We start from the raw sequence: 72,089 nt of genomic DNA, 5'->3' as shown, positions 1-72,089 counted from the left end.
GGGATGTCTGGGGTTTTTTTGTTTGTTTGTTTGGGGGTTTTGGTTTGTTGGGTTTTTTTGAGTAGCCACTGATTTGTTCATGCAGTGTAACAGCTAAAACATTGAAGATTATTCCCAATACATAATGCTGTTTATGTGAGCTTCTCTGTCTTCTCTTCTTGCTTTATCTTTTCAATAACAGTGATTCTAGAAGTGGCTATGGAGAGGCTCCAACCGGAGACATGGCTTTAGAAGCGGTTCTAGGAAGGGCAAGCTTCCAGGGAAGAGCTCTGGGAAGGCTTGTACCAGATGTGAACAACCTGTTCAAAGCACTTCATCTTCTCCATTTCTCCCTTACTGCTACCTCTGCAGCTGATTTTGACTAATAAACATCATTGTTGTACTATTTGCATTATTGTTACAGAGATCATAAAAGCTCCAAATAAGCAAACTTTAGAAAGAAGTCATTAAACCAACTGTCTCACTTAGAGATGGCTCTTTTGCTAATGTTCCTGAGGTGAAATGTTAACTTGCTTTTCTTTGAAGACTTCCACAGACAGAATCAGTAAATCCCCAACATCCTGGAAGTTAGTGTTCACGTTGGGCATCTATCTGAAGGCTAGGTTTTACTCTTGCAGATGATAAAAGTGTGAAGGAAGTAATTATGTTGCTTTATTTTCCCCCTCTAACACTAAATAAATGCTGACTCTTAACATGCTGTCAAAACATGCAACTTTTCAGCTGTTTTCAGGGTTTATCATGGAAATTTGGTTACCTGTTTTCATTAGAAACTTATGAGGCAAGAACCTCAGCTGCAGTGACAGCCCACAGTATGTATATATATGCCCTTAAGAAACTTTCTCTTTTAAATTTCAATTTTTTAAAAACTTCCCTGAAGTAAAGCTATGGAGAAGGATATCACAAAGGTCAAAGGCAGAACAAAGGATCAGGAGAAAAAAAGATGCCATTAAAAACCCCTTGAAAATTGCTGCCCAACTATTTCTCAGCACAAAATCTTTCTTGCATTTCCTACATCAACATTTGCCTGAAGGAAGGGAAGGGAAGCGATGACAGGGCAATGTTATGATGGGAGAAAAATGATTAGAGGTGGCATTTAAAAATGAAAGTAATGGTGAACAGTATTGTGAATAGCAACGCTATTCACATACTGAACCAGTTTGTATGGGTTTGTAATTCCACAATTTGCAGGTTACAAAGATCTTCAATTTCTTAGAGGAGTGTTTATAGACATTAGAAAAACCTACAATTCAAATTCTGTACCCAAAATCTGTCTTCCAGATAACTTGTTTTTCTGGATTCATGTTTAACAGTTCAGTTCCTAATAAGAAATTAGCATGCCTAAAGTTATATTGCAAGTGACTAATATTGAACAGCTAGAACTGAGATGCCATATATATCAAGACAGTTTCTCAGACTATTTGCTAAATCCCATGAATTAAGATAAAGACATACTAAAATTGGTTGGCTGGGTCATTCTGTAGAAGGGATAGAGTGTTCCTGTTAAAGATTTATTAATCTCTTTCCATAAGTCCTAATTGTTTTGATTTTTTTCCTGGAGGTATTTGGGTTTATCAGCCCTTTTTGGTTTCTGTTCACACAAGAAAAATCAGTGTCCAAACCTTTAAAGTATTTTAACAAAACTGCATTAAAAATTGATGATTAAAAAATTATTTCATCAGCAGTTAACACCAGGGAAGGATCTGCTGCATCTATTTAAGCAGAGGTAGGCAGAGCAGTGAACAAGCTGCTCAGTACCTGTGTGCTAACATGGAACTGCCTCACATCTCAGTGAAAAACCCTCAAGATTTCTTGACCTCTCTGGCATTAGGAGGATTCACCCTGTTTCGCCCTGGCAATTGCCTTTCATTTGCTTTTTGGAAGGGAAAATGTATGCTGAGGAAGAGTTGCCAGGATTCCACATATCCCTCTTTTCTCCAAAGAAACCTCCAGCATGTTTCTGTGGTAGCCCAAGTATCCCTGGGCTTGGTTTCATTTTTTTCTTGGATAAAGGAGGACTTGTTGCCTGCTCTTTGCAGTAAACCGAGTCCTTGAACAGCTCCTTGGAGGAGAAAACTAGGCATGAAGAAATGAAACAAAATAAAATCAAGAAAACCAATTATTTGGGAGAAAAAAACCCAAAACATTCTCAGCCACCTTGTAGCTGTTACAACTTTTCGGTGTGCTGTGGCCATCACACACTTACCACTGAGTTCCTTCATTTCAGGCATCTCACGAAAATGAGATGTCCTTGGAAGGAGCTGAGGGATGTTCTCCTCCCTGCAGTGCCTTTGGGGAGGGATCTGGGGATGGAGAAGCCTGGATGGGGCCAGCGTGGGGTCTGTTGGTCCAGTTCTGGACAGCCAAAGGCAATAGGTAACCTCTCAGCAGTTCAGGCTGAGCCCTGGTCTGCTGTCACCAGCTCTGCATTACTTGTCACACACAGTGTAGATTTTTTGGTTATCTTTCCTTAATTAGCAATGGGAAGGCAATATGGCTACAGGGAAATTTTGGGAATACTCTGCTTCTGCTTCCATATTAAGCCATTAAGCAATCTGTTCAGAACAGTGCTAGTTAATGGCTTGGGCCGTTAATAGTGCTTGTTAATGGAGAGGGTAAATATTCCCAAGGCAGAGAGGTTAGGAGCAAAGGCAGAATCTTTTGTCATCATCAGGCCTTTCTGCAAGAGTTTCACAGTAGGCAAAATTGAAGTAAAATTGCATCAGGAATTAGTTTGGCTTGTAGGCTAGCTTCTGAATGAAGGCTAGTTTTTGGTCCACTTTGATGTGTTGAAGAACAAGAACTTCCAGTACCAATTCTGCTTATGTACATTAATCATGGGGGTTGGAGAGAAAGACGAGTGACATGCTTGTTCCTTCCTTTATGAATGCAGGCTGTAGTCCATCGTAGTGGCTATGAAGTGTCTAAGACTGATAACAAATGTTCAACACTATCTAAATCAAGAGGCCAATAAAGGCTGAAGTATTTATACACCTGTGGTTTGAATAGCTGGGTAATGAATGACAAACTTTTTTCTTGCATGCGTGTTTTTCTTTTTCCATTTCTAGCTTGCATTGCAGTGAGTCTGGTGCCCTTTGGATTGTTCAGACCTTGTCAAACCTGTTTTAAATAAACCACTGTACTGCGTTTTGAGTCTTGTCAGGGAAATTGCTGCCCTCTTCTGGTTTAAAGCACTTCTCCATCTGAAGGCATCTCCAAGCAAATGCCAGCTTCAATGTGATAATACGGCCCAATATGAAATTAATTAAGGCTAAACAATAGTTTCTTTAAGACTAAATCAGGAATAAGGGAAGGCAGCCCTATCTAGGACAATAGGATTGGATCCAAATGCAGTTTTAAAGATGTGTCCCGCCTCCCCTGATCAGAGTGCATTTAATGAGCTTCATGCAATTTCTTTCTGAAAACAATAGTTTTAACCATTGGTTGCATAACCCAGGATATCCAGCTGAGGCCCCCCAAGTACAGAGTGTTCCACAAAAAGGAATGACAAAAACTATTCTAGCTTAACTTAAATAATTAAAACAAGATCTGGAGAAATAGCCAGCCTGGTGAGATGCCTTTTTAGAGGGTCAGGGAGTGGAGGAGGCAAGATAAAACTCCTAAAGGCACAGTTAAATTTGTCCATTACTACCCTCTTTCTGCTGAGACTGAGCAGCACAAAGTACCAAGACCCCTGAGAGTCCTCAGCCCCCCTCTGCCTTTTGTGACTTTCAGCACCTTGCAGATCAGGCCCCATTGCTATAATTCAGCAAAGATTATTGTCTACACAGCAAGTAGGTCTGGAGCATATACTTGCTGAGATTAGTCTGAGTTCAGACTGTGATTTGTGGCCCTCATTTTATATGAAGATTAAAGTTTCTTGGCTGCTGAATATACTACTCTGAAGTGAAGGATCTTAAGCCATGTAAGTGGGTGGGAACAAGACACGGCAATACAGACAGTGCTATAGACAATGCTTATTTAGGATTGTGGAATCATTACAAACAAAGGAAAAAATGCCTCTTGCCCCTCCAGCTATAATAGCTCCACAAAGCATTCAGAGCAACAAATGCCATTTTCCAAAAAAGTTAGTACCAGCAATCTGAGAAGAGTGTGCCCTTCGAGGGACATGCAGGGAGCCAAGAGCTGTGGCCTCCAATAGGCCATATTAATGCCAAGCACTCTATTTCAGAAATTAAACACTTCATGAGTAGCAAAATGCTTAAATTACTTTCCCTCCCATTCTCTTTCAAGACTAAAGTTATTTAAGTTGTGCTTTGAAGATCTTGCTTTTGCATCCCATTTTGATAGCATGCAGCAGCAATCCTGTTTGTCGGGTGAAATAAAACACAGCCTTGTGGTAAACTAAATCTCCTGTTCCCAAGGCAGAAGTAAAGACAAATGCTAGGTGTTTCTCTGCTGTCTATTCAGAGCGGCAGAGATATGCTTTCAGTATTTGCAGTGCTCAGAACTTGCAGATGCGGTGTGTGTGAGTGATGATGAGGCTTAACTTTTACCTGCTGCTTTTCCCTCTAGTGCTGAGGCAGGACACAATTAAAGCTGCATTATGGGGCCTTTCATGTATTTACTTTTGATAAGGCCAGGTCTGACTCTTCCTCTTCACAGCATTTAACAGGCATGATTCCAGCAGGGTTTTCCAATATCCAGTCATTTATAGGCATCTGCAGCAGCATTTGTACCTAAATAATTAGTTAAATAAATAACTACAGAAGAACAACTATGAAAGACAATAGGAGTTTCTTTGCCAGCATTATCTTGCACCTAAATCTGTGTTACTGATCTGTGTATTATGGGGTGAATATTTGCAAAATGAACATGCTCCCAATCTACCTACTTCTGTTGCAGGTATGCTCTGTATGAGAAGCAAAAAATGGGGAAGCATGCTGGAATGGCCCAGCTGGGATGTCCAGAGTGCTACTTCCCTGAGCACCACCTGCGACTGAAACACAATGGGGCTTTGCCACCTTTTTGATGTGTTCCTAGTCAAATGCTGCCTGACAGGGATGCAGGGCTTGAGTTTGTTTCTCACGAGCTTGCTGCAAGTCTAATTCCAGCTTTGTGGTCACATTAAGGGATGAACAAATCCACTTGCTTCCCACACAGGCTTCTGTAAAGACTCTTCATCCATGGCGGAGCCACCTTTTTGCACAAAATAGAGGAACATCACTGTGAGTACTCCTGGTATTTTCTCTAAAGGTATCCAAGCACAGCCCAAAGCTATTTCGATCGGTGCCACACTGGAGGAGAAAAACCATTGCTTGAGTTCGTACAGGAGGTCCTTGCAAGTGTCCAGCTCCTTATTGAGACAGGAGAATAGGGCTGGCAGTGATGTTGGGGCTATGATGTAGGATGTTTTCCCTACCTGGTTGTGGTCAGCCCCATCCTGCTCTGGGATAGTTTTCGTTGCCATGCTTTCACTTCTGCTTCCAACTCCACAGTCAGTTTTCCATTTAAACAGAAGAGTCGGGACAAGCATTTCAAAAACTCTATATGGTGTCGGGAGTATTTCAATCTGGGCTGAAGAAGGCTTGTAAAATGCTTTCCTTTACTTAAAAATAATCTGAATTTTGGCAGGAGATCCAACCCAGCTGCTATTTTGTAAACTGGCACATGGTACCATTATTGGCTGTTCCCACCTGGGTGTATTCATGTCCAACATTCGTTAATCATTGAAACAAGGTATGGGGGCTCAAACCAAAACAAACAACAAGCAGCAACAAGGCTCTGCATTTTACCAGATGCCACTGTAGTGATCTCAAGCATAAGCTGTAGATTTTTGTCTTTTAAATGGAGATGTCCCTTGGGCACAGCCACTGCCCCTGTCCACAGCTATCCTTGTCACCCAGCTGTCCTCCGCACTTGGCGCTGCAAGGCTCACACCATAAGGCCGTGTTTGCTGTGTGAGGAGTATAACAGCGGACAAGGGCAGAGATCGAGGTCTGGGGTCCTGGGGACATTGTGGTTTTAAGGGACTGGCATCTCGGCATGTGTAGTCATCCTTTGGAAGGGCAAGACCACAGTCAAAAACAGCCAGGGCTCAAGGCCGCTGTATGCTTTTATTTGCATTTATTGCTTGCGATTGCAGACGTTAATCTTTAGATATTTGCAGAGTTAGGGGTAATAAGACAAGACAACAAAGGAGTCGAAAGCTAACAGAGGGAGGCTGGGATACTGCATGACACTGCAGGACATGAACTGTTTCTAGGGCCCTGCTCCTGACTATGCCAGCTTGCTGCTCTGAGGAGCCCCCAGATGCCAGTGCTTCAGGACTGAGCATTCGGTATGCCCCTGCCAAGGTTTTGACTTGTAATCAGCCAGGTTACACTTAGTTCTTAATTTCTTGCTCCTTATGGCCTTATCCAGTATCACGAACTCCCCAGTTATTCCAGGATCTTGAAGACAATGGTGCCCCTCTGTGTTTGCCATTGCTGCTCACACCAGCTGTGTGTCAAAGCCACCTCTGTGCATAATTCCACTAGTGCAGTGCATGTAAAAATAGGTGATCCTTTTTTCTGGGGTCTGCTCTTCATTTTGTGTTGACTTTGAAACGTTGTCTCCTGTCCTCTTCCCATAATCTTTCTCTGTTCTTGTGCAAGAAAATTGTCTCTGCAGATGTTTTTCTAGAGCAGCCCATATCTACTCCATCCTCTCTCCATCTGATCAGGGCAGGGAAAAAAATGTGCTCTTTTTTGCTGCTGTTTGTAGTTTAATAAATATTTGTTTGGTAGAAAGTGAAAGGTGTCAACTACATGAGTAATCTGCAGTGTTTAAATCTGCAACTGTTTAAATTTGTCTTTAAAACTTAATGGGATGTTGCCTGCAAGAAAACTGGTAATAGCTCAATTTTGTATTTCAGTCACGAGTGGTTTGACTGGGATAAGGAAAAGACTGATACAAGTGCAGATAACATATATACAAAATCACCAAAGTGTCATAAAAGACTCCCCAAAATACTTCTTTCTAAGGATTGCTATCATGATTTTAGAGCAGTTTAAGTGGTTCATGCCAAATCAGGCCAAAGTGCATTCAAAAGGTGGAATAAGCCCAGCTGTAGCAAGGTACAACCCCAAATGATTAAAATTTGAAACCTATGGCAATCCTGAAGATTGACAAAAACTGGGTACTTGTGGGAGGTGACCCCCCAGCAAAACTACAAATAGGCACATGCTCATTGCAGTCGGGGACAAAATGCTGGAGACTTACATGGAGGTGGCTAACTCAAGGATGCTATGAACAAACAGTGCTGTCTTGCTGGCAGTGAGACCTGCCTGTTGCAAGGGGAGGTATTGACCTCATGCTCAGGACACGCTTCACCTGTTGCTCCATTTTACAAATGTATATGCAGATAGAAAAGGTAATGCTGCAAATACTTTAGCAAAACTTTCGAAATATTTAATCCCTTATTTATTTTTCTTTGCATGTGTGCATTGGGTGAGGGTATGCATCTGTGCATCTTCCACTGTGAGTATTCACTATCGCAAAGATTTGTTCCTCTTTATCATGATAGAGGGAATAAGATGTGCCAGAGGGTTTCCCCTATACCAGAGGGTTGGTGGTCCCTAGCTGCTGGGTAGAAAAAGCATTTTTGTATCCTCAGAGCAGCTCCATTTCTCTGGGGAAATGGAAGCATTGTGCCTGTCAGCGAAAACCTGAGATGCAAAGGGAGAGCAGTAACTCAATAAATCAATTCAACATGCAGCAATAAATCAAACATAGTTGGAAGTAAATTTTAACAATTAACAATTATTCTTTTGAAGTTGTCAGTAGAAGCCCCAAAAGACAGAAGCACAAGAATAGCAAATTGTTGCTCTCAAAATCATGACTATTGGGAAATACATTTTCTGTCCAAAATATGCATAGATTTGTGAAGTGAGTTTCATGCAACATGGAAGGAACTTAATATTTTTACATTTGTTAAGCGCTTTGCTTTACAGTAATCCTAAGTGTAATAAACACCATGGTTTAGATGTGCCGTGACTACAAATCCTGAAGTGTTGGGTGCATGTGGTGGTTCTCACATAGGCAGGGTCTCTGGACAGTGGGGGATTCTTTATGCGGATGTACATAGGAGCATTAGAGATGAATTATTTGCAGACTCTGGAGGTTGTGAATTGGATATTTCTGGGAAATTTGAAAACATCAAAGAAGTAAAAGTGAAAATAAAACAAGGTTAGTTTAAACTTCGAGCAGTTCAGTTTGAAATACACACTGCAGAGTTGGGATGCTACAAGAAGGCTGTACTGTGCATGAGAATCCTCAGGGCACAGGGGTGGATTAGGTGACCTCTGAAGTGTCATTCCAGACAAGTGATTCTTTGAGAAGACAAATACACTGGAAGATGCAAATCTTATCTGAAAAGTGCAACACGAAGCCCACTTGTGGGATCCCGTAAATAATTTGGGGTTTGTATAGCTGTGGCAGAAGGTTCAGTGAATAACTGCCAATTGTTTATGTATTTAGAAGATGGGATGTAAAGACAAAGGAAGGATGCAAATACTAAATAAGTTGGTTACATTTCAATATTTCCTACCTGAGCTGAAAGGTGCTCTAGAAAATGGGTATTTTTTAATTGCTGCTATCTCAGAGAGAATAAGACAATGCTTCAATGTCTTTCATAAAGAAATCCTTCGGACATGGCTGTGCAAAACATTGTAGGAGATTAAAGCACTGCATTCCAGTGACTTGTTTAAACATATCTTATTATATCTCTTTGTAGCAATCCTTAAGCCCTAACCACCAAAGACTATCTCCTCACAGCAGTGACAAATTCCGATCCCAAACAAACCACCTGGGGCATGCTGAATCGCTAAACACAAATGTCAGAGGTCTATATAATTTCCAATATTCTTTGACATTGCTTATGATGTGGCCTCTGGCAAATTCCCAACAGAAGAAAGTTCAGTTATATTTCTTTCAATTAAAGAATCTGATTTAGCCACTAATCATGTCAAAGAATGTCTGGGGGAGGGAAAGGAGGAGGAGAATGTGAGCAAGTAGTGGTGTGTTCAAATGGGATGGCTCGCATGATGGTTTGTGCTACCTGCAGGGAGGCACAGGCACTATGGGATGTTGCTGGGACAAAGGTTGGCACAAATAGAAAATTACTACATGTGTCAAAAATATTATTGGCTTGATAAAGTCATGCAGATTTCCCCAGAATGAAAATCATGTACCGAGAATGTGTTTTCAATAAGAATTTTAAGGAAGTCTTTGGGACAGAGAGAATCAAGGAATCGGTGAGTGGGAACAGTTAAACAAGTCTTAACCAGCATCTGCTGCAGCATCTCACTCAGCATGTGCTTGTCTGTCTGCCCTGGAAGATCCCAGTGCTGGGGACATGAGGGTATGGCAGGCCAGTTGCACACTGTTGGGAACCACCACATCTCCCTATATAAACCCGTTTCAGGGAAAGCCACAGTTCCAAAAACCAATAACATGCTGAGCCAATTATTTTGGTCGCCTCGTACAATGAGGATTGCTTCACCTGTTTGATGGTGTTGTTGATCTTCAGGGAACAGTGGCAAACACAGTTCCCAAACCTCAAAAAGAGTCTGAGACTGTTGTTAAGAGGATTTGCGTTTGGAAAATGTTGCCAGGTTGCACAAGCAGATGCAATACTTGGGATATTTCTGCTTAGGTTTTCCAAACCTTCCTTCTCCAATATCCTCGTGGTAAGTAACTTTGCTTAAGATGGGAGCAGACAGACCTTTGTACTTAATCTTGGGTGAGTCTCAGGGATTTCTGATGCGGGTGTCTTTTTAGGCATTGTGGCATCCAGTGAGACAACAGCCGTATTTCCATGTGCAGAATAGATGTTGTGAGGCAGAGAGCAGCTGTGGCATTTCTTTTTTCTTCTTTATAGCAGTATGATAAAAAGTCTTAAAACCCACTCACAAAACACCTTATACAACCATAAGAGTGACTATAATTTGTTCATCCAGCCCACATATTTTTAATGGTATAAAACCACAGTGTTTTTCAGCGTGTGTTGTTGTTTGCCTGGGTTTTCTGAATAGTTTTTCACACAGTTATTTTCCACATAAATGTTGACATTTTCACAGACATTCAACCCTACTGGTGTGCTTACCTGCAACTTTAGCAGTGACCAATGCGAGGGGAGAAGTCTGAGCTGGCACTACGGACTCACCAAAACCTCTTGAGCACCCTCCTCAGGGATGTTTTGGGTGCACCCAGCCAAATCCATAACCAGCCTGGCTCCTCCAACACATGTTCCACAGCCTTATACCTAGAAATATTTTCTTTACAAAAGTATTGTGGCAGATATTATTCATTAAGTAAAACAGTCTTGGTTTGAAGAACCTGCATGACCATACAGATGTGCAAAATAACAAGATTTTACAATATTTGCGTGGTTTTGGAACATCTGTTTTAAAAGCAAGAGCATTGATTACATTTTTTTTTTCAGTGTCAGACATGGTCTTACTGCTGGAGAGAAGTCCTCTGTGTAAGTACAAATGTTTCTTTAGTGCTTAGAACTTAAAGCAACGTGTTGGTCAGGGATCAGTACTGTTGGTAACCTTGCACTTGAAAAACTGACATCTCTAGGGAATGAAATATTGAGGACAGCTGTATAAGCTATTGGACCATGTCTGTTTGTTGCAGATTGTGTGTCGTGCTGCACATCTTACATACATTAAGGAGCAAATGGGCTCATTCCCATGGCAGCAAACTTCACAAATCAGAACAAAAATTATTTATCATGACAGGCAGGTGGTACTGCCGACAGAAATGGCTCTTGACCTTGTGGAAATGTGCTTGCAATGGTCTCACAGAGGCTGATTTTTTTCTTCCTGCTGGCTTGAGAGAAATCTTTGCTTTCAGTCAGGGAACAGTATTTTTTCAGTGGTGATACATCGCAGGCATGTGGACTTTATAACATACCTGGTTCTTTGCATCCATTTAAACTACAATCTTGAGGTGTTATGCATGCTGTTTAGAACACACTTTTGTTTTTATACAGATGCTACATCTGCCTGCGTTTGCACTACATACACAGCAGCAGCTATTATACAGCACCAGTGTGACTAGAATAAGGTGCAGCGATGCTGTTCCCAGAATCTCTGTGAAACTGGAGATAACCTTGTGCAAGGCAGGTTTCCAAAGGCCACGTTTAACATCTCTAAAGATGCAAGTGAGGGGCTGGGGAAACTCCCAGCAGAGCCCTGCTGCCTGGCGCCTGTCTGCATTCTTCCCAGGGAAATCCTGTAGCTGGTGGGTCCTGGGGTGTGCATGATGGAGGGGTGGAGGCTGCCACCTCTTTGTGTTAGTTGTGAATGATGTGTTCCTTTCTGATGTTCTGGATGCAGGGAAGATGAATTTGTACTGGATCAGAGCTATTAACAGGAAGTAAAAACCTTTATTTGCAGGAGCGACCTGAGGAGCTTGGACTGTTTGTCTTAGCAATATGAATACAAAACGGAGATGGGGTTGTTCTCTCTTGGTTTGACTGGGGATGATAAAGTTTAAGCTAAATGACAAATTTAAGTGCAAGAGCAACCAAGCAGGATCTAGCCAGGACACTTCTGGGCTGGAAATGAAAAGATTTATAGCCATCAAGGCAGGGAGGTTTATTTCCAAGAGAAGTGAAGGGAGCAGGGGTAACGCCTACCCCAGGGCACTCTTAGGATGCACTGGATAAATCTATGAGAAGTGTTAGGAGATTGAGGAGATTGGAAGGGGCAGACCAGTGGGTCAGGATGTCCTTTGTATCACAAGACTTAGCACGAATGCATATAATTCCTTCCCTGCTATGGACATATAGCAACATTAGCAGACACAGAATAGCCATTTCCAAGGAATACATCATTCTCCTGCATGGCTGCAATGCCTCTCAGCCACCCCAAGTGCACACAATGATCCTACTTTAGTCTTGCTAGTGATCTGCTTATAGGCCCTGACTGATGCGTTACAGCAGGCACGTCACCAACACACCAGTGTCTCTGCTATGCATTCCTTTTCTGCTCCTGCAACTGGGGAAACAGTCTCTAACCTCACTCCTCTGACACACAGTGGCTTTGTTGCAGTTTCTGAAGAGTGAGTGTTATGTATAAGTACAGAATATCATGGATGGGAAAGAAAGCAGAAATGAGGATTTAGGCATGTTGATGTGCAATTCCAGATTGTTTTTGCTTGTGGATGATATATTTGCAAACCAGGGGTACAGCAGGGGAGGAGGGAGGGGTTTGTAAACTCTCTCTGTTGTGGAATGAATACACCGCTGAACTAATGAATAGAAACAAGATGTTTTAACCACCACCTAGAGAGGTTGCTGAGTGGCCATAATCAGTGCTCCCTAGGAGGTGGCCAAAATGTCTCCTTGCTATTCATTAGGTCAGAATAGCTTTCATTTTATAATGTGATCCTTCTTCCTGACCTCCTTTCTGTTCTTAAATGACTTCAGGACTATAAATTCCTTCCTAGAAATAGCATTATTTATTTTACTGTCTTGTGTTTGTTATGGTCAGTTGTGATCATTCTTTAGGAGATGTCATTTTGAATCAAAATGGAATTTCATGGCAACAGAGTTTGGTGCCCCCGGTTTTTGTACTGAAACATGTTTTGCATGTGCTAAGATTAGTTTGTTTGCAAAATGTTCCTGTTCTTTAGAACCTGTCCATGAGAAATGTTTCTGATGTATTAGAGCTAGTTCTACCAACATTTCAGGGTTAGTTTGCTGCTGTTTTAAATATCAAGGAAGATTTTCAAGATGGATCCCTAAGGCCTTGGCTACAAAACTGAGCAATACGCAGCTCCGCAGGCACAGGCGTGCTGTAGCACTCTTGGGACTGCTTTCTTTCTCCTTTGGAGCACACCAGGTCCTTTTCCCAGCTATAAAGCAGGTGATTTCTGGTGCAGTCTTACTCCTCACTGAACCCCCCAGTGCTGTAAGGAGCTCAGCCAGCCACTGGGGAGCAAGGAAAAGCCTCCGCAGTTACTACACTTCATCAGCTTCTCTAAGTACTGCCGGCAATTCCTTTCGGGACTTTTTAACATTTGCATAATGGTTGTCTTTACATCCTTGTGAAAAGCACTGGATATTTTGAATTCTATTTCATCTTTGGAAAGGGCTGGAAACTTCCAGCTAAACTTCAACAGGGGATGTCTGCCATGACATCAGATGCCCCGTTTCCTGCAAATTAATTTTGAATGCGGATGTCTTTGTACTGAGAGTGAATGACATATTGCTATTTGGATTGAGAGCCCTTTGGAGCTTTTCTACGGGAAAAAAAATTTGGGAAGGGCAGAGCCATTGCCTCTCAGTTTTACATCTCACTTTGTATAGACAGAGAAGGAAAAGCAAATTATCTGTAGAATGGTAGAGTGGGTTTCTGTGCAAAAACAAGCAACATGAACGAATGAAAACTGTCTACCAAAAGAAACTGTGTGTGTAGAGGTCAGACTTTAAAAGGTTAATGATAAGGTGAGGGGTAGAGAGTTTAGAAAAAGATAAAACCTTTCGGGGAGGCCTGATCCAAACCTCATGAAACCTGAAGATCTGGAGATGACGGCTGTATTGGCAGAGAGATTTCAGGAGGAAAAAGCACAGTATCTGCTGCACTTTCAAAGACTTTATTGTAGAAAGGCTTAAAATGTTTACATATGGACAATTGTTCCTATATACTTACTAATGGTGAGCAAAAGTGGAAGCTGTATGTAGAGCTTGTCACAGCATGTACATACCATTTACAAATAAAGTAGATATCTGCAGCTGTCTAGAGACCACTATGAGAACCTAAAAATCCATTGTTTTGTCCATGGTACTGCGTTCCAGCAGAGAGTTTGCCTGCATTTTCATTCTGATCATTTATGGAAACCCTGCCAAAAGCAATGGAAAAGAGCTTTTTGAAAAATACAGGAATATGGCTTAACTAAGCAATATTGATAATGTCTGCAGTGGTGTGTCCTGGATGTTAAGAATTAAATAGCAGGTTCAAAACCAAACCAGTGGTTTGGTTTTCCGTATTTCTCAGGAAGTTACTGAACTTAAAATCATTTTTGTTGTTTTAATGCAAGGGTAATGAATGAATGAATAAACAAATAAAAGAACCAAGCCAATTTGCAAACCAACAGAGATTTTACGCTTTATTTTATTCTCTGTTTATAGGGTTCATAAAAGTTCAGTTTATATTTTACTGAGTCTGAGCCTCAAACACTTCCAGGTTCAAGGCCAGATGCGGAAAGTACCTAAATGCTGTAAAAGGCAGTTTGAAAGATTGTCTGAGTCAGATGGAGCTGGAAAACCACAGAGTTTTCAGAGAGGCTCTTGGGAAACCTCCAGCTGAGATTCCCAGATAAACTGGGATTAACTTTGAGATGGTGTGATCCAGAAGTTGGACACTTAGGTTAGTAAGGTCTTCAACAAAATGCCCAAAGTTCTCAAAAGATCTCCCAAGGTTAAGTGTGGGAGAAGAGGAATTGTGATTGTCAAATAAACCATATAATACAATGCTTTGTTTGTAGCTTTTGAGTTCAACAAGCATATCTGCTTTGAAGATCAGTGCTGTTCTGTTAAATCACTTAAGACTTGGTTCAGAGCCCATTTATATTAATGGAGTGACTCTCTTTGACTTAGTAAATGTAGATATTTCCCATCAGTTTTGAGAGACTCACCAGCCAGCCTTTTCCTGCTGGTGCAGTAACCAGGAACAAAATCTAGAAAACACATTTGATATTGGTACATTCAGATGGGCTTTAAGCTCCACCTCAGTCACTCAGTGCAGGTAGGGAGCTATTCAGCTTAAGACAAACATTTGCACTTGGTCAGATGAATGACTTGCTAGACTTGACTGTACAGGGGTGTGTATATATATGTATATAACCAAAATTATCCTTCCATATCAACTACTGCTTAGCCCTGAAAGCCCCTAGAGTCCTCAGTAGTCTTGCTTTACTCTGGGTTGCCCAAGTGTCTTGGGTATCCTGCCAAGGTGTGTGCAAAATGTCTGTTGCAGGGCTCAGCAGCTCAGCATCTCTTTCACACCACAGGTGTGTAACCCACATTCAGGGTTCAGGAATTAAGTGTTTTCCTCCCTCTATTCCCACAGAGACATTCAGGAACCTTCTCAGGGCATAAGATACACTCTGACTACAAAACACAGCCATCATTTTCCAAGCGGAGGAGTCAATGGTGATGCAACAGCAGGGTGAGGCCAGGCAGATAGGTTAAGGACACCTTTTGAAAGCTAAATTGAGTCAGCCAGCAGATTTTGCAGAAGTATGTAAGTGGTGTGTATGCCAGATTGTGGCTGATTACAACAAACTAGGTGAAACTGTTCTTTAATCCCTCTGAACTCAAATTCAGGAGAGAGTTATCCTCCTTGTTCTCACTGTGTTGGATTTACATGGGCAAATATCTTTCAAGCCTGACCTTGCATCTTCTGCCCTCTAAATGAGTGTGTTTCTTCTGTCTTTTCTACTAGCTTAATTTTACTGTTTTTTTTTTAATGAAAATGACAGAAAGGAGGGCAATCAGAATTACTTGGTAGAGCACAGATGTTGATAACCACTTAACAAAAAATGTCCCTGGCAGATATATTTAGTTTACCTAAGAGTTAATGGAAAGCAGTGTCCAATTCCAAGTGTTGACATGATTTGTCAAGTTTGCCATTCTATATGTTTGAAGTTTCCTTTGAGGGGAGCTGACCCAAAACTGTAACACTAAATAAACACCCTATTCAAATAACCAATGGCAGTTTCCTAAATTGCCAATCAAATCCATAAATAAAGACACAAACTGGGTGTATTTAAGTCATGTTTAGCAGAACAGAACTAAACAATAACATTCTTTTTAAAACATATTTTCATTTCAAAGCGGTTTTCCCATGAACATTCCAAATGTAAACAGTCCTAAAGATTTCTAAATCATCTATGCCTTTGCTTCTTGGTGGGTGGGGGGAAAGAATGACTCCGAAGCTACATTAGAAACACTGAAGTTGGATATGAAAGTCACAGAGACACAATACTGCATATTGTCATAATTATAACTAATTTCATAAAGGAAAAAAAGTCCAGTTGACTTGGGTTATGAAGATTCTAATATCTGAGCAGCATTTGAAGCAGTCTTATGTTGTAAAAGAAAAGGAAATGCATCATAGTGTTTTGTTCATATAAAACGCTGCGTCGCTGTGGGTAATGTTCCCATAAAACAACTCCCAGTTTTAGCACAGACATCCAGGACTGGCATTTACCTTTCCCAAGTCCTTTGGGTGAAATCAAGGGAAAGAGAAATTCTGCAAGTTGCTCGCTGTCTGCAATCAGGGTTGAGCAGGAAACAGAGTGTGAAAGCAAGCAGGAGAGAGAACAGCTTCAAGTTAAATCTGGTTTCAGGTTCTGCCTTTCTGATCACCCTGGCTGGGTTTCCCACTTCAGCCAACTTTTCCCTCATGTTGCTCCCAACCCCTTCCTGGTTTGTGAAATTAAGCTTGTCTTTCACTTGCAGTGATATTGCACTGTTCTTACTGTCTCTTTGAATTAGGCCACTGGTGAAAATGAAGAAATGCTTCAAGGAATCCAACTGCTTCTGAAATCCCCCTTCTTCTCCTGTTGGATTTGATATTTTCATGGGATCCCTGGCTTCAGACCTCTTTCCACAAAGAGGTCATTCAAAACACATTGGAGTTAACACACTGTGCTTCAGTGATCTTTGGAATAAGATCTTATCTTTCACAGACATTTAATTCTTTCTTATTCAGATTATGCTCAGATGTTTACTGGAAGGTCTTGAAATCCTAGCACATCAGTGCCCCTAAAAGAGACAGTGATTTCTGTGCAAAAGGATGGTTGTAACGCATGCAGCCCCATCTCTGAATTCATTGCTGTTTCCATTTCCAATATGGCCAGTGGGGGATGTTTTTGGCAGTTGAAATAAAAAGGAGGCTAAAAGGCAGCAGAAATCTTTCTTGTATTGCAATAGTTTTACCTAGCTCCCAAAGATTATTTCTGTAAGGCCCTTCCAGATTTTGAGTAAGGGAACTGGAGCAGCAGCACTGGTTTAGAGGGCAGACCTTGCCCACGGTTCCCATTATTATCCTTTCTCAATTTTCAGCCCATGCAGGTTTATTCTTTACCAGGGCTAACCCAAACCTGTGTCAGGAGCCTCTGCAGTGAGGGCTGGTGTGAATGCCCAGCCAGCACAGGCTTTCTCCCTCCCGGTGCAGTAGAGAGCTCAAGCCTGGGGAAAAAACCTGCCAAACAGGTTTTTTTCCCCTCAGAATAGCCACGTTCACACCAGCAGTTCTGCAGTCACAGCAAAGCCTCCCAAAGGCGATGCATTCCTTGGTCTCTAACTGCTGGCAGAGCGCTGAGCCTGTTTGCACCCTGACACTGACAGAACAAGGTCCAGATGCAAATTCAATGGTATTTTAGGCTCTCCCAGATGAAAGCTAAACACTATCTCCAAGGATATTGAAAAGAGGCCCTTTCCCACTTTCCAGCGTGCTGCTGGCCAGGAGATGAGCTCAGGAGACTCTCTGTGCACCCCCTCCATCTGCTTCTGTTCCCATGCCTGGAATTAGTGTCATGGTGCTCAGAGAGATGTCATTCTGTAGTTTAGAGAGTTAATTTTCCCTTAGCATGAATCAATAGCTATCATCACATGATGTGGAGAGTCTGAAACCTCAAATCCGTGCCAAAGTGCTCTGCATTACACACACACCTCTGTTTTGCCCTCAGGTGCAATATGCAGTTTAGTGAGAGCAAGGATGCCAGTTTCTGTGCAGGTATTTCACATTATCACTTAGATTTGCCCCAGGGTAAAAAGGAGGAGGGGAATCCTCAGTTTCAAAAGGATATTTTAGTCCATGGGGCCACTGGGAATGTGTTTTCTTAAGTGCTATCTGCAAGCAACAAGAAACAAAAGAGTCGAGAAAGACTCCAACCAGCCTTTGTCACACACACCACAAAGAGCACATTTATTTTTAATCTGGTATTAAACCACAAGAATTAATCTACAATATTCAAGCACTTAAGCATTTCTGTCACATTAAAGCTCCGGGGGTGGCGGCGGTGGTGGTGGTGTTCAGAGTGCCTCACAAAAAGAGAAATGATGGGTGCTAGTGAAAACAGTAGCTGGGAAAAAGCTGCCTTTAGTATTTCCTCAGGAGAAATCAGGGGGCTGGTAACTTCTGATGCAGTTTGGCTCTGTTATTAAGAATTGAATCACATTTTGAATTCCCTGGACAGTATGCCTCTGTCCCTCCTCAGAACCGTGAAAAGCTCTGAAGTCAGGATGAGCAAGGAACCAGTGAAAATGAGGAAAAAATGTGTCTAGTTTTTATTTTATTCTCACCTTGCTTTGTGTAATGAGTCTTCATTTGAGCTTGGAAAGCATTTAAAACCATTGTGCCTGGGCACATGAGATACTAAGGAAAGCCAAACTAAGTTATGATCCTCCCATATGAAAGGTGGGCAACAGTAGGGGTGGGAGATATGAATCACTCCAAATTACCATGAAGCAGGAGCAGGCACACAGGCAGTACCGCAGGACAGCTTATGGGTGCTAAAAGAGCCCCCTGTGCTCCAGCAGGAAAATCCCAGTGACTGGTAAGACTGGAATAAAACTAACACTATACACCTGTCTTCAGGTTTAACTAAAACAGTGAGCATCTTCAAGGAAAGAGACTTCTCTCAAGGCAATCTTTTGCTTAGATTGAAAAGAAAGTTCTGCCAGGTGAGAAGAGTTGGCAGAAAATTGTGTATTACAGCAGTAAATCTTCTAAAATGTATTTTTATAGCACCTTTTATCTGATGTGTAAACTCTGTGAGGCAGAAGAACGACATCATTCCACAAAAGCACTCAGAGGTGGAATGATTAGCCACAAATCACAATGATTCTAATTTTATATTCAGGATTGTAAATCTGGAGTAAAGTCTTTGAAGTAGTGAAGATATCCTGAATTCACACATGTCAGCATTTGCCACTGTTTAAAATGAAACTCAGGCCCTCTGTCCCTATTTGGGTAAAAATGCTTCATTTGGAAGTAACATACCCTAAAGAGGGTGTTTCTAGAAGCAGATTCTTGGGTTTGGTATATAGTACTATTTGGTTTTATAGTGCTTATGGGGAGATTAGTTCTGGTTGAAAACTTGTATACTGCAAGCCAAGATGAGGAATCTGGATGTGAGGCTGGAGACCTGTGTCATGGTACAGATTTTATCCAATATATGGATAAGTTTGACTCCGCATTTTAGTCTGAGATCCTCCTTAATATCTTAGCCTTATGCTAGGTAGTTTAGCTGGTAGAAGCCTGGGCTCTGACTCAGTCATCACATTTAGGAAAATGGTGCTTTCCTTCCTTCCTTCTTTGGAACACAGACTGTCCTAAAATCTCTGTGGTTTACTCCAGGTCCAATGTGCCCCATGTCTATACTCCCATGCTTGGAAAATGGCACTAACATCATTGATGCAACTTCATGGGAAACTGGGAATTACTTCATTTGTATTTTGGTTTGGAAGAGACTACAGGCATAGTGTGATTTCCAGGCAGGACCGGGGGAACCATTTGTCAATTATATCATTTTCCACATAGTTTCACAAAGTGTGTAGTGAATGTTAAAGAGCCAGTGAGAAGCTTGGGTACTGCAGAGATGATAAATCATCATGTGAAACTCAATAGGAATTGTTTCTTTAGCTGTGTGATATGTGAAAACTGTGCTAGAGGCTACGTCTCTCAGAGCTGCCCATTACCTAAATTCCCTTCAGCTCAAATGTAAATCCTTTTAAGAGACTAAAGACACTTTGAAGTTGAAGAGTAGCTCCCAATGACAAATATATATTTTTTCTAAATGTTGTTAGTCCTTTACTTCTTCCAACAAATCTTTTATCCCAGATTCTGTAAGATAGAGCTGAACTATAACATAAAACAAGCCTAGAGTTATTAATATTTCTGAAACCATCGCCTCCTGATCTTTCACAAGTTTGATTGCTATTGTTATTCTTACTTTGTTTTTCATATGTCTTGTCATCTTTAATGTTGCTGGAGTGTGTGAAGAATGAAATCTGGGAGAGCACACAGAGGCTGCAGAGCAGTGCTGGGTGCCAAAGCGCTGACAGCAGTCGGGACCAGATGAAGAGCTCAGCTCCCCGCTCCACTTCTGTCCCCAGAAAGCTTGGAGTAGCATGAGCTGAGGTGGGAACCTTTCATACACAAAGGCTGTGCACCCTGTGAGAGAAAGCTTGCTCCTTTTCTGGTGAAAAGAAGTAAAACAAAGCCTTTTCACCTTTTCTGGTGAAACCAGGAAAGTCGGATGGATTTTGGAAAGCACCGAAAATGAACTGTATGGAAGATTTGAGCTTGCATGTGCAGGTTATCATAGACGTTTCTGGTTGGCAGAAATCTGTACTTTTAGCTAACAATTAATTCTTCTAAGAATTTTCTTTCACATTTTTTCTTCAGGAAATATGATTTTTTTTCTTTTCCATGGGGAAATGTAAAATTCTTTTAAAGGTTTAGCTGCATACTTGGGTGGAAGATCTTGAGCTTGTTATAAAGTAATTTCATGAAGTAGATATTTTGGGCTGAAAAAATCCAAAAGAGAACAGTTTTGAAACTGCCACTATGTTCCATGGAATTCCTCCAAACACACATAAACACAAACACACCCCTGTGTTCCCTACATGACAAAATGTGGACAAACAGTTCCCACTTGGGTTAATAGAAGCTGTATGTCTATAACTTGTGTGTTGTTAGGCCTTTCTCTTATATAGGAACAGACTTCCTAAAAGGGATAATAGACTGTTGAGAAACCCACAGAACCTGCCTCTGAGCGAGAAGGCAAAATCCCACACTTGGTAGAAAGCAGCATGAATGTTGTAGTATTAATCTTTCTAGTGGAGAACTTTATCTGCAGGAGGTTTTGACCAGAGAACAGTAGTGCAATTCTCCTGTATCCTTTTTTATGTTCATTTTGCTTTCTTCCAACACAATTGCTATTAGAGTTTCTTCATCCTGGGAGTTGAGGGTGAAGCTCTCCAGGAGAGGAGAATAAATGACCTTGGAGATCTCCAAACTCAGTAGCTGGGAGTTCAGATGACACTACTTGTGCTCTGCATTGTTCTGCTGTGCAGGGATGGGGATGACACTAGGTGGGATGCAAACTTCGGATGAGTCTATCTTAATGTCAGAGCTTTGTGGATTTTGCTAATTATTCTCCTCTGAAAACCCAACCTGTTCAGATTCCCTCCTAGGCTTTCTCAGTTTCAAGACCTGTGTTCATGTAAGCCATGGAAGTTAGTGCTTGGACACCATTTTGCCTAAAAGGGCTATTTAAAAGTCTCAGGTCATTTTTCCTTTGTGAGATGAGTTGCTAAAACCAGAAATTGCAGAATTTAGGATGGGGTATTTTGTTGTTGGTTAGGTTTTTGTTTTTTCCTTTACAGGGCTGGAGGTCACCATGACTAACCAAAAAGGTATTCCCAGGTCCTGATACTGTTTTGCAAACTGTTCTATATTAAATATCATCCCTCTAGTGAGAGCTGTCAAAACACTTTCATCTAACCTTCATCAGTAGAAAAATCTTAGTGATGCCACATAACAAACATCATACAAATAACTGTCAGGGTTCATTAAATCTCCTTTGAAAAAAAATGTTTTCTCCTGTGCTTTGGGTATTTTAAATTTTCAAGGTGTCAATTTGCTTCTGGAACTTTAGATCTCATTTTCATTAATTTTAATGGAAGCTTTATAATGCAGAATACTAGAGAGTATTTTCCTATCCCTCTTTATGTTGTCTTCATGCTATTCCAGTAACACCGAAAGGACTGGCCACTGCTTCAGATAAAGCAGCTGCTGATGTTTGCATGTCCATTTAAACAAGTATTGTGTCCGTGCTTGGGGCAGAAGTGGAAGGAAACTGAGTATGGAAGCTTTAGGCAGCCCTAAATTATACCAAGGCTTTTGCAGTGCCATCAGACTATAGCAGTGTCTGAAGCAACTTGCTCATTTGTACCATTCATCAGCAACATAAAATCAGATCAGTGATGTTCTGGCTCCCAAAAGGGTCTAGATTCCAAATTAATTAGTCTGGACCATTTATTTATTATAATACTTAGAAACTCTGTTTTGTGAGGGCCGGACAGCACATACAACAAAAAGGCTGTCCTATCCCAGAGGCAATTTCCAGGCAGCAGGTGAATAGAAACAGAAAACTGCTAGGAAAAAATGAGGCCATATTGGTCTGCAGTATCAACAAGTAGCAACTTTCCCTTTTCTGTCATATTTTCTGTAAGGCTAGAACTAAATAAATTGCTATTTCACACACATTCATACATCTATTGAAACTTATGTAGGGGAAAACTTGCTCTCATATTTTCTAGATGCCAAGTGTGCTAAAGCAGCAAATGAAGGTGTCATTATAGCACAGCTAAAACAGTGCTGCAAGATGCAGGATGCCTGTAATGAAGGCTCAGGGAGAGATTTCTCTGCTGGTTTGCTGGCACGTGCCAGGGCTGCAGGTCATCCCTTTGCATCTTCTCAGAGCAACTGCTTGGCACAGTCCTACCATCATTGCCTGGGTAGTTATTACCTTTCTCTGAAACTGCTATTTTGCTAGTGGAGCCCGGAACAAAGCCAGGCAGGCTTCAGACGTAATTAACCCTGGCCCTGCTTGCTGGCTCTGGGGCAGCCCTGCACAGCCACCCGCTCACAGCACTGCAGGCTCTTTTTCCCCATCACACAGGTCCGTGATGGTGATAAGGACCTCTCTGGACCTGGAATGCACTGACATTTGCTCTGAGAACAGTTTAAAGAAAATGATGCAGAAAGTTCCCAGAGATCTAAAAGCAGAAACATGTGTTGGAATATGAGCACAAGCTTTTTGTTCTTAACTAAATTGAGCAGTAGGAGATAGGAGTTTGGGTGACCCCTTCCTCACAGTGGGTGTTACACAGACTCAGGCTTTAAGCACTTCCTTAAGGACTGTCAGGAGGCTGGGATATAATTCAGTCAAAGAGGGCAGCACAAGCAACGATGTCAAGGGATGGATTTTATGTTTCAGTTTAAGTGAATCCATTTGTTTTCTTTTTAATGGGAACAGCACTGTGACTCTGCAAGAGTCAGAAATGAGCTCAGCAGCTGGAGACTGAAAAGCAGAGATCCTAATGCTCCTGGGGCTGAGGTTTCTGAGTGGCTGTTGTAATGGTTGTTTTGGTGATCCAAAGGCTGGCTCCAATTAGCCCTGCTTTGCCACCACTGTACCTGTGCAGGGGACTTTAAACCCATCATCCGTAGATTACCCATCTCTTGAACAGAGTATGATGCTCCTTGCATTCACATTTGAGATTTCTTGGGAAAAATGGGGCATATAAAGATCTACAGATATTGTTAGTCAGAATGCAGTGCAAAGATGCTCCCATGCTCTGTCCTTTGTACAGTAAACTTTCTAAAGGTGACAATGTGAAGCAAGTTGAGAGGCAAGTGCTGAGAGCTGGAGGGCACCACATCATTGCTTTGTGCTCCTGGCATTGCCCTTGCAGCCAGCCAGCACTTGGCTGGTTCACAGCTCTTTCACCTCTCCTGCAGGTGTTCACAGGCTTTGTACCAACCAGATCTTTACTAGCTACTCATTTCTATCCAGAAACTTCCCAACTGAGCCCCATGGACAAAAGGGTCTGCACTGACAAAGGAGTACCCCAAGCTTCAGATTCAGTGTGGAGCAACTCAAGGAGCCCTGATTTCACATGGTAGTTCATGTGCTGTTAGATTTTTCTCTGCTGCTTTCTACAGATTTCTGGAGTTTTGTGTTGTAGAAAGAACGATGCTCCTTTTATTCCGAGGCATATACAGTTTCATTGTTTTCCTGTTCAGTCTCTGTATCCTGTGGTGGCAAAACTTGGAGAGCCAGCTAACCAAGCTGGGAGAGTTTTCCAGAGTACTGTCGAGGGGATTATTTATGTCCATTACAAAAATACTGGGTTTCTAAGTATCCATCTTGTGGGGCACTCTTAGCTCAGTGTAACATTTTCATCATGAATAACTAATTAAAAAGCTCAAGTGGCAAAGCTGTGTTAAAATGCCCATTTGGGAAAACTGCAGGCATAGCTCTGTAGTGGATCTGCTGGCAAATTACACCCAAAAAATGAGCTTTACATGTCAGAAAGTAATATATTTTTGCATATTCTAAAAGCTATATCATTTCTTATCTGGACCTGTTTCAATGTTTGATTTGACTCCGAATTCCCAGCAGAGGTGCCAGCACAAATGCTATTTCACGTTTGTCCTGGCTGTCTCAAAATAAAGCTGTCTGGAGTCAGGTCTGGGGCCCCAGATCCATCTGCACTGCTGCAGCCCTCTGACCACGTGAGGATGGAGTGAATGTGACCTTTCTCAAGTGCTTCGATGTGAATCTGCAGGACAGGAAAGTCCCTCCCTGTATAAGTGAAGGGATTGGATTCGACACCTGACCACTGAAGTACAGGCTTTTGTGAACCAGCAGAGAGCATTTCCAGTTTGCTTTGAAGAGGCTAATGTACTTCAGCTGTTCAACGCTTATAAAGTCAGGCCAGTTATTTTGGTGCTCGGTCAGATGTAGGTTTTTAAAGTCAAAAACCAGCATGGATTTCAGTAAGGAAAATTCTCCTTAAAAACAATGCTGTTGTGAATGTATGACTTAACTCAAAACTCAGACTGGAAGTACGAGATATTTAACCAGTTTCTCTTTTGGTATTTGCCCTTTACTCATCCTTCTGCCCATCCTACCCATCAGATGAAGGCAAGAGGTGCACCTGTGGGAATTCTGGAAGGTAGCACCTATCCCAGCAGCACACGGGCTGTTGGGTAGGTCAGCCCCATCCTGGCACCTCCCTGGGAATTGCTCACATGCCTTTCTGCACAGTCTGCTGGCCAAAGTCTTCCTTCCAAAAAGCCCTGAAAAGCCAGAGGCTTGGGTGTCACATGGAGTGTTCCAGTCAACACAATTTTGGTTTTCCTTTCTAAAACATTCTTAAAGCATTCTGCATTCAGCTGTGTGGCAGCCAGAAGCCTTTGCTTCCTTCCACATCAGAACATGTAGGAGCATCTATTTTAGTTGGTAGAAAACAAACCCACCATCTTGATTTTCCCTTTGATCCCTCATATTTCCTACATGCTTTCCTCTCTGTTTATAGCATCTGACATAATTCCTTTGGTCAGATTTTATGCCTGAAGACATTTAGGCCAATTTTAGCTTCTTTCTTTTTTTTTCAGGGCTTTGACGTCTCAAGCAACTTAATCTAGGTCAGTAAAGTACCTGCTGTTGAAAGGAATTTTCTTGAGTAATGTTTTGGTGTCAGAAGGGCCTTCCTCGGCATGTGCACATCAGAGGTCACCCAGCGCATACAGTATGGAAAGGGCAAGCCACTACTTGTTAAATATTGGTCAAAAAGCAGTCTGCAATGATGTATATATGTACACATATCTAAAATTCTTCTAAATGAAGGGTATTGTGATTTTTACATGGCTGATGTAGTGTAAAAATTCTGGTTATATTTTCTTTGGGAAGAATGTGCATATGAAACACTTGGGTTCAGGATCACACCGCAGAAGTAGCAATTACACCAGTTTCAAATAATACCCAAGCTAAATCTAGTTGCTGAGTTTCCCACTGTGTGAGCCCAATGAGCTCATTTGTGAGAACAACCACAGCATTTGTCCCATCGGTAGCTCATAGCAGGAACAAACCTGGTGTGGTTAATGTTGACACTGCTGACTTTTGTGTCAAGTTCATAGTTTCCAATTTATTTTTTATTACTTTAAGGTACTTTTTTGAGGACCTTTATCATAACCCCCAAAAGCCAAACTGTTCCAGCCAGCAAAGGCAGCAGAACAGTTCTCTGCTCTGGCCTTTCATGGCTGTGTCTCCTGGAAACACCTAATGAAGGCAATAAGGCCAGGTAATTAGCTCTGTAGCTGAGGCAGAAATACCAGCTGCTGTGATTGTGGGAAATCTGAAGAAAAGCACAGGATGTTTCATGAGCACCAGAACTCACAAGGACTATTTTTCTGGGTTCATCTTTCGTGGTTGATTGAATTTTGTATCTAAAAGGGGGAAGCTCCAGATGAAGTTTTTCCTGTTGCTGAGTTCATGTGTTTGTAGGGACCTCTCTTCTGCTCCTGCCCAACTGTTTTCACAAGAAAACTGCAGGAATTTAAACTGCTGTTTATCTGACCTTCTGTCAGATTTGATTAAAAAGGGTTCAAGCACAGCTGAGGTGGATCACAGGTATAAAGGTGGAAACTCAGAAAAATGTATAGTTCTTAATTTCCAAATGACAAAAAAAGTGGGGATTGGCCAGTCTGTTCCCTATATTTCTAGAAAATACCATGAATTGCATTCATCTGTTTCTTCAGTCCTTTCAAAAGAAGCAGCACAAACCAATATTTCAGACTGGTTTGCAGCATCCCCTGAAAAATCTAATTTGAATGACATTACTGGAAACTAAGGTGATTGTGTATATGCTTATTTAGCTCATCACTGAGTAGTCTATCAGTAATACACTAACAAGTAGTGATATTTTTGCCCTTTTAAATTGACTTGCCTTAATTTGTTACATTTGGTTAACTGGTTTCTAATGGATTAAAATGTGACTCAATGATTCTCAAATTGTGCTCTGCAGAGCATTTTTTGGTTTGCTAGATTGAACCCATGGTCATGAGACACTGTTTTCCCTCATTTCCAGTTGAGAAGTTGTATTATGAGACTCTAAAAATATATTCACATGTTTTCATTAAACGTTTCTCCATGGTAGCAATTGTTATAGTTGCTGTGTTCATGCCTTTGATCGCTATTGAGAGGAGTGGTGCCTTTTGGATTGGAAATAGATGAAGAACGGATCCAATCCAAATAAGTGTTTGCATGAGGGATGTATTTTTTGTGGGGGAGAGAGAAATCTATTTACATGTGTATTAAGGGTAACACGCCTCACAGATTGTTTTTTGCCTTTTCTTCCTTCTCTGAACTTCTAAAGTAGAAAGATTTACTTAATTCATTAATTTTAAAACTTATGAAAATGAAAGGTGTGGGATTTATCTCTGGGAAGGTCTTACAGATCTGCATAAAGTGTTTTGGTAAGCAAAGAATAATTTAAATGGTAACTGTTGCATTTCAGCAACGATCTCTCGTATTCCAACGTTTCTTCGGGCATCTGGGTTATGCAGGCGGTTGTCAAAACAAAGCTTTGAAAACCCAGAATAAAACACCTTTCCTTCTGCTTGCTCAGCTTTCCTCTGTTAAGAAGTGAGATTATGAGAGGTCACCGTTCAGTGAGTTTCTCTGTTGTTACTGTCTTTCAAGGCAGGATAAAAAAATCCAACGAAAGAAACTAAGGAGAATGTACATTAAATTAACATATACATATGTAAATACAGGAATGTTTCATATAACACTTTTAATAAATGAAAAAGAATAAATTAGGTGACTTTTTTTCTTTCCCACTGCCCTTGTCAGAGTTCAATTTTAAGACGTAGTTTTTGATCAGTCCTAGTTAAAAATCACTTCCGAGACATCTTCAGCATCAAGTTTGGTTTACTCACCCTGAAACCTTTCTAGGATGTGTTAAAAAACCCCCAACAAAAACCTCCAAATAGCCAAATAGAAAAATTCAAGTGCTCTTCCCCAAAATTATGTATCTGAGAACAAAACATAAACTTCTAAAATGGAAGGAAATTGCGATATCTTCATACATAAGCATTTTAAATTGAGTAATTTTTAAAAATATAATTCTATTAAATACCTAAATAAGAAGAATTTAATTTCAATTTTGAAATAGATATTCTTTAATTGTACACGAAGTGCAAGAACACCCCACTTGGGTCTTCACAGTGTGTTTGTAACGATAGTTGGTGCTCCCTGGAGATGGTCACCTGAGCTGAAATCTTTGTTAATAAAGAAAGAAGCAGAATTATCTAGGATTTATTTCTTAGCCTTGCTCTTTTCTGGGGGTTAAAAGTGAACTTTTCTTCTCTTTACAGCTGTAAACGTTGCAGTCCACATGAAGAGAAATCTATTTGAAAGTGGCTGAATAAAGTCAAGAAGGTAAATTAGAATCATCTGCTCTCCAAAGACTTTCTTGTCTCCATAAAACAATGCCCTCTCCTGCCTCCCAGGCTGTGACTAATTCTCTAACAGTCCCTTTGTTCCAAACAAAACTCTCATGTAGGCTGACCATATTTTAATGAACAAACACAGTGAAGATTGATTTTACAGGACTTTTCCCCCTCTTCACTTCAGTAGCAGTAAGTGTGCAAGGGACAGAAAAGTGAGGACACTGGTCTGGATACAGATGTTGAAGGATGGTGAGAGGGATTTTTTTACTGCTGTGTGATTTTGATGTAGCTGTGGGTTGCGGCATGCATACAGTTAATTGGGGTTCATAGTGAGGGATGTTTAGTACCAGCAAATATGTCAGAGGCCTCTGTGAGGAAGCGTCTGCTGAGGGCTGAGGATGTTGCTTAGAAAACCATCATGTCCCTACCTCAGGGAGAAGCAAAATAATGATACTAGTTCCAGAATGGTGGAAATGGAGAGATGGGAGTCACAGCCCTCCCTCAGGGGCCACAAGACCAGGAGTGTTCCCACAAGGTTGCAGATCTTCCTTGGGAGGGACAGAGAAAGACAATAGTTTTTGAGCTGTCTGGAGCTTGAAATTGAATGGATTTCTGCCTGGTTGGAGCAGCCTGGTCAGAGGAAAGGGTTAAAAGGAGGACAGTGTAGTCAAACCTGCAAAGAACCTATATCATTTAAATCCTTGTAATGAAAAGTGTGATATCCTTGCATAGTTTAACAGTGAGCTCTACTTTGATGTTTGAAAGCGCTAATTTCCCTTGGGAAGTGCACATCAGGCACTGTCAGACCTTCTCCCAGACACTTTCTAGAGGGAAACCAGCTCTTATGACACTGGAACCGTCTGGTGAAAGGGAATGAACGTTTACTTGAAAGAACTGCAGCATGTTGGCCACCTCAAATTCTCACAGATTTGACACCTTTTTAGGCCAATTTAGCCCAGAGTAACTCAACCTGCTTTTCTAGTGGTTGTTTGCAGTCCCAAGACCTATTCTTCCACCTTGCCTTTCTGAAAACTAGGCAATCCCTCGAATAATTGGTGGCCATGAAGACTTTTTTTCTTCTGTATGACCTCCTTTATCATGAAAAATCTCAAGCCAATTGTAATTTGAGCTACAGGAATAAATCCAGAATAGCTCTTTTGATGTCAGCAGTTACCTAAATAGTGTCAAAATGAGAAGAACCAAAAGAGGCCATCTCCATCTTTTTAACATTTTTTTCATTGATGGGACATCTTGTTAATTTGAGATCACTTTGGCCAAAGGGTCATGCAGTTCCTGGTAGCTCGACTTCAGGGGCACTTTATGGGGAATTATGAGAAAAACCTTGTTTTTCTTTTTTTTTGGACACCAGTGGCCAACACAACAATGAGCAGACATAGCAAGGAATCTGTATTTGGCCAAGGTTTTGGTAGTTCCCTTGCTGCAGGGGGAGTTGGCTGGGGATACACCATCCCAACCACTGCTACAAGCAACAAACCCATCAATACAGAGGTTCTCACGGCAAAGGATGGAGCAGGAGGCTGTGAACCATAAGCCTAGTGTCTATGGGTGCGTGTGACATGCTCGATGTGCTCACAATGCTTTAGCAATGTCATGAAACAATTGGAATCTGCTGACCTGATGTGTCAGTGATGTAAAATCCATGTTGTTAAATGCTGCCTAATAGCTGGGGTAATAAAAACCGAAGCTCGGATCACACGGGTGGCTCCCTGCTGACTGGTGACTCTTGAAGCTGGCAGTGCTTGGGAGTGGGCAAACCCAGGAGCTAGGCTGGGCATTGGGTTTCCTCTTAGAGCTGGTTGTTTCCTGCTGTTGGTTGAGCAGCAGACCTCTGACCAATGTCTGCAGCTGTGTCCATGTGCTTGGAGTCACTGTGGCCAGCCCAGACTTCTTTCTTCTGCTCCCTTTAAGAAATCTGTGACTTTTCCTTGGCTGGAGCTTCCTGGGTTGTGAGACTCCATACACTTCTGTAAGGACAAAGAGCTGCTTCTGCAGCCCCATCTGGTCTCCAAAACCAGGGCTCCTTCGCAGTGATTCCTACATTGTTTCCCTGTTGGCTGTCAGGACAGAGCTGGGAACAATGGGTGTAATGGAGCAGCATTTCAGGAAAACATAGATCCTGTTTATGTGGGAAAAAAAATGTAGAGTTTCTGCCTGAAAACCTTTAATGGTTGAAGAAGCTGCAACCTGAATTAAAGTTATTTTAAGAGGCTGTGGCTATTTAAAAGGGATTTCAATCAACTCAAGCTAATTCCTCTGATCTTCTTCAATTGAAAATGCTTGGTTTAGCTCCTGTGAACAGGATCCAAGATCCCTATATGAAGAAAGGGTCTGGGGGGGGGGGATGAAAGGGAGGTAAAACCTGAAATTTTCATATAATCTTATAACATTAGAAATCCCCATGAAGACAGTTATTCCAATAGTACTGATATTTGCATGTAAGCGATGATCCTACAGTACTTTTTCTCTCATAGTCACTTCTCGATTCTGCCTGGGCTGATTCTAGTTTGTTAGCTGAGGAATGTCAAAGATGAGAGAAGAAACCTGCACATCTTCCACTGCCCCATACACGTTTTATTGTTCACTAGCAAACCTCTCAAGCTTTGTGTTCGTTCGTTTTTATTAGCTATTTGCTCTTGTATCTCATAGTGCCTTAAAACTATGCAAGCTAAAGGTTTAAATACTCAGAACAGTTTAAGGATCCTTGATTTTCTGGTTGTTTCACTGTGGCTTCAGCTGTGAGAGCATTACAGGAGTAAACATGTTAGCAGCCCATCGAACTTGTGAAGCAGTGCCTTATAATGTCAGCACAGCTATTGGCTGTGCAAACCCAAATGGCTTCTTCAATAACATTTCTGACAAGAAAAATCACTCACACAAACGTGGTTGATATGCTTTGAATTTAATATCTTGTCCCTTGGACATAGTGCCTGAGGCTTGAAACACAAACAAATCAGCCCTTCATAAGGAGTTGCTTATGCGCTAAATCCTTCTTTTCCTTGGCTTTGACAAACATCAACAAACGTCTTGGCAATAAAGTGCAAGAGATTACATGTTATATATGGGCGGCAAGCATCTAATGCAGCGGAGGGAGGGACCATATCTGTTCCTGATGAAAGCAGAACACTAAGTGTTATGCAATTAGTCTTGTGAAATGCACCCAGCACCAGCCTAATGGTCAAAACTAATGTTGATACTCAGGGGTGTCTTGTCAGGGCTTGGAGAACTCAAATTGGTGGGCAAATGTTATACCTTGATTGGACCTTCTTCTAAGATGTGATCTGTTCATTTCAGGACTCCTTTGCTGCCCCCTTCTCTTGTTCCCAGCTCTTTATGGCTCAGGCATATAAAATATCGGTTAAAAAGGGCATAAAGCTTAACTGAAAAAACAAAATAGTTCATTGAAAATAATGTCATATTTTAACATTCTGCAATGGCTCTGTGAGGCCAGTAATTGCTGTTTATTTTAGTGGCTAATGTATATGTTTCGAGTGATTATTTTTTTTCACATTGCAAGTAGGACATCACTTATATTTAAGTTGCTTGTCTTACTTTTCAGAGCAATAAAACTCCCATAGATGAAAGCTTGTGTCACGTAAAAGAACTGTTGAAAAAGTGTTTCTGTGGACATAAAATCTGACATGATGATAATCTGAAACTGCTCACTCCCCAAGGATGACAAAACTCTAGCAACTTCAAAGCAAAGAAAGAATTGCCAGAGGGGAAATTGTAATTAAAATTAGATAACCTGTATGAAAAGCATCCAATTTGTAGTCTATAAAAGCTTTTGAGAACCACAGTTCTTCAGCCCCAGGACCATAGCTGTAATAATTATCTCAAGACTTTCACAGTGGAATCAAAACATGTTAATTTGTTAATGAATCAGTATGTAGCAGTAAGGAAAAGACTCTAAGAAGGGAATACAAACATAAAGACTGCATTTCTGTTTTTAAGCAAATGCACTGTTTAAGTGATGTCAAAGCTTTGGTCCCTGTGAAAGTTCCCCATCCCTTCCTGAGAAAGTGGTTTTGAATGGAGTGAATTGGCCTCTTCCACACTTGATCTTAGAGAAAAGACCAAGATGTGCATCACTGAGCTGTGCAGATGGTGTGGTTTCAACTCAAACTGTTTCTGCAGGGATACTCAGCTTCTATAATACCTATGTCTGGGAGCAGTGATAGCCTCACACGCCTCCCATCCCACCTGAGATCCCTTGACCCACTTCTGAGCCTCACTACCACATAACTTTCAAGTGGTAAAGTATGTGAAATCAGCAAAGGAAACTCTTTAGGCTCTCCTCTGAGGCAAGATCTCAAAAAGAAGAAAGGAACCTTGAACCCATCCAAGAAGGTAGATTTCTTCTTGTTTACCCACTTCCCAGCAGAGTTTTTCATCCAACCTCTGGACTGCAGCAGCTAATCCATAAATCTGGCTCTTCCCCAAAGTGACCATATTGCTGGTGGCTGCCCTCCCAGCAGAGCAGAGACGGGGCTTCCCTGTTACTGTGCCAACACAGGGCAGCAAAAACATTATTTCCAGCTGATTATCGTATGCCTCAGATTGGTAGGAGATTAAGGACTTCTTTGAGAGTTTGGGTTGTTGTGGGGTTGGAGGGCAGAAGTGCAGTGGGGTCAGATGTGCAATGGAAAGAAAGGCCCAAAGAGAAAAACATGAATAGGAAAGAGAAGGGTGCAAGAAATATGGGAAGATGAAGACGTAGAAATGAGGAAAAGAAAAACTGCATGCAAAGAGGAAAAGTAAGATAATGGGGAAGATGGAATACCCATGGTGTTTACATGGATTGGGACTTCTCAATACAAAAGACCTTGGTCAAATAAAACTTATTTCTTTCTTCCTCCATTGTGCTGTGGCAGTCATCGTTTAAAAAGAGTTTAAGGTCTGAAGATAGCAATACTATAAAGTAGTGCAGAACTCGGACAAGTTTTAAGGCCAAAATAGCTCTTTCTATCACTTGTCTGCCAGGTATGCCATCACTAGATCTAGGAAAACCCTGATAGAATATCCAGGAGGAGAATGTCTCCTCAACTGGCATGTTACTTGCAGCACTGGTAGCCCCAGGGAAACCCTATGGTGTGATGGCAGGATGGCTTACCTGGAAATTAAGGTCTCTGAGAGAACAAACTGATCTGTCAATGCTCAAAAGCATCTGAGTCCCTTTTCTACTATTTTTTGCCAAATCTTTTTCCTTTTCTGTAGTCAGTAAAATTTGGGATATTAAGGTGCATTCAAATCTACCTTTATCTCACTCATCTGTGCTCTTTCCAGGTCTATCTTTTAGATCAAATCCTATTTGCTGCTCTGTCCTCATTCAACAGCTTGTAATTTTGGTTTCTGAATGAGCCACAGGGAACTATATAGTGTTCACACAGAAAAGTGTGTAGTGCAGCATTGCAAGTGAAAGCAGTATAGGTACCCACCACACTTCACTAAGGAGCTGCCAGACCAGAAAGGTTAAAAGAAGGGCTGGAGAGAAGAGTAAGAATAGCAAGGGTGTAAGCAGTGATCTTCTGGGTCTGAATCTCATGATTAGCCAGAGCAGACTTCTCTTTAACCTGGGATTAAAAAAAGGTTAATGTACAAGGTTACTTCCCAAGTGAGCCATATCATTACCTTTCGTAACTTCACAACGTGATAACAATCAGGAGGACTAGATTAGATCTTTTCCAGTTAAGAAAACAGGGAGGAGGTAATTGTTTTCTTTGCCTTCCTCCAGGTGACTTGGTAATCCAATGTGTTGTACCTGACAGTGGGGAAATGATGCACATCTTCCTAAACGCTCTTACACATGACCTATGCTTGCAAGCACCTATAGTGATAAAATATTCATTATATCATGTTTGCTTAAGGCAAAAATATATTGGTGATCTGATTTAAATGCATGGAGTTATCACATGCTGGTCTCTATTTATGGGAGTAGCGTCTCCGGGTACTGCTATTATTAGCACTGTTGTGAATGCTATTTGTGCTTTCTTGCAACATGTTCCATTTAATCTAACATCCCAAGGCACTTTATGAAAAAAGTTGTTCCATATCAGTAGTGTCAGATGTAAGTAAATACTCTTCCAGCCAGGCATTTACCTTCCCCTGGGATCTGCAGGCTGCTGGCTACTGCATGGACCCAGAAAGCAAAGGAATCAACTACCAGGTTCTTTACCTTTCTGAATCTTATGTAAGGAAGACGTCACCCCTTGCATGAGTTCTCACATTGTCAGGCTGCGAGTGATTCAGGGGACTCAGGTGGAGCATAAAAACTTTTTGAACTCACTGCTGGATACAGACCAAGCACAGCAGTTTGGTTATCAGGCAGCCCAAAGCAGGCCAGAAGAATTGCTGGACACCCATACGTGGTGTCACCAGGCACAGGCTGGTGAAATCCTTTTCTGTCTGGTCTAACTGGTATGCTATGGATGGCCGGATCCCAACTCCACACCAGACCTTGACTTTTGAATTTCCATGCATTCTGCTTTCCAAACAAATGAAATACAGATATGCATTCTTGATGGGAGGTCAGGGTGGGAGACTAAGCTCATTTAAAATGGAAACAACAGAATCGTATCTGTGTAACTAGTTGCTGTGGATTTACTCACAGAGCAGGATGGGAGATAGAAATTGGAGCTTTTCAAGGATTCTGTCTTTTGGAGAATTTTCATTTGCCAAGCCAAGCAACCTGGTCTAGCATGAGGTGCTCCTGTCTATGGCAGGAACTAGATGATCTTAAGGTCCTTTCAACCCCAACCATTCTATGGTCCCTTGATGATGCACGGTAGCTGGCATGACTTTGATGCATGGGGAAAAGGCCATGCAGCACCACTGTCAGTGCATAAATTGCTGAGGAACTATGAGAACAGAGGCCATCAAAGTGAGTTCTCCCACGCAGTAAATGCCATGGATAAATGTAATCAATTATAACAGTGTGTGCCAGAAACTTAAATATCCTGGTCAAGACTTTCACTCAAGAAATAAGGACAGCAATGCACACCTACTTCAAAGAGGGTGATTTTAATTATGCCTAACCAGGGACAAATATGTCTCCTTTTTCATTTCTCTTTCTGCTCTGGCCTGGAAAGAGGTAATTCTACTGGGCTTTATTATCAGCTTTCCCATTGCTCTACATAGAATGCGGAGGGTCGTACCAATCCCCTGAATCATTCACTCAGCAGCATTGTTTGGGTTTGGTTTAGGATGTTTCTCCAATTCAAGTTGAGGCTGGTTTGATGTTTTGCTGTTCAAAGTTATTCACCACCCAGCCCTTTTGTGGCTCCATGGAGTTCAGGAGTTGGCGCTGGAGCCATGCGCTGTATCTGAGCTTTCACAATAGCAGCCAAACAAATTAATCTTTTCCAAAGATGCAATGTGGAAGACTATTGCACCTTCTATTTTTATGGCAATCTTTTTGCTTTATTTCACACTCATTCTAGGCTTCATTCTGTGCCATTTCCCTGCCTTGAATACTGAATAAATACTTACATGCTGAAGCTGCAACACCTCCTAATTGTAGTCCTGTAAACCAGGATAATATGCCAGTCTAGGATCTTCCGTGAACAGATATAAACTGACCTGCAGCCTTACCAGCATTCTCACTTTATGGTATATTTCATTTGAAAGTCATACCGTAGATTCCTAAACTTTTAATTAAAAGAACAGGAGCAGAAATATGGAGCTGTCTCATGTCCCACACTATCAGGACTGTTGGAATTAGAGAACAGTGATAAGTAGCATTGAGCTCTTTTATGGTGGTGTCCATTTGTGAATGCTCATTAACCACACAAACTTTCCCAGACAAACTAAAAGGTAAATTACATTATACCTTTTTCACACCTAGGTAAGTAGCTGAACTAGATGCAAATCCAAGGAATACTTCCTCTGGGCTCTCCATAATTGTATTAGTCTCACTCTGTTACATCTAAGTACAAAACACAGACCTAGAATTCATTGCTACTTGACATTAACATTTTCTCCCTCACAAGCCAGAGTCAGCTCTGGCCCCAAAAAATCACCGCACAAGTATTGACACAAGTACTTACAGTCATATTTGCAGTGGGTGTGCAGGAAAGAGCAAGTGTTAGGTGAATCTTTCTCATTCCACTAAGAAAGAACAAAAAACCTTTGGCCTTTTCTTATCCATGGCAGGACTCCTAATTTAAAATCAGACACTAGCCATAGTTTGTAACTAACACAGGATGCAGCTCAAGCCCAGTGCTGGCTAAATGTATGATACTGCTTCAGTGGACTCCAAAGCCTTTTGTATCAGCTGTGGGCCACAACATTACCTTGGTAGAATAGTGAGGTTGCTCATGGCCTGCACAATACAAAGCACCATTGGTGGGATGTTTGGCTCCCTGCTCCACAGTATGGCATCCCTCCAACACAGATTGGAGAAAGGAGGAGGCAATATAATGCCAGAAAAGGTCTAGCAGTACCCAAGGTTGCTGGTACTCCTTGCTGCTCTCCTGGGGGGCATCCTCCCAGAACACCAGAGGATACTTGAACCACACCACTCCTGACCCAACACCTCCCAGCATGGGTCGGGGCAACTGGAATCCCCTTCCTGATGACTGGAGCAGTGCAAACATTGGTGGAATCTCACTCCTTGTGAATCATCGAAAATAGAAAATAATAATCTAAAAGATACAATCAGTCTGCAACCAGCAAAACTTTGTCAGCACAAGAATAAGACATTCTCCTTAATCCTGTCCTTGCTGAAAGAAGTTTATTCAAGTATTTATCTAACCTTGTATTTAACCAGGAAATCCAGCTGAGCTAATCACTTTCTGCCAAAGAAGTATTTGGGTGCTCGTCTGCCATGACATTTTGAGTGATTCTGTACACTGTGGCCATTCTTTTAATGGTTTAATCACACGCAGAAAGAGCCACATAGTTTTCAATGACGTTTCCTTCAGAAAATCAAAGAGCGTTGTCATCAGAGAAGACATAAGGGAATGTTGTGCATTATTTGTAGAGGTGGTGCCTCCAGATGAGAGGCCAAGGGTTCTGCCTCACATGCTTTGTATGGACCTTTTCTTCTCCTGTTCACGCTATTTCATTCTGTATATTACATCTTTAGCCTCTGCTCATGCTCTCTTCTACTGGTATTTCAAACAAGAGCCTCCTTCTTGTGTAAGAGTTTGATGGCTTGGTTACCTCTAGCATTATCCCATCTCAGAAATAATATAGTACTGTGCTTTGCAGTGCATCTTCTCATGAATAGTAAGGTATTCTCTGTACATAGACACACATGTGCTTCCACACTCTGTGATGAGCTTATGGGTAGAAAGACATAAGAGAGAATTAAGAAGTTGAGTTTTTCACAGAGAGTAAATTATATGGATAACAGCAATCCTGGGAACACTAGATATGTAGTTACCCTGAACAGAGACTCACCCAAAGTAAATCTCAAGTTGCTTATGGAAATGCCACCCCCAGGTCTAACATCAGAGAGGGCAGGATATGCCCCAGTTTCCCTGCAGGTAAAATGGTGGTGATTGAACCAGCCTCATTCAAGACCCCTGGATGAATAGTCTATGTACACCTGCTTCTGATGCTGGTGCACTATCCTACCATGACACATGCAATGGGAGCAAAACCAACCCCAAGTGGCCCTTGGATTTTATCACCTCATCCCACCTCTGCCTGTGCAAATCTCACATGTTAAGATCATTGAAAATGAAGAAAAGAAAGATGCAGACACTCGAGTCCCACCCCCCTCCCCCTTGTCCCTTGGAAGAAGAATTCAACAAAAATAATTGCCAAATAATTAGCTGTCACCACCCCCTCCATTGTCCCCTTCAAGTCACTGCCATGCTGAGTCACGCTGTGGCCAGGGCCTTGCAAGCTCCGGGGGTCACTGATGTCCCAAGACAGCTCAGAGCGGGTCCACATGGACCTCCCCAACCCACCCCGGAGCCACTTGCATGCACCGGGTACACCCATCCAGAGCAGCTCGGAGCTGCCTCGGTTTCCCCTTAGACACCAGTGGGAACGAGAGGGCTCACAGCAAGATCTGTGCACTCTGAGCACCTTCCAGGATCAGACCTTGAGTGACAAAGTCATGCAGATGTGACCACAGTCGAATATGAACCAGCTGAATGCTGCAACTCGGCACATTGTCTTCAGATCAGGCCCTGGAAGAATTAAAAACAAGTGTGTGATCTGAGCATGATGAAATGAACTCCAAATGAAATTAAAGTTAGCTCTCTCCTTAGCGGGGAGCACAGGATCAGATTGTTAGGTTTTAATAAAGTGTGGCCAGTATTTTAATAAAGTGTGGCTAGTACATTATACAACATGCTTTTACAATTACTGCAGGAACAAGGACAGGAACTTCATTAACACTTTACAGGGGAAAGAAAGCTGTGCTACAGGCTAGTGATATATTGCTATTGTGACAGTAGGTGTCCTGCATTTAAGAAAACAAGGAAAAAATCTGGGGAAGGGAGTAATTACACTGTCAGCAAATGTGTTTGTGTTAGCAATGAACTGTTCCCTTCCAAGTCCTGCAGCCGCCGGGAGCCTGCATCGCAACATGGCAAATTTCTAGGACAGAAGGTGACTCCATAAACACAGCAAGAGCTGTAATGTGAGAGACAAAACTCCTGAAGGAAGAAAAACCACATGCAGAATCGTTTACAAAACGTGTTTTCCAGGCGGCTGCCACAGCCATTGGCAGGATTACAGTTACTGCTTTTAAAGCGGAGGTTAACTGCTTTGATAAAGCACAGGTGAGGTGTATCTTGCGAGTTGCATGTCAAGCAGGATTAGCTCCTTGGCAAATTATCAAAGCCAACTGATAGCAAAACAAGTTGGGACTCTCCTACAGTGGCAGTTTAAAACTAGGTGTAACTTCACCTAAAACAAATGAATACAGCGGGGGTGTAAGGGGACTACCTAACTAATTAACCCCTTCGTTAACTCCCAGGCAGATTACAGTGTTCTGTAGAAATCAAGGAGGTCTCAAGAAACCTAAGATGGTGTTGAGTAAGTTAGAGTGAAATTCAATCACTGGCAGAATTCTTTCTGTGTAGTTTGGGGGTTCAGTTCTGGGTGCTAGGAGAAAAAGAGGAGACCATGGAGTGAAATGCTTCCCTAGGTCTTCTCATGCCTGTTGTTGCTCAGCTCTGCCCATTGAAGGAGCAAGTAAAACACACAGAATGCTCCTCAGAGTAGGGAAAAGCTGTGCTGCAGTTTGGAATGAGCAGCTCTAAGCATCCACTGAGGATGTAAAACCACCCTTGAATCACTGTACAGAGCTCTGAGATTTGTATACTGCTTTGAATTAGAACAGCTGAGACACTGCAGGAGAAATCCATGTATGAAGAATTAATTCCATCAACTAGTCGATGCAATAGATATCTATAATGTCTTTAATAGCATAGATAATCATGCACAGATTATCAGAAATGCTGCCCTTTATGTGTCCCAGCAATTTCTAATTTTGCATCAGGAAACACAAACAGTTGCGTATGCTCGCAGTGAGCACACGTCTCCAGCTGGAGTCCCAGCCTCCCCAACAAGATCATGCAGTTTGTGGAAACTCTGAGAGTAACCAGTCTTGTAGTGCTGCATATGGGAACACCAGGCATGCAGAACTGGATGCTGGGCTGAAAATGTGGCTTGTCGGGGATAATGAAAGAGACGAGAGGCAATTAAAAAGGAGAAAAGTGACAATCTGACAACATGCACAATTAATGTAATCAGATCCCACATTCACTTCATAAGTAGTAAATCAAAGTATAAGTAGGAACGATATGAACTTTTTAATATGAAAAACTGTTCCCATAATATGCAAAGTCAGGGAATACCAGTAAACTTTTGTCTGTTGCTGATCATTAACTGATTTAGGATAGACCTTGTTGAGTAATTACATTTAATGAGAGCTTGTCCATACAAGCTGCTATCAGATGTCATTTTATACAATTTCAATCCAGATATAATGGGTTAGATGTACATATTAACTTTCTGTAATAGTGCACTGGCTTTTTATGAGAGACGGGTGGGAAAATTCAAAACTGATTGTTGTGTGGCTTCCTTTCAGACAGTTGTATTTGATCTAATTTGATTTATAGCTGCACATTTTGAATGAGCAGAGATGTCTTGAGGGCAAAAAAAAAGGACTTGTTATAGTAAATGTTCACATTAATATATTTTCACCTGCTTGCTTGGTGGGCTCCATAGTTGGCTGTATTCATTACTGTTTGGGAGTCTTCTGTATTAAAAAAGCTACTCTCTATCTTTTTGCTCTGTCTTGTAGGGATGTAATAAGCTTCCCACACCCTCTTCAAGAGGTGATTGTGTAACTAATCCATGCTGGCATAACAGTGTCTTCACCTAAATTACTAAATTGCTAAACATAAAAGCAGGACAAAGGCAGATGTCTATTTTTGTGAGTGAAGCACAGCTGTAACTCATAGGCAGCTTTATCCAGGTGGTCTCAGAGGATGAATATCTTGAACCTCAAAGAGAAGTGAATACAGAGGTTAGAAGTTCCACTGCTTTTTAGAGAAGGGTATAAAAGTTTGGATACTGATATTACTTGAAGGCATAAAACCACAAACAGTTTTCCTGATTGCTCAAGAGCTGCTGAGTCCCCAGTGTAACCCAGCTTAGTCTTTAATGTACTGCCACAGTTTTTCTTCATCAGTGAGACATGGGGAGATGAACGAGTACCTTTTCTGTGACACTCTTTCTAAGAAAGGCATACACACTTCAAAAGGCATGAGAAAATGCATAAACTGCTATGTATCTGAGCTACCTACACTGCAGTGCGAGGACTCAAGGTTCTATTGCCATTTAAGCACAGAATTAGAAAATTAGTATTCTTTGGGTTGACTTTTGTCACTGACTTCTGCATAATGGTTGGAAAGGGCCCCTTTGCAGTAAACTGTTACATAAATCCTTGCTCCAGGAGCAGTTTCTTTTTGGAATTTATTAGCATCTGCACTAATAAGTACAGGATCCAGGCTGTACCACAACCTTGGGTAACCTACCTCTGCAACTCTGTGTTATGTGATTGTAGGGCCATGTACTGTTTCTGATACCAGTTGGACAGCAAGTTGTATCAGCTGTGGAGTGATTCACACCGTTTACTATGTTGGGTATTGATTGGCTCCTGCTGAATCTCTCCTTTAAACAGCATTGCTGACGGGCACCAGGGAATCTCTGCATTGCCTGGAAACAGGGCAGGACAACTAAGTTTCCCTGAAAGCATGGAGAGGGACAGGACATTAATCTCAGAACCTGAAAACAATAATCCACTCAGTATAAATCCATTCCTTTTTTAGATAGGTTTGAAGTTCAAAGTGGGGCTTTCCTGCTTTATCTAACTCAGGTAAGTCTTATTCACTAGAACTGAAAAAAAAAACCCCAAACTCACTTGTTTTTATTTAGCACTGTCTCTTCACATCATTCTGTGTGTGCACGGTCTCACTGGTGCTGTGTGATTGCAGTGGCCTTATCAAGGGACATCTCAGACATAGACTTTTTCTGCTTCATAGTATGAACTTATCTTTGTCTACAAATGTTTTCTGGGTTTGTCTTGATGCTGATCTTTATTGGGTCAGCCCTACTTTTGCTCTATAGGTTACATGGATGGGGCTCCTTCTCTCAAATAGACCTGTGTGTACAACACACAAACAACTCTACTGTGGTTGTTGCTGACAGTCTGGAGTAATACCTCCTAAATTAGGTTTTGATGTGTTAGGTGTTGGCCAGGGAGGTAATTTGTTCGGCTGACACTGGTTTAGATATTAGTTGTGTTTGCTATTCACTATGAAATCTTTATGAGAAAAAAAAGTAGAATTTACATAAAATTAGAGGAATAGGCATGCATTTCAACATAAAAGGAGGGGGAGCTGAGAAAAAGAGTTAATGTATTCTGATATTCTCTTTACTTGTTTGGTAAGGTTTATGTTGAAATGTCTCCTATTACAGTATAAGTTCATGGTGTATTTCAGTATGGCCTGGGTGTACCTCTAGAACCGTCTGAATGAGGACAGCACTAAATCTGTGGGAACTTCAGATTTCAATCTCTGTCTAGTTGTGAAGTTTAATTTTCTCAGGTGTATTTGCATCCTGAGATATACAGAATAGAGAAAAGACAGACATTTGGTATTCACAGAAGCAAATGTCATTTGCATTCACATCTCCAGCGACTGCTCGTGTCGCCTGCTGGTGCACAGCATCACTGCACGTACATACAGGCTTGGCTGTGTGTGTGTCACCCACATGCTGCAGAGCGTCTCTGCCTTTTCTCACATGCATACTTGTTAGGGAATCTCTCTTATTATCTGGGATATAATCCTTCCCTGGGGGGATGCCTTGTGCACAAAATTAACTTCATTTGGCCACAGAAACTCCCTGTGCCTTTGGCATCTTTGTCTTTATATGCAGAGGAAAAGAACATCTAAGGCAAAGCTACATTTTTAAGACCCAGTAGAAAATATCTCACACCAAGCTGGACTGGAGGTCATTGTTGAGCTAAACTTGGCCCATACTTGGTTTAGAAGAAAACGGCCTTATTTTTTTTAATCTCCTTTGAAAAGCCATTTGGGGCTTGATCTGCCTTTATTGACTGAGCTGACCAACATGCAGGAAGGATGAGCTGAGCCTATTCGAGTTTGGAAATAGACTAAAGTAAAGTCTTTCCACATTTCCCATATTTTCTTAGCCTTTCCTTCCTTTCTTCCTTTCCTTTCTTTCCTTTTGGACAGGTAATTACATTTGATATTTTGAGAAGTGAATGTTTTCCCAGCAGCAAAAAGAATTTTGCAGAAAGTACAAAAATCCACTGTTTTTCATGGATAAAAAAAAGACAAACCAACAAAAAAGTTCAGTTGGGGGGAGGAGAAAAAAAAAAGAAGAAAGATTCAGCCGAAAGCCTCTGTGCTTTCAGTGTAACTGAAAATGTTTAAATGGTTGAAATCCCTTCAGATGATGGGGTGAAATACGGCATTTTCACTACTTCTAGTAATTCCAGTATTTCACCTCAAGGGGGAAGTTGGGTTTGTTGGTTTTTCCACAGCAGTTGCTATCTGAGTCTTCTCATTCTCTATTTCTGTTTTTATTGCTTTTCCCACAGTTTAAATCAGATTCTTATATTTCTTATCATCCTTCTGTCTTCTCTCTGTAACACCCAAATTTTGCTGTCATTTTGCTCTTCCTGAAAGGAAGGGGTGAGGGGGAGGGGATATGCAGCTGAAAGTTACAATTTTTAGCAATAATAATGGAAATTAAAAACATTATATTGATTTTAAAAAAATATTCCCCTGTCTTCCAAAATTTAATAGGCTACAGTTGAGCTCTTCTTAGATGGTGTGTGGATTCAAGGGTTTCGCATTTCATCAGCATCCTTAATGAGCTTGAGGTGCCTCTAATAAATCTCAGCCCTTTTAATGAATTCTTTATAGCTCTTAACTGCTTCAGATAGAGATTGTCGAGTGTAACCGGTAGCACAGAATCTTGGCATGCAATGAAACGAACAGCCCCATCCTTTCCCTCTGGCATCCCATCTGAATTTCTGCGGTAGAGATAACGAAGAATCTGTCACTACTATGAAGTTTGTGAAATTTAATTAGGAAACTAATAAAACAGCTCTCATCTAGTACTACAGTTACCTAGGAGATATTATGTATGGTTTAAAAGTTTCTACCAATGGAGCAGGATTTCATGTGTCAGAGAAAGTCTTATTTGAGTGAAAGAGGGTTTAAGACTGACCATTTCTCTTTTGTAAACCATCTTCTAGCAGGGTTAATACTTTACTAGAGCGGCATATTTGCACTCCTTGAATGAGCCATTTATACATCGGTGATGAGCAGAGGCTGGGATGTCAGAGTTCAACCCATACTATTCTATGATTCAGTGTTTTAAACACGCTCACTTAGGAGAGAGATGTGGGCCTTTTGCTTTTTCTTTTCCTACTTTCTGTTCTTGACCATATTCTCAATCAAACTGGTTCATTTTTGAGTTCTACCCCAATGCTTTGGAAATCATTTAACACAAATAGAGCTTTTATCTTTGGCTTTTTCAGAGATAAAGACTGGGACAAGCTGTAATGGAGGAGCCATAAATGACAATAAGAGTAGAATCAGATTAGATTCATCACAGTAAATCTGCAAGATCTGCTCCTGAGGATATACTGGGTGTGATATGTGCAGGCCTACCCCTTTCAATTCAGTGGACATTTTGGCACTGATTTCACTTTTAGGCAATTAATTTCATTATCTCTCATAGTTCAGTAGATTAGACTTTATTCTGGTTTTATAGTCTATAAAACATGGTTCTGTCAACTAATCTCTGAATATATACAGTATACAGCTAGTCTTGTAATTCACCAGAAAATAAGTTCATTGTACCTTGAGAACTTTAAAGTTTTCAAATATTTTCCCATACCACACCAGAAAACCACTCATTTTCAGATTTTTTTTTTCATGGTAAGTCAACTTATATTTGAAATTGAAAAAGCTGCTTCAAATAAAGAACATTTTTTCCTGGTTCTGAAAATGCTGAAGAAAGCTTCTTTGACCATTTCAAAACCATTGTTTTTAGGAGAATAATTGAAATGAAAAAAAAACTACTGAAGCTGTCCCACCCCTCCTGACTGTATCTGTTTGGGCAAAGCAGCATATTCCAGAAATAAAAAGAAACCACATTAAAAAGTATTGGCCAAGTCTACTTAATATTTATTGCTCTTTGATAACTGAAGAGAATAGGAAAATCTTCTCAGCAAGGCGCCATGAGAAGGATTTTCTTGGAGAGAGAGCAGTTTTACTGAGAAAATCATGGCTCCATTATGACTTTCAGATCTGATGAGCTAGTCTTTTGGTCCCTCAGAACACTGAGGACTTCTGTACTTCCTGGAAGCTCATGGTAAGGGGAGTTTATTGTCCAAGGCTGTAGATATCACACTAAGATGAAAGTGAGGCAGAGGGTGGTGTATGTGTTTCTGCAATATCATGACTGTTAGAGCCTTCCAGTAACAGATGTTGCTAAACTGATTTATGATCAGCATAAAGGATGTTCAATAATAATAAAGCAATGATGAATCCTCACTCTCTGCTGAAAGGCTCATGGCCTTTGGCTGGCAGATGACTGAACTCATAAGATGAATTCTATGGAATTCAGCTCAACAAAGTCAAAACGTTTGTCCTTTAAAAATAAATGAGATGTTTAGCATACTTCCAGTCCCTCAGAATAAAATACTCCAAAATCAACTGTATTTCACAGCAGCTCATAGCATTGTTCTAATGATAACAAGTTTTTCAGATGTAGTGTGTGGTGCAAGAAGAATGTTTGCCTGGTTGTGACAAGGGTCAGCTTTATTGTTAGATCGCTTGTTATCTTGCAGAAGTGTCAAGTAAGTAATTTTACTCTGATGAATGGTGGTCACCTAATTAAGGTGCAGTGAGCAGCAACTGGCTAATGAACATGGCACTGAGCTCCTTCTACAAGGTAGCAAGTACCCTTGAGTCAAGAAGTTAGTGAAATTATATCTGTGAGCATTTCACCTATCAGACAAACCTTGAGCTGAACCAATGCCAGTGTTTGACCAACACATTGTTGAGACTTCCTCATGGTTAGGAAGGAATTGCATGGAATTAAGTTATTTTCCTGCATGCTGAAAGGCTCTTGGGAATGCTATTTGGTTGTGGAGCTTGCTGCCTCGCAGTTATGGGTTCAAACTCAGCCTTATTAACTCTTACTGAAAAATTACTTCTCTGAGTTATACCTTGTCCCTTGTCTGCTTCAAATAGGATGTCCATAACATGACTTTAAGTCATCTGTTGTAAGGAATATTGGGTGCCACCATAAGGAACTGAGAATGAATATGAATGTGCCACAGGCATCATCTAGAAGCAGAACATCTCAGAGTAAGGATGGAGTTAAACTTCCACCTATATGGAATAATTACTGAGTGAAATGGGCTGGTTTAATATCATAATAATTACAACCTGATAACATTTGTGGGCCAGATTCTCTCCTCATTTACACTGGTATGAATCAGGAGACATTGAGAGGAGATCTTGGCCAAGGAGAGTTCTTCAGATAAACCTCAGGCTAAACAAGATTAAAATCTCCTACACCCATGATGCCTCTCCAAACACCTCTTTGTTCTTCTGTTAAAGGCCAGGTATATTTATGGTGCAAACCATATTAAGATTATTAATTAACTATGTTTGAAGGTTTTAGTCTCACCCACTTCAGCAGCACTAAGATAATTTACATACCAAAACAATAGCATTGAAAAAGTTTCCACCTGTTTTCCATCTTTTTCCAATAAATTTGTAGGCATTGACCTTTTCCCAGGAGACTATGCCCCCTGGGAAGCATATCCTGGCTAGCATGCCTTTCAAACTACACCAGTTAAGGTGTTTCTATGTGAGTCACAGGGACTTTCCTCTTCTTTTGTAAGATATGAGTGATGCTCTTTGGGGAAATGTCCTAACAGTGTTACTAGTAGGCAGGAAGTGTGATAGCCTATAAATTCACCTGATTTTAGCTGATACAGGCAGAACCATATACTCGCAGAGATATACCATATCTGACAAAGACTGTCAGATGATGTGAATAGCTTAACTCCACAAACTTGTTGATGAGCTGTCTGTATACTTTCAATGGATAAAGCAGATATACAACATCAGAAAATCTGATGTAGCAACATGGTTTTGGATGTAAACCATTTCAAACACTGTACAGATTCAAAAGCAAAATGAAAAGCTACTCATGAAAAAATTACCAGAACAAAAAATCTAAATAAACAAAACTTTATTTATTTGCAATGCATAATTTCAGCAGTTTTATTTATAACAAAACCTCAGTCCTTTTGGAGATAAAAGCTGTTATACAATATGTTTTCACAGTGAGTATCTAGCAGTCATTCTTAATTTTATTTACTTAAACACTTGCAACTTCTCTTAGCACATACAAAGTGATGAGGAAATCTTGATTGTTAAGTGTAATTTCCCTAAATCACTGCTCTTATGACAGGAGTTCTAAAGAAGAAATGAAAATATGAAGCTCTTCTACAGCAGGCCTTTCCTTTCCTAAACTCTTTTCTCAACTAAAGAAAAAAGAAATCCCACTTTTGTACATTCTGTGCACTTTGTATGTGACCAGCAATGTTGCAAAAAAATTAACAAATGATTGGTGTTCGACATTATGTTTTTATTAAGAACTTAAAGGCTAGTTTGTGCCAAATGGAATTATGTTTCTAGCAGTTGTCTATTACAAAGGAAGTGGAAGAAGCTGTTTGCAAAGACAAACTTACTTCTTTGTCAAGTAAGCCATAGAAGATGACCTCATAGCAAGAGATATCAAAACTGCTATGCTGACTCCAAGCTTCTGTGGTTTGCCCAAATTCAGAAGTTGCCCATAGAGCAGTGGTTCCAGTTCAGGTAAAAACTGGAAAGGAACTTCTCCAACTCCTTGTGCCTGAGGGTACAAGATTATCACAAAAAGTGGCTGATATTGCCAAGCTTTTATTATTTGGGACTACAAAAAAAAAAAAAAAAGCCAACAAAAGCAGCTTACGGGATTTTGCCATTCCTGCTGCAAATCTCCACTGGTGTTGTTTGGATGCAGCTTCAAGGTAGAAAGCCCCATTGTCTGGGAGATAAAGACAGCAAACTTTTAGTCATTAAAATAGTTTTTTTAATAAACAGTTCACCTACACTCCAACTTCCTTAGTTAATTATTTTATAATCATAAGAATTATCTTATTGCTTCTTACCCCTAGAAACTGTTTGAATCCTTGTCTCTCAAGCTCTGCTAAGAGGATTAAATGAATCATGTTGCAGAGTCAGTGCACCAGACTGATGTACCAAGGTAGTCTGGGAGTCATTCCATAAATCTCATTTAGACCCAAGCATGCCAGGCACACACCTCATGGGGAAGGGAAATAGTATTGGGGGTATACATATGTTCCATGCCATAGGATGCAGTCCCTCTGCCCAGACCAGAGTGACACATGATCCTGCTCCAGACTAGCAGGACCGAGTCCTCCTTGAGCAGCACAGCACAGGTTTGTCCCTGGCACTGTGCAGTTCAGGTTTTTCAGCACTGTCACAACAAACTGCTATCAAATTCTTGGCAGTTAGGAAGCAATTGCTGCCTGGGAGGCAGCGCTACATACAGGAATAGCAGAAACAGGAGGGTCCTGCATGTGCTGCAGAGAGATTTCAGCCAGAACAGAGCTGGACACAAGAAAGCAGGAATTGGTTCTGCCAAGTCTAAGAACAGTTTGATTTTTTTGCTATTCTAGTTCCATTCAGGTTCATCTCCAGTCTGTGCCAGACAAGCACAGGCTCTGAACTGTTAAAGAGGAAAGGCACAAGCAAAGCAGCAGCCTAACCCCCTTGTCCTTCTTCCCCAGCCCCATCCTGGAGCTGAGGAGCACAGGTTGAAAAGCAATGCCTGCCTCCTGCCCTGAGAGGAGCCCTTGGCCAACAACAGAACCATATAGGCAAGGATGCCCTGGGAATGGGTATTTCTCCTTCATCCACCTGAGGATTTAGATGACCCAGACATGGATAAGGGCAGGAGGGAAAGGGCTTTGTTCCTCGCTTCCCTTTGAACTGACAATTCTCATCGTCCTTCTATTTTCACACAAAAGAGTATTTGGTAATTTTCTATTCTGTAACAATGGGTCTGGTATTTCCGTAGTGATGCATATTGTTAAAATCTCTCTCTGCTTTGTTTCCTCGACATATTTTTTTATTAAAAAGTCTTCCCAGCCTTAAATAAGTACAGAATAAGTGTGGTCATTCTGGGAACATGAGAGGCCTGATTATCTGACCATCAAAGCCTATGCTGTAAACAGGATACTAGTAAACAGGAACTGAACCCCATATGGAGAGTTTGTGGTTTTCTTCAGCCTCTGTTTGTTATGTCTTACATCCTGTTAATTATAGAAAAAGAGCTGGAAAGTTGGAAATAATCTTTTCTCCAGATTATTTCCAGCTTCCCTCAGATAGAAGGAAATGCAGTATAGTACTGTCTTACCTTGCTTCCTTCAGATGTAAAGCATTAAGACAATTCATTCCAAAGGGATCACTTTTCAAGAGGATTATAAGTAGATTTTTTTTTAATTACAAAATTAAAATTAAGATCTTAGCATCATATTCAGCAAATCTCTTCAATGTTTAGCACAGCTTTTCAGTGTAGTCTTTGGAGTTTGAGAACTTTTGATGCATTTTTAAGACCATTTGTCTGACTGGTATAATTCATATCTAAGTAAGCGGGTTCTTAGAATGAAGATTTTGTCACACAAAAACCAAAGGACAGAATTTACTTTAAAGTCATAGTTTTCAAGTTATCTGTGTTGTTAGGAGATCTTGCTAATAGTGTTTATTTCCTAGCCAGCTGGCATTGTTTGCTTTGCTAAAGCACATTGTCCATGCATTCAGAGTTGGCCAAATCAATGGGCAGAGTAGACAACTAAGCCTGTGTTCCCACTGCTTGTTCTTTATCTTTGATTTACATGAATGATTGCCCATATTTCCAGCATGATCCAGACCAATCTTCCAACGTTAGCAAACTGATTCAGTAACAAAATACTGGAAAAGGTTTATCTCTGAAGTTTTGCCTTTTGAGGTACATTTCCCATTTTTCTTAAGAAACCACATTGGAGATTTGGTGCCTGGTGGAGCCACATCAGAGGAATGGTGTAAGGGGGTCATGCTTTGCTTAGACCTACTCTTATCAGATTGGGCTATGGTTTAGCAAAGCAAAAAAGTAAAGATCTGTTTGGCTCAAGCTTCCATGTTATCTGTGACTAACTGGAAGTACCAATCACTGCTTGTATTTCTTAGACAGCCCTGAACCAGAGACCACAAATAAATCTCCTGTTATGCTATTTTTCAGCTCTCTACTCTCAATGCTGTTTCTTTAAACAGTTCTCTGATGCTAACCATCTGCTCCAAATTGCTCCATTACTCTTAAGCTCTGTAAGGCCAAGTCTCGTGCACTCTACCCCCAGCAACAAGCTCAGCATCCAGGCTTAGGCCAAGTCTTCCCTCCATGTTGCAAAGCTTTGGCTGCTATCGGGTCTCATCCCTGAGGGGAGGAAGATAGGAAGAGCTCTCCTGTCCCATATTCCCAGGACTCAAGGCCTTGCAGCAACTCCAGTCCTGGGACTGCCAATGGGAAAATAATGTTAGGATTATGGGATCAGCAGAAAGAATTAAAAAAATGTCAAGAGAATTGGCTGCTTACAAACAATAAGGTTTGGATGCTATAAAAATGCTCAGTTCTGGCTTAATCCTGTTCCTATTACACTCAAGGAATAAAATTCCTTCAAGCTTTACCAGCAGCAGTGTGGCTAGTGCTGAGAGCTTTTGAAAATCCCACTGTATAGCTGCACCCACTTTATGTACCCATTTTAATTACATGATTACTAAAATACCAATGGAGCTCCAAACAGTTCTGTGTTCGTTTTCCAAAGCAGTTTGACTCATCCGTAATCATAACCAGACTTCCAATTACACGGGATTTTAATTGTTCTCCCTTTAAGGATAATTACTAGTACTCTGAAAAAAATTACTATGAGTAGCTGGTGATGAGTAGGAATAGGCATCCTAGCTTCTCTCAGTCTGTTCTGTCATTTGAGTTACGAGGAATGTAATTGGGTATGTGACACCCAGACAGAGAGTGGTTTCCAGGATCTGAGCGTGCTCTGTTTCAGTTAATGTGTTAATTTGGGTTCCATCTTCTCATTTGTTCTGCTTTGATCTATCATTTCATAAAGCCCAAGCACAGATTAAGTGTGCGTGCTTGATTTATGTGCAAGACTGCATTTGCATACACATTAATATTTTTCAAGTTTTGGTCCAAATTTCTGCAAGCCATGGTATGGGGTAATGCGAGCTGTAATTTCACGCTGCATGGCAACAACTGGTGTGAATAAAATTGTCCTGTGATTTGGCCGTATTCACATACCAGAAGCTATTTTCCATTTGGAAATTTTGAATATTACCAATTGAAATCTATCTGTGAGCAAGCTGTAAAGTGAGGAAGCATTGCCTGAGCCGAAGGGCACAAGCAGTCAGCTGAGTCTTGTGTTCAATATATCAAGACACTCAAACACATGACATGAAAATCTCAGCAAGTGAGACTTCTTCTTTTTGCCTGAGAATAAACAACCAGGGACTCTATCTCCTGACTAGGAGGACAGTTAGGACTGAATCTTTCAAAGTGGTGCTTAGGAGGTTAGACCTGTGACTGTTCACAGCACAGGGCTGGTTTTTGGCATGATTGTATTTATGCACAGCTAGTTAAACCAGCAGTGCCAGGATTCTGCTGCCATTTATTTGTAAACACAGATTATATAAGTGTGTCATTATATAAGGGTGTCATTCTGACAGACTGGGTCTTTAGACTTTTAGGGCTCTGGAAAGTCATTTTTGTTTTCTCTGACAGCTAGCCCAAAGGTGTTAACAGGCCTGCTAATATCCAGAAATGGTTGTACTTCTGTAGTACTTACTTTTTATAATATGTGTAGGATCCTTTGAGACATAAAGTAATACAATAACGTAAATATAATCATATAATCTTTTAAGTTTTATTATAGTAATTATTCCTATTAGATTAGTATTGTCTTAATAACACTGTTTTTCTTCAAAGTACACCACAAACCCCATATTATAATTAATTTCATTTTTAAAAAGGTTTCCAGTGGGAAATTCTGCCTGTAAAGTATCTGTTCCAGTGATACTTCCACACATCATGTTGAAATTTGGGAAAACTTCAGGAAAAAGTAGTTGGGATACCAACTTACAACTCTGCCAAACAGATCTCAGCCAGTTCAGCTGCGGAGTGGAGGTGTCCAGTTCAACCTCTGCACCGCAGCCTTCAGCTGAGCAACTGGGACTTGGCACTCTCTTAAACAAGTTGCCCCCTGAGCTGTCAGATAAGCTGGATCTCTCTTTCACTTGGTTGGAAAAGTTTGACTTTGCTAGAATTAAAAGCTCTGCTTGAGTTAGTTTGATTTCTGGTTGATTGGCTGGCTTCAGAGATGCTGGTTTGTGTTTCCTGTGAAGTATATCTGCCCCATCGCTGCTGTGGTTTGCATGTTACAGTGGAGAGATTTGTGGGGTTCAAAGATTTTCACATTTCCTAGAAGTGATCAATGTCTGGGTTTGCCTTCCAGTGTCTGAGCTTTTATTCAGTGGAAAGATCATCTTAAACGTGAACATCACGTCCCCTGCCCTTGGATGGTTAATGGTTTGAGTCTCCTGCACAGGGATATGGTTGTCTTACTGGTTCATGGCCTAGCTCATCAGTGAGTCTGAAACTGTAAAGGTTAGTGGCTTGCTCAGAGCTACTAAGCTATTATCAGATCTGGACTCAAATCCAGAAATAGATGATTTTAAGAGCTACACTCTCGGTTTGAAGATATTGCTTTCCCTCCATTTCGTTTCTGCTTTGTAAATGCTTAGCAAAATTCTGTCTCCTTTTAGCTTGTCAGAATAATCTAATCCAGACATTTCTGGTTTAAATTATAGCCTTTTCGAACTAACAAACTTCCAGAGATGGCTTTCCTTTTAATCCCTTTTTATTTATTTATTTTTATATATCTTGTCTTAACAAATTATGTTGCTTCATGTCATCCTAAACGATGTGGTGTAAAATTAAAAGAAAAGCCACTTTGTAATGTATCAAAATGTTATTTAAAAAAAAGTCCAAAATGCTTGTCATTTATTTTGCTCACAAGTAATCCCAAGCAGCAGCACACTGTGAGGTTTTCTGTGAATGCATTTACAATAGGAGCCAACCACACATTTCACTGAATCAACAGACTTGTCTTGAGATATTTATGACATGAATGTTGAGACTTCTGTTTAGTCAGCCATCCCTGGTGAAAGCAGCATCTTTGATAGCACCTAAAGAGATTAGGCACATGATGTAAAAAGGGTCTTTGAAACACCTTGAAAATCGCTGAAAACACAACTTTGATGGTAAGTAATTTAAGATATTGCAAATGCTGTGTTGAGTACCTAATTCCCACGGCAAAGAGAATAGAAATGCAAAGCTCCCAACAGCTGCAGCCAGCCGCAGCACAGCTATCTTCACCATCACCAGCAGAGACAGAATAGCAACAGTCCCATTTTGTCACAGGAACTGAGAAACTGCCATTAGCTCTGGATGTGTCACCTATAAAAAAATCATTGTCTGTCTGCACAGCTTAAAGGCTGACTTTCTGTCACTCCCAGGGAGGATGCTGCCCTTTGGTTCACCCAGGGAAGGCTGATTGCTTCTGAGCTGGGACTCTCTGGCTCACTTCTGGTGAGGACTATGAGCTAGTCAACAAGTTTCTCATTATTTCATGTAATGTTTGCAGTCTGAGTTAACTACAGAACAAACAAAAGTTTCTCCTGTATTTGGGGCTCCATCCATGTGGTCGCTAAGAGCATTAGCAGACCACGTACCCTGGGGATGAAAGGCAGAGGCATATTCTGCAATGACTTCTTGGGTACCCAGGGCAGGGCAAAGGAGACCCATCTGTGAGGCTGATGCCAACCTTGGTCCTTGTTTCCCAGCCACCTCCTCTTACGACAGCCCCTTTGAGTGTCATCTGAACTATTTTTCCAACTAGAGCCAAAATACTTCATCATGTCCTCGGTATGAAAAAACTTGCGAAGGGGGCAACCTTTGATCCCTAAAAGCTTTCAGAAGTGTTAATTTCATGTCTGGAATATTGTCACGAAGTGGCTGAACTCCAGCATGTAGAAGAGCACAGGCGGCACCCAGGGGGTGAATGCAGCCTGCTGAAAGCTGTGCTGTGTGGGTAAGGGCACTTCTTGCTAGGCTTTGTGTTCAGGCTTTTTGATTCCTTTAATATGAGAGACCCTTATCATAGTTCATTTACTTCCATGCTTGTGGTTTTGCCACTTGGGAGCAATTATAGGCTCCACTGATTCATGCTAAGGGAAGAGCTAATGTTTAGATGGTGAATTATGTGGCTACTTTTTGGTTGTTGGTATTGAGTTAGAAGATGCTGACGCACTTAGGTCCAGTTAAGCTGGCGATTATCTTGTGCATGGCCACACAGTGTCTTTTGTTAGCTACACTCCTCAACTGGTTGAAAAGGAAATATTGACAGAAGTTTGAACACAAGCTGTTAATGATTTGCCTTTGCTATAATAAAAGCAGGCTCCTAATTAAGATCCATTATGATTTTTTTTTCCAGTGCATTTTTTTATTTATTATTTGCTTTGATTCTCCAGAATGTCTGTGCTCTAACCATTTCATTTCATTTTTTTGTCCCACCAGTATTGATGTCACATGGAGATCTCATCGACAACATCATAAAAACAGTGCTAGAAAAAGCCACAAAATATTGCATAAAGTCCAGAAGGACAGAAAGTTGAAGGAGCTCTCTCAGGAGATGCATTTTTTTCACTGGTGAGTAGGTGGAGCCTTTTTATTTTTCCTGGTTGCAGTTTAGAACCAGCCAAGTTGCTGCAACTGATATTTTGATGTCATTGATCATCTTGCTGAAACACTTTGACAGCAGCAGTATTTTTTTTCCCCCAGGCTCCTTGTTGTAAATTATATATGTTTCATACTCCATTATTAATTAAAACCAGTCTTCTTCCATTTAAACAATGTAATTTCTTGAGGTGGGAAGAGGATTTCTTTGATTGATGACCATTGAATTGGAAGTAGAAATGGTTTGCATCTTCTGAAGTTGAATGTAGGTCTGGCAAAACATTTATTGCAAAGTCTGAAATTGGGCAAAACTCTTCAGAGCCCTGAGGCTTGGATGAAGTCTGGAGTGGTGGTCAGAAGACACTCCTAAAACGAGCCAAAGGCAGGAATTTTAAGGAGGAAAAAGAAAAAAAAACCCAGAATGTTTCAATGTTTGTTCTTTTCTCAAGCATTTGAAGGGATTAAAAATTGCACCCAAAGTGGAATGTTTAATTCAGCTTCAAATATGGAGAATTCAGGCCAGAGTCTGTAGTCCCTTTGTAGCATTTCAGTGATGGAAAGAGTGTGGAGAAGTGCTGCAGCTAGCTCTTGTAGGAGCAGTTCACTGCCTACCAGCTGAGTGTGTGGCTCCACTGCTGCAAACCTGAGCAGTTGTCCTGGCTGCAGCCAGCCCTGAAGATCAGAATCACTTTCTTCATGCTCCCTCCTCTTTCTCATATATTTTTTCAGATTAAACACTGATCAGATGTAGACCGGCTTCAAAACAAGTTTTCCTTTGTCAGTTATCTTTCTGTGAGAAATCCCCTACAGACAGCCAGTCTATTCCTCTTCAACATATTTACTTATTTCAGGCAAGCAGTGCTCCTGAACTCATTAGTTCAATTCATCGAAAACTGTATTTTTACCTGATACATTCATATTTCTCATTGGAGCTTCTTGCTTATTCTAAAACTGTATCAAACATCCTGTCATTTACAGAATATATACAAATAACATGCACTCATGGGGTTTAAGAGGATGAAATCCAAATGGAAGGTTGTTTTCTCAACAGAAAACATGGGCCAATCCCTAATGTGCTGCAGACTGGCACAGCTGCCCAAGGACAATGCCAGTTTGCTGTAGGAGAGCCCAGACATATTTTCCTAAATATTTTCCTATGCAGGCTTCGTCTTAACTCCTGCAGCTTGAGCTGCATCCACAGCACACAGCTCCTTTACAATTACCCACCACGGCTGCAGCAAGCTCACAGAGCCTGTGATTTCACCCCCCTGAAAGTGATTCTGAGGATGTGTGTTGGGGCAGCAGCATGAACACAACTTGTGTTTATCCCCTGGGCTGTGAGGCCAGCAGCTGCTCCTATTAGGATGATTTGCATATGGCCTTGGCATGGTTTTAAGTGAATCAACTGTTCTTCATGGGTGGGGACAGAAAATCTGTCTCCTTTGGACTTGCAGTCATTGCTGTAACATAAAACCTCCATTTGGGGTGCAAGAAGAAGATTGATTAAAGAAATAATGATCTTTTAAAATGAGAGTTTTAAAAGTAATTAAAACCAGAAAATAAGTGGTGTGAGGAGATGAGTAAAGAGTACCTGTGCATATTTATAGCCATCTAATTATCAACCTCTTTTATTTTTGAATGCTAATCTCTGCCTCTCCCCATCATTCCAGGTTCCTTGGTAACAGGGCAATTTAAACTTGGAGTATCAACACATCTAGCAGTTAGTGTCAAACTCATTAATTCACATCACACAACCTCAATAGCTTATTGTTTTGCCATGTATTTCTGTGAAGGTATCTGTTGTTTGATGGAAGGGGAATCTGGGACAAGTGCATTGTGGCATTGTGGGTATTGGATGGCAGACCCTTTTTGAGTCAGTTCCACAGTTTTTAGGTTCTTAACTTTGGTTTCAGTGGCAGTTTTGTGGCTACACAACGGTCAGGGTTTTAAACACCACTGTGTGTCTGATTTTTCTGTTTTAAGAAGAAAAGATGGAAAAAAGACATCTCCAAAGCCAGGCTGGCATGGAGAAGGTGAGCAGGGAATGTCTCTTCTGAGAAAGCAGTAAGGAGGTATCAAAATGAAATGAGCAGATGGCAGATTCAGAGTAAGGAAAAGGAGATTCTTCTAACACACAGCATATTTAATTGATAAAACTCTCTATAGGAGACATTGGGAGTGTTGAAAGGTTATTTAGGTTCAAAATTCAGTGAACAAAAATCCATCCACACCTACCATATCCAGTAATAGTGCTGCATGTGCTCTTGCTAAAGAACTTTGGTCGGGATCACTACAGCCATTTCTAATGGTTTTTTTGAGCCTAAACAGATATTCCACAAGGCAGCTTTAGAACTTGATTAATGCGGACAAATCACTTTGAAAGTTTTGGATGAAAGGGGCTGCATAGCTGCGAAGGCTATCCCAAAACTTGCTTTGTGCGATATGAGAACGATAACTGAGTTGACAAAACTCATTAAACACAGCACCTTTATCATATGGTATAATCTGTGAGATGTTGCAACACAGAATCTTGGCAAGTTACCAGCACATCATCATCCTATTTCAGTTACAGAACAGTGACCAGGTGATAAGCTCCTACCTGTACAGCATCAAGTGCTCCTGGGATGATGTATTAGGAAATTCCCCACTTCTGCACTGACAGCTTTGTGCTGGACTGGAGGGGTGAGGAGCTGCCCCCACCAGTGGCTCTGGCTGCTGTCAGCTCATGGGGCAAAGGCAATAGACGTGGGCAGCAGTTACAGAAAGCTGCTTTGAAAAGCACTGTGCAGATTTCACAATTAGGACACATGTCAGTCTTTTGGGGATTAAGACGAGCCTGGTCCTTCTCATGCAGCTGATCTCCACTTGGAGGACATAAGGGTTGTTTTTCTGGTTTTGTTGTTACAAGCAGAGCTAATTAAGGTTTGGATCATGGATGTTTTATCATGGGGGGCAAAGAGACTGAAGAGGCTTTTGGCAGGGCGATAGCATTTTGGAAACGCTTTGTGAGAATCCAGATTTCTTGCTGCCATCTGGAATTGAGAAAAACTAAATAGACATTATGGAGGCGTTTTCCTAGATTTTCTTACAGTAAGATGCGTTGTAAGTAAAATAAGTGCAGTGTTTTAGCAAAATGGTCTGCATAGTCTATTGTTGAGTTCATAGGGGAATGTAACAAACACTATTTTCAAGTGGTTTTGTATTCCAGTGAGACTATTTCACAAGCTTGCTCTTAACACTTATGGAACTCTTTATATTTTCAGAGCTCCTGAAAACAACAAGCTTGCTAAAAAGTATATAAATAAAAAAAAAATAGAAGCACTATTTTTAGTACTGTAATGGCTACAATAATAGCACATTGACAGTAACTTCATCAGTTTCAATAGAATACCACAGTGCTTGGTCCCTCTCCAGTTCCCAGCTGGCTCAGCTCAGACAGACAAGCCTGGCTTACTGTTTTGGAGCCTGGGTGGGCACATTGATTCCAGTGGGCTATAGCAATCTATTCACCTACTGCTGAAATGCAGCCACTGCTGTGGTAAAAACTCACTGGCCTCTTCTGAACATCACCATAAAGTCTTTAGCTCTGGCTTTCTAATGTGGACGCCTGAACTTGGGAAAAGCAGGTTTTCAACTGGAGCGCTTCTCTTTTTACTGATTTTTGGCCTTGATTTCCCAGTGAAACCTCTCATCTGTTTTTCCTCTCATTCCTGGATTCTTTTCCAGCATCTTAAGACAAATAATAGAGGCTCTCTCCAAGCACTGAGCACCTACTTTGGCATAAAGGGACCTGCATGGGGAGTAGGACTACCATGCAGTTCCCATCGCATGGCTCTCTGAGCCATCCATCAGAGCTGCCTCTGAGCAGCGTATCGATTCTCATTGTAACCCTGTTGCTTCTCCCAAAATGTAACATGAATCCAGGAGCTGCTTTGTTGAACTATAATCTGGGTCAACAGTGTCTGGTAGGTTGAAAGGTCATGCTGAAACCCCATCTGTTTTAGCTCTCCATTGGAACCATGAAAAGTACTTTAAACTTGAGATGTTCTGTAGCATTCCTAAATTATCAGTAATGTGTAGTGACACCAAGAACTGTGGTCTAGAAATGCTGTGTTTCTCTCCTTGGGTTTTTTTTTTTTTTTTGATCTAACTGGGTGAAGCATCAGATTTAGGAAGTAAATTCAAATCAGCTGGACATAGGTCAGTGTCTGTATGTGGAAAGAGCCGGTATGGTCGGTGCCTCTGGCCCATAAAAAAGCCTGTCCTACTGAGAACTGGCTCCAGGGCTTATTAAATACCAGCCATTTTTGACTAGTAAAAGACCAAACAAAATGTGTTTTTTCTCCTTTGATGATTAAATTCAGCCTGAAGTGAGGGGTATCATTTATATAAACACTTGCTTTTCTGTATGTGCTGTCCTAAGAGATTAGCACATTTGCATGCTTACCTTTAAGGTTTTTTTTTTGCTTTCAGGTGATAACAAATGTAACCTATAGACTGATGGAAGTGCCAAGGTGTCGGGGAGGGCAGGGCAGGGCACATCTGCCTTTTCTTTGTCACTTGGGATCTAGCCAAGTGTCATCAGAATCTGCCCTGGAAATGCTCAGCCCACTGCTTCCCACTGCTCCTCAGCCCAGTTCCAGAGCTCTTCTGAATCATTTCAGTGCCATTAATTTCTGTGTGCACCAGGGACCCCTTTTTCAGCACGATTAATTCTGGAACGTAAAGGAACAAATTCACATGGGAGGAAGGTCAGGAATACTGACACCTTTATTTCAATTGAGGGGCAAGTGTAGGTTAGGTCTAAGTTTCTCTGATCAGCTGATATGTTTTATCCATTTTTACATTATGGTCTTAAAGCAATAAGGGCTGACTGATGTAGGGCTGTGCTTGATCAGTCAGTGGTGTGAAATGTTAACAGGGTTTTGCTGTTACAATGGGGCAACCAACAAGCCTGAACTTCAGCAACATTTTGTAGTTTTCCTAATGCCTTTGTTGTTCTGTGTAAGGCACAACTGAACTGGGGGCAATGGTGAAACACCCCACAAGTGATTCTGGCTATGCTCAGGGGAGAAGAGTGTGCCCCAGTCTGCCCCCTCTCAGAGAGCACATCCCTCCAAGACTGTTATGACTGACCCAACCACAGCACCCGAAATCATCCAAGTTACCTTGGAAATAAGCCTTCGCAAACTCAGATGGGTAGGAAAGCAGCAATGTGTGGCTGGCAGGGAACGGCAGCAGTTACCTACTGGCATGGGAGAGGACATTGCAATTGCAAGACAGTCAGTAGATGGCTGTGATTTTTCACACAGGGCTTTTTTTCCTCTGTTAGAGACCAAACAAAACTGACTGGCACTGGGACTTTTTAGGGGCTGGAAAGCAGGGGCAGCTTCTTCTTACTGGAATGTTCTTGAGATGTCTTCTCCCACCAACAGCCCCTGCGCAGCTTGGAGAAGATGCAGACCTGCCCTGGGGTAGTGCGGTTTTCTGTACACATATTCCCAGCACCTCACTGACAGCCCCAGATACAGTGTGGGTTTAAAGCTGGTCTATAAACCAAAGACCACACTGGTTTCTATTATTTATGGCTAACACAGAGATGGTGACACCCTTGGCAACCTCCTCACGCCACCTTTAACCTTTCAGCTCTGTCCACTGCCTCCCCATCCTGAAGTAACACAAAAATGAGAACCAAACTCCTTGCTCTAGACTACAGTGTGATAATTGAGTGGAGTCACGCTAGCTACACAGAGACAAATCTGCAACTGATTATGAGGTTTTCTTCTCAATTAATTGTCAGAAGCAAAGGGATGTTTGATGTTTAATGTCTTCTTCTTCTTCTTCTTGCTAAATGCATTCTTTTTGCCACCACTCCTCAGACAGTGGGAATCGACAGAACTGTACAAAACAAAGCTGCAGAGTTGTCAGTGTATTCATCCGTAATCCATCTCATGTGTTCATCTGCTGGTTTGATGTGATGCACAGGTCTGTAGGGGAGCTCAGTTTTAGATTTGTTGGCAAAGTGACATCAACATCTTACCTGAGGGCACCAAATCAATCCTAAATCCAAGTTCAGGGCATGAGATTTAGATGCTGCGCATATCCTTTGGTCCAGGAGAGGGAGGATGCATCTCTTCTGTGCTCTCTGGGCATATACCTGATTGTGAATGTATCCTCACACATCTGTCTTCTGACAGAGGAAGACAATTCCTCTGTATAACAGTCTTCCTTGAAACTGATGTTTCTTCATGTGGTCTGAGCCCAGGAACAGCACTTTGGCTGCCAGGAGTATTTGCAGAGTGAAAAAGTAGAGAAACAGCAATGGGAAGGAGATTAGCAAGAGTTTTAAAAGGTGGGAGTTTTAAAAGGGAGAGGGATCAAGATATGCCTTGTGCAACAGAACGAGAGTCTTTGTTTAGAGAGAAAACCTGTGATCAAAAGGGCAATTAGTCTGTGAAACATTCTCCTTTTGTACTTAATTTTTATTTTAAAAAATGGTGAAAAAATCAATAGTTTGTGGTCTTTTTGTGTCTTAGGGAATGACAAACTTCTCCAGTATTTTATAAATTCAGAGGCTTTACAAAGGACAAATCTGTTCATTTCTGAGATAGCAAGATGCAGCTCAGCATCCTGGGGTGTCTCAGTGCTGCTGAAGGAGCTAGCAGAGAGCACCTGTGTTGTTCAGAGAGCAGAACACCTGCAGACTAGTCCTGCATGTGAAATCTTGATCCCAGTTAGGTCAGTGGCCAATCTGTGTGTGTTCCTACAGGGCTCAGTTTCAGCCTTAGTCTTCCATAAGGCTGCTCAATACTGCTGGGACTCAAAAATTAAGCACAACTTGAAAGATTTAAACTAATTGTAATTCAGCAAATTACTGGCAGAGCTCTGATTAAGACTTTTAGAATTCCTGGCTCCCAGTCCTCTGCTGTGACCACAGGCAGGATTGAGCTGATTACTGAAAGTCTTTGGGAGGCTCATTAGCTTAGATCTAATATTTTGAACTTTCAGGAAGATCTAATGTAGATCAAAAAGTAATTAATAGCTCTATAAAAAGGTAAAATAGAGACTGGGCTCTCATAACTTGGAAATTGCCAGAGAAAACAAGTAAACCATTCTTCACTAGACTGTATTTTAAGTTACCAATTGCACCAATTACCTAAGATAAATATCTTATTCTTTTCTGTTTTAGAAACAACAGGGATGCCATATTTCACTTTAGAAACCTAATAAAAGACATACTGAGGTATTACACATCCTTTTTCAGATTTTATAGTGAATCTCATGTTGTATCTGTGATGGTTTACATTCTCCTTAACCACTTTATTACAGCTAGAGGGGAGGTTTATATATGTATGTTAATACAGATATATGTATATAAAATGAATAATTGTCAAAGTCTGGCAATTCCTGATGTACTGAAAGAACTGATGTGCTGAATTGGATGGGGTGCAGGACAGATTTGGGGAAATCTCAGCCCCGCATATGAATCTGCCTCATTGACTTTTGTAGCACAGTTAATAGTTTCCCTTGGATGCTCTGCAGAAGCCGAGCTGATAATTATTTGTTCAGCCCAGATGCACAAGCCAGTTGTGCACCATGTACAGGCCAGCTGGCATTTCTCCTGACTGGCCTGTGCTTTTCAGCCATACAAGTGCAGAAATCCCTGACTATTAGAGGTGGAGGTTTAAGTGTCATACAGCTAAACTTCAGCACTGCCTGCTTGGGCTGGAGGTTTTGATTCTCCCTCATGCCTAAGGGAAAAGATTACAGTACCATGGATTTTTGTTTTAGATTTTTTTCCCCATATAAATTAACTAAATGTTTAAATGTGGTGTCAGATTTGATTTCAGTTGCAATGAAAGTTCAAGTCACTTTGTGTCTTATCCAAACCAGTGCATCCTCTCTCTACCTTATGCACACGCAGCCTCTTTCAGATATGTCAGATTGAGCACCCAAACTCATGAGTGACTTTTGGAAAAGCTGGGCAGCATGAATGCCCTGTGCCCTGCTCAGGTAATCTCCTCCTGCTTTGCTGAAATATCTCCCAGTATATCAGGCAAGAAAGATTCCAGGCAGCAGCAGCAAAAAGAAGAGCAGCTTTTCACATGAAAAATAAGCTCACTTCAAGAAGTGTGCAGACCAATTCCCCAGAAACACTGTTGGATGAAATTATCCGTTCTTCTTTCAGTTTTATCAAACAGACCATTGCTTTTCGGGATTCCCAGGATGTAAGGACAAGTTCAACTTGTGTCATCCTTCCCAATTTCCTTAGCTGATGTGCAACTTACAGTTGGATGTGTCATGTAAGTAGACACAGTACTTTGCAAATGACTTCATACAAAGTCCTTTCTAAGAGCTCCTGTGGGCATTATAATATATATGGTAATACAGTCTCATGTTTGAATGGCAGCTATGGCTGCATCAGGAACCCTGTGCCAGGAACCCTGACCTCCCACAGCTCAGATCTCACTTCTGAATATGCTACAAAAATTGGTGCATTTTAGTTGAAGCTCACTGCATACACTGGCAGAGACAGCACATTGCATGTAGCACTCTCAGAGAAGTTGCTTCTCTATACATCAGCTAAGCATTGTAACTCATTTTATTCAGGTTATGAGCAGCAATAAGAAACTGTGGGGAAAGGAGGGGGAAAAAGGGGTTTTCAGCTAAAACCAGAGTGAACAAATTTATTTTCTCACTGGAAGCAGGTTAGCATTTCTGTTCTTGCTGAAATTTTACTGTTTGAGACAAGATTTTTCATGCAGAATCTTGTACAAATAAAAAAGGAACAAAAAATACAACACTAGTGCTGGGGATCACTAATCCACAGGTCGAGATGCAACGTGGTCTTGTCTGCTCCTAAGTTCAAGGTAAGAGATGTGCATAAAAGCTGTGCTCAGTTCTGATCTTTGCTGTGCTGTTTTGAAAACAAGGGAACAAACAAACAAAATCCCTGGGCCTTAGAAATCAGCTCTCATAAGATTATTTGTGCTTTTCCCAGGAGTCCCAACAGCTCCTGTTGGAACTGTTCCCCTAAACCTCTCCCTTAAGTGGTCACTGAATTTGGGGGAGGTGATAAAAGACGGGTTTCAACATCCCCTGCAGCACTCTGAGGCTGGATCTTCCGCAGCCACGTGTCCTGCTCTAACCACTGATGTACAGGGAAGGGGAATCATTTCCCTGGTTGTGGGACACTCACCTTGGAAACATATATTTGTTTGATATTGCAGAAATGGCATTTTGAGTGAACAAGCAGATTTTACCTGGATCTCATTCTTAGTACATCAAAGCAGCTGCCAGGTATGATACTGGGGTTGAAGTGAGGTCCTGGCCAATGCTCTTGCATTGCAAACATACTCCCACATTGTGAGGTCACCTGCCACCACTGATAACAGATGATGAGGATGGGACATGTTTTGTCCATCTTCTCACTCAGTCAGCTCTCATGAATTGACAGGATGTGATTCTTTGTTGGGTTTTTTGCTATTGCTTTTCATGCTGGTCCAGTGCTGGCTGGGGAAGTACATAGCCCAGCTGTACTTACATGCACACACCATCATTTTGACTCACATGCATGTACAGAGGTTGACATGTGGCTTGTTGGATCACTGTGTTATCTCTCAGGCTGTGCAGGGAGACCTATAGGCTAGAAGCTGAGGGCCGTCCAAAATTAAGCCTCAAATCAAATGTAGTAAATTAAGCTACGGCATATGCAACACATCATTTCAGTATTTATGTTTGCAGCCTCCAGCTCTGGTATCAAAAAGCCTTGGAGATGAGTGCAATAAATAGCCAGTTCACAGAGGAGTTGGCAAGATTTATTATGTTTATGATTCTGCACATATAGTGTTGACAGATTTCTTCTGATACAGAGAGACTTCCTGTGCTCAAATCACTGCAGAGAGCTGGACTTGAGAGGATTTGTTCCCAGCTGAAATCTGTATCGTTAGGTGCCTATAATTCCTTGCACGCTGCATTTAAATACTGCCATATAAAGGGGTTTTGTGCAGTGATTTTTCTGCAGCTCTTTTGAGATGGCAATACTAGCTTTATCTCTTTGGCTGGTGTTATATCATTGCAATTAAGTGATCATTGTTATTGGCTATTCAGTAGAGTCCTAAATGTGTGTGATGTGCAGCAGTAATTGAAACATGCAGAAAGCACCCCATTAAATTTACAGGCTGAGGCTTTGGTACAAGGGCCATGGAATCAATAGGAAGTTTTTCCTTGATTTCAGTAGGAGCTGGATCTTGCCCAAATAGTGCAAAGCAGCCTCCCATGCTCCAGAACAAATACAGAGAGGCATATGGTTACTGTCTAGGGAACAGGTGGATATTCATAGGGTTTGTAAAGAAGCTGGAAACAGCTTGTTGCATTGTGATAAGAAGGTTATTCCAGGCAACTGGAATAGTGTGAAACCAGGGAGTACAGCATGGGTGGCAGAGGCAGCAGAAGCAATCAGGGCTGATACTGGGATGAGAAGGAGAGGGGAAGCCTGTCATCACGAAGTTATGCTGAGCTTTGGAAATGTGGAGGAAAAGCTCAACTAAGAATGTGAATGAACTGGAGGAAAAACTGGGCATGTTTGAAAGCAAAGGTCCTTGTGGTGGGTATTGCCTTACTTGTGGGGAATGGAGAGAACCAGATGCTTCACAGGTCCATGCAGTGGGGACAACACAGGGTCCTTCCCAGTGCAGAAGGCTTCACCATGGCTGCTGCTGAGATATGACCCCTTTCTCTGTCCTGCCAGGCATGTGGTTACAGGGAAAAACAGGCCCTGTCGCCCAGAGCACGGCCCTGAGCAGTGGCAGGGGTAGCTGGGGTTGGCACACACAGCGGCTGCCTCATGCTGCTTCATGTTGCTTACACCTCTGGAGAGCAGTAAATCAGTGGACCATGGGAACTGCCTTGTGCTGGGTTTGGAAACAGGATCCCATTTCAGCTCCTGCTGTTCAGCACAGCAGCAAACCAACAGCTTCTGATAGAGATGAGATATGGCTTCAGTGGGGCAGAATTGGGCACAATGACTCTTTCCGGTGCACTTGTCCCTACCATGAAGCTAGTATCGTGGTGCTGTGGGCACGGAGCATGGTCAGTACAGCTCACACTGAGCATCTTCAGCTCCTGCCCCAGGCCTGGAATTATCTTCGTGTGTGCTGGGACTGGGTGGAGTGGGTTTGGATCAGCCCAGGCTGGGAAACAGAGATAATCTCATGAAATGAGCAAGTGAAGGCACTTTTGTATGCAGCAGACCTGAATATGGGCTAGCCCACTGTGCTGCGGTGAGATACTGCAAATGCTCAAAACAGAGCAGAGCTTTATGAAGTGTTGTCATACAGTAGATCAGAGATCTGCTAGAGATCTCATAAAGACTATCACAAATCGTTCCATGGAGTAAACTGCAGTGCATAACTTCATAAGTGGAGCCATTGTGTTTTTTGCCATTTGCAAAAGGAAAGCAATAAAACATAATTAAAAAAATGAAGAAGAATCCTGTGTGTATGAGACAATTTTGTAACTGGAACTCCTTGTTTATACTTGCTCAGCAATTAAGTTTCTGTGATGCTAAAATAGGAATGTTAATTTAGAAATGCTGAATCAGCACCATAGCAGTTTCTCTTCTACAGGATGTGTTTGAAAAGGTATTGAGAGAGATAACTGGTCCTTGCTGCTATTATTCTGTTAATGCAGGAGTAACTTGTAGGAGTCCTCTCCAGTATTTATCTGTTATATCTGCCAACCCCAAGGAACTATTTCTATGTGAACAAGACCATGTTTCTCCCTGAGAAAGTGCTAACCAGTCACTGCTGTTAAAATAGGTGAAGAGAAAACCTAGCAGAAGATCCTTTCATGATCGTGCTCAGATGGCATGTGGGCATGTCAGTGCGAAGACACTCTTTTGTGTTCAAAGGAAGGTTTGAGCTGCTTGTCTTTGAAACTGAACTTTCATTTTGTTCTAAAACGTGAAGCTAAGAGCAAAGGATAAAAGCAGATCATGCAATGGACTCTGAACTCGCAGCAAATCCTTGCCTGCCTGTGTGAGAAAGATAGTCACAGTCAAGCGCTGCAGCAAAAGCCCCTGTTGCACTGCCGACATACTCACACAGGGTCCCCGTATCTGGGTTCTGCTTGTCACCAGTTGCTGTGGGCACTCCAAACGCCACCTCAGGCTCGATGTTGCTCATCCCAAAATAATAGTAATTGACAACACAGGGCTTGAGGATGGCCTGGCCCGTACCCCGATCTGGCTGATCTGTGTTTGTTCGTCGTATTTACTCCACCTTTTGTAGTTTCTGCGAGTAGCCGGGCAGTGTTACACAATAGATCGCGCTACTTCTATTGCAAAACCATGCAGAATGCCAGGAAACGAGGGGAGAAGCGAGCATGTGGGGCTGGAGGGAAGCGCGAACAGTGCAGCGTGAGCTCCCCCTGCACGCAGCCATTGGGAAGTCCTGCCTGGATCGAGCCCTGCCTCCCCTGCCCTGTTTCCCTCTGCCGTGGCACGCACTGCATACAGCCTCTGAAACAACGACCTCAGTTGTTTAAGGCTTTGTTAAGTGCATTAAATACAGATGACTCCAAGGAGATGTCCATAGGGTGAGCACTGGCCTTGCAAAGTACTGTCACTGTGGCTGTGTTGCCTCCTCGGACCACCCTGGCTTCCCCCAGGCCCTCTGTGATGGATGCTACAGCCCCAGAAACAGCAGCGAAGCCCCAGAGCAAGCCCTCCTCACCCTCCTACTCTCTCTCTTACCAGAAACAATGCAATCAGAAAGTAAAATTGGCATCTGGAGCATCTTGCACAGTAAGCATAGACAAATATTTACCTAGGTACTGCATTTCAACGAGGTGAAAGGTTTGTGGGTTCCTATTTGAAGGCAGATGATGCCAGAGAGGCCAAAGCCACAGATCAGGAGTGGTTCAGTGGTGCTCTCAACTGGGAGGAGAGCACTGACAGCATACTCTCAACACAAAAAATAGATATATAAATGAAAACATAAGGTAGCTGGAGTGATGGACAGCCTAAAGGAGAGGACCTGTGGACCAGATCGATGTCCTGAATGACATGAGATATTGTGTGAGCTGGATGGCAAAGGAGAAGGAATACCTCATCTGTATAAAAGGTGATTAAATGTTTTTTTTTTTTTTACTTAAAGCAAGACTATTTATGGTGTGGTTAGCTAAGTTATTGGTTCCATAACTGGTTCTGGCTATCCTCTGTTAATGCAGGGCGTCTGCTGTATACCAAGTTTGATGTACCATTTTTACATGATATAATTGGCACATGCAGCTCCCATCCAGTTTAGAAGCACAGTAACAGTTTCCACTCCAGTGTTGTGTGCGGTATAGAACTGTCACAGAAGTTAACTCAGGCTGGCAAAGTGGACCAGCTGGAAAATGTCCTTATAGGGAAAGCAGCAAGCACTCTTGGCTAAAAGCTGTCAGTCTGGCAGTACTTACACAGGTTCTTCCCTGGCAGTGTCAGTATGTTATAAAACTGGTGCTTTGGCCTAGTGCACCAAACCAAATGCTCAGGCCTGATGAAGAGGATGTGCAGAGGCCAGTGTCAGTGTCTCCACCTTGTGAGCTCCTAAGTTTGGTTTTCCAAGAGCAGGGCTGATCCTAGACAGCTTGTTCATGCTCAGCCGTGCACCTGCCTGTCCCTTGTCTCCCATGAGTGGCCTCGCTCCACACCACGGCTTGGGGCAGCTTTATGGTTGTGGGATAACTTCCTGAGCCCTGCTGGTGCAAGCAGACCTGGCTCTGATGCCAGCTAAGGAGCTCAGTGAGAGCTTTTTAAGAGAATCCAGACTGGGTTTGGTTTTTAAGCAGTATTGCTGGGAGCAGCGTGTGTGGCTGAGTCACGGGGCAGAGGCTGCGAGTACTGCAGTGGGAGAGGTTGGTATGGGGCCAGGAACAGAGAGGTGCCTTGATTTGCTCGTGTTTCTAAGCTCTGCCATGCTCCTTTCTCACCCCTCCTGCTATAAGACCACTTCTTGACATTTTTATGGTTTCCCTAGTTTTCCCCAGCAGCACCTGACTTTCCACCTGCTCCCACAAAGCAGGTACCCAAGCAAAGCCCCCTTGTCCTGCTCTGTTTCTGAACCATCTCCCCTGTACAGTGCCATGATTCTAAGACTGATTCTATCGTATCCCGACTGTTCTGTTTTAGTGCGTTGTTGCAGGGGTTTCTCTGCCGGCAGAGGTCAGCAGGCACATCGAGGAGCCCGCAAGCAGGTTCCAAGTAACTCCGGGAGGAATGGGTAACTAATGCCTGTGTCCGGAGCATAGCTGAGGATGGGGGGGGGGGGGGGGGGGCGTTAAGGACAAAGCTCCCCAGACTTTCTGTTCTTCCCAGAGTTTCGTCTTGGGGTTCTCCTTCGGAGTCAGGAATGCTCCTGTCTCTGACACAGGACTGATTTACCTGCTGTCTTCTCAGAGATGTCAGTGGCAAGTGACAAGTGCTGGCTAACGGGTCCATGTGTGGGGTGGCACAGGGACAGGCGGGTAGCATCCCCCAGGACAAGGCTCGCTGAACTCCAAGAGCCTTAAGGGAACGTTTCTATTGCAGCTATGCTTTGACAGAAGCAAGTACAATAACAACACTCTTGTGACATCACTTTGCAAATGGTGTGATATTATTCCATTTCAGTGACATGTCCAGGAGGTAAGAGCTGTTTGGTTCAATTCAATTTGTTAAGGCAGAGAAAAACCACTTAAGCCTAATGGGTGAAATGATTTTACCTAAGCAGAACAACATCCATTGATATTACTGACAGTGAGATTGTACCTGTGATTTGCAGAAAAGGGCAGCTTTTTACTACTTTCATCTACAATGATTCCATAGTCAATAGTGAAACATTCATTCTGCTGCCCCAGATAGCTGTCTCTAATATTTAGGTCTAGCTCTGGCATTCAGAAGAAGCAATTTTGGGTTTGAAAAGTTCAAGGGAGGTAAAGACTTGCACCCTGGGGACGGTACTTAGATCACAACAACAGGAGATATAAACATTTATCCCTGCTTGACTTTCTGAAACACAAGGCAACATAAGGAGGAACAGGAGTGGGAGCTGTGTGAGGCAGTGTGATCCTCCCCTTCTTACTCAGCCCTCTGGGATGCTGCTTACCAGTTTTTCTGTTGGTAATAACAAATAACAGCATCGCTTGTTTCTCCTCCAAGAATTTTGAAGTGATTGCAGTGGAATTACACATTGTCCCCGGGTTACAAACATCTCCACAGAAAAACAGGATTATGTGGTCCTCTCAGTCTAAACCATCGGGAAGGACCGGCCTTTAAGATAAAAGAGACTTTTATTCCTGGAAATCAGTATTTCCTGAGGCCAGGGCTTAGCAGAGCTCTTCCAATGGAGCTGGTCTAAGCTGTCCATCCCTGCACCCTGGCACAGAGTCTTGCTGTGCGGTGCTCAGGCTTTGCTGGGCCACCACATTGGTCATGGGGCCATGAGGGGACTGGGAGCACTCACAGCACTTTTTCCTGTTCCAATAGCAGATGTCCATGCCAGTCCTTCCCTGATATACAGTGCCAGCGCTTGGCACCAGCCTGTTCCTGTGAATAAAGGCTGCAGAAGAATCAGGATTCGGAAATCATTTTGCTTCTCCTGCCTTTGGTGTTGCTGAAGCCTCCAGTCAGAGCTTTGTGGGGTTTGTGGGACTGCTGTGGGTATTCTGCAGTGCTTTCCCCACTGCCACCAGCATCTCCATGCCCCAGTGTTAGCACAGGTAGGGGCTGGAAGAGGAGGAGCTGCTGCTCCCACAAGGTGCACATTCAGTCTGGACATCTGCATCTACCACATGCCCTGGTCTTGGTGAGCTCCCTTCTTGCTTCACTGTTAACACCATAAAAACCTCCATTAGTACAGGTTTTCCATCAGGGGCAGTTCTCTTTTCCCATGAAAAGGCACCTGACACCAACTACTCATTTGGGAAGGAGGAAATTCTCCAGAGATATCTATGGTTACCACTAAGTCCTTCTGTCCCCACAGTCTCCCTAATTTAGTTCACATCGTACACATGGGTCACCAGCAGCCAGAGGGAGCCCTAATTCCCATCCAGGTGCTTCAGCATTTGCTAATTGAATCTCTCCCATTTATCATTCCCCCTTCCCCACGTTTCTGCTTCTCCCTAAGCCACAGCAGCTTCAGTCTCTACAGTTGAGTGTGGTGCTGTATTAGGGCTTAGTTAGGTGTAATCTGGTCCACATCAGAGACAGTTTGTGCTGTGAGCTCCTTGGAGCAGCCATCCTATGGTGTTAGAGCTCATCAGTGGTCCTCACAGATCCTACTTGGACAGGGATGTCTACAAGGTGCATAAGCCAGTGTAAGTTGCTGCTTGCATGGAGGTAAGGTTGATTCCCTTTAGAAGTTAAAGCCATACTCAACAATTAATGAATTTTCTCAAGTCATACATGCTGCTGCTGTTGTTCCATCTCTCCTCGCCCCAGGGCAGCGGGCAGCATTGCCCATCTCCAGGCAAAGTCGCTCTGGAGAAACAGTGTGATGGATAAATTACAAAACACAGCGTTTAGCATCTTTTCCTGTTTCCTCTATATAATATAACATTGACCAAGTGTTTTAATTGAAGCAGATTCTCATGGGATATAAATGAGTGCAGGTCAGCTGACTCCTGGGTAAAGTACTTGTTTCCTGGGAGTCTGGTACTGTGTCTTAACCCCTTGCCTTCAGCAAGGGCTGCTAAGCTTTTTTGTGTTGAAGGATGTTGAAATATGTTGTTGTTATTATTGATTTAATATCATACAATTTGCAGATTCTGCCTCAGAGATTTTATTCTCAGGTTTGCCTGTTACTTTGATACATTTAGATAAATATTGTAAAAAGTACTCATTTACTCTCTCATCAGGAGGTCAATTGGAAGTGCTTTGTATAATGACCTTGGATAATGTATAAAGAGCTCTATGTTATTTATTAATATTTGTATTTTTTTCTGTGTTGAAAGAGTTGATTATAACTAAAAGCAGGGGATGTATTTTTTCATTTGTAATTTGGTTTCTTTTCACTGCAAGGTACCAATAAATCACAGTGTACCAAAAATAGCCCAGACAGGAACAGTTTGGCTACTTAAAAAATGCCATGAGAGATTAGCAAAGTATACATAGACATAAACCACATGCAGACAAGAAAGAAACAGGACAAATGAAAACAGTTTTAGCAGGTAAGCACCCACACAGCACAATGTGTCATATATCAAAGAGGCACCGACTGTAAAACAGCGTCCTGCAGTTTGCAGCAAGTAGAAAGTCTCCCAATAAAAGCTTGATCATCCCTGGTCTTTGGTTTCACAAGCCATCCTGGATAGTGATTGCTAAATTGAGTTGTAGGCATCAAAAGGAGGCTGGAGTCATCCTGAACCAAATCTGTAAGTTTCCCTAGGATCCCAGAGGCTGAGAGTGTTGAGTGCTTAGCAAATGTAGGAATCCTGCTCTGTTGGAAAGTTTCTTTTTTGCTTCTTGAGCATTGGGTGACATGGTCCAGTGTGAGATGTCTCTGCCCATGGCAGGGGGGTTGGAGCTGGATGACCTTAAGGTCCTTTCCAACCCTA

Source organism: Melopsittacus undulatus, chromosome 10 (assembly GCF_012275295.1).
Source record: "Melopsittacus undulatus isolate bMelUnd1 chromosome 10, bMelUnd1.mat.Z, whole genome shotgun sequence".
In the NCBI taxonomy this organism is placed as follows: Eukaryota; Metazoa; Chordata; class Aves; order Psittaciformes; family Psittaculidae; genus Melopsittacus; species Melopsittacus undulatus.
Note: the sequence above shows the minus strand (reverse complement) of the source record.